Genomic DNA, 72089 nt, shown 5'->3' on the forward strand with positions numbered 1-72089 from the left:
TTAGAAACCAAGTCAAAATCAGCAAACTTTTAGTTTATTTATTTAAATTACACCCCTCCTTGTGATTTATTTGCAAAATAAATCCAAAACTTAAACTTAGAATTTAAATAAATCATTTTAGTCCCTTATTTGAAAAGTGTCGACTCACATTTGATTTATTTAAATTAGTAAATGAACCCTATGCTTTGGTTAAGTTACCAAACAACCTTCCACATATTAATTTATGTTAATATTTCCTAGGCAAATAATTTAATCTCAAAGATTCGTGTTCACGGCAATACGTTTCGGTTTCTCGCTTCAATTCTCAAAACCAATCAACAACGCTTCAAGGGTGAGTGCTTACGGCCCCATTTCAATATTATTTCGGGGGGGAATACATGTGCCTATATATTTTGTTTATACAAATATATTACCTTTTTATGCGAAAAACCTAGTTTATAAAAATATTATTATTTAACAATTTACTATATTGTTACGAATAAACTAGTATAAATTTTCGTATACGTATTATGGTTATTTTATTGTGAAATAACCATTTCACACAACAAATACTACATGATACAAAGTTTTATGATTTTTTATATTATAACAAGTACGTTATGAAATTGTGTAGCATTTCAATGGTTGAAGACATTACTACACGTGTATATTTATATGTTTATATGCATAAAGTTTATACATGTACATATGTTCATTAATTCGAAACATTTATTTTTAGTCTTATATGATATGCATACTACCATTTTAAAGTATTTCAAAGTTTCAAGACTTCTATACATGAATACTTTTATGCATGGCTTTACATACATATACAAGTTCGTTATGTTGAAATACATATCTCTATAAAAGCGAGTAATTTATACTTTTATAAATACGTCAACCATACTCGGCTTTTACAAAAGCTATACTTCGAAATTCATTATGTCCGGTACTTAACTATAATTAAGTTAAGTCTGAGAGTTATTCATAAACTTTTCGTTAATGTTTTTTGAGTGAGACGCTACTATTCATTAGCTGAGTTTAATTACTTAGCTTGCCCCACATTGCTATAATCGTTAATCTTCGGAGCGAGGTACATATATATAGATCTATATGGGGTCGACAACCCCACCTGCGGTTGGTAGCTACAACCATCGACTGATCAATCGAAGCATGTGATATGTGTCTATGATCGTTACTACGACGTCCAATGAAGCGTCGTAGGGAGGGGTACTTTTTGTCCATAGCTCGATTATAGAACTCACTAAAAACATTAACACGAATCTCTCTCACTTTTTCATTTCAACCATAGGTTTGGTTGCTGTTAGAACTATTTTTAAGTATAGTGGTTACTTATACAATGGATATATTTAAACTTTGATGAAGTTATTACAAACACAAATTTCTCTTTCTCTTACTACAACCATAGGCTTGGTTGCCTTCAAGTACATTTTTAAGTATGAAAATTACTTATACAGTGCATTCATTTTGAATTTTAATGAAGTCACTACAAATACATTTTAAGTAAGGAAATTACTTATACAAAACATTCATTTTGACTTTCAATAAGTCATTACAAGTACATTTTTAAGTATGTAAGTTACTTATACAAAACATTCCTTTTGACTTTCAAGGAGTTATTACAAGTAAATGTTAAAAACATGAATTTACTCATATCAAAATACATTCTTGGATTTTAAAGACTCTTTGCAAATACTGTTTTTAACTATTGTTATAGTTATACATACAAAGTTAGTACTTTTTAGACTTATTAAAAGTATTACTACATTAGCAGAAAACCTGTGACACTCACCAACCTTTGTGTTGACTTTTAAAACTACATGTATTCTTAGGAAAACACTAAACAGACATTCAAGACAGATTGTATTATAGGTGACCAAGTTTATTTGTTGTTGTATCATATGCCTACCTGTTAAGGCAATTAATGTATTATTATTATTATTATTATTATTATTATTATTATTATTATTATTATTATTTGTAAAAACATTGTATCAAGATGGAACATGAATGCTATTTTGTTATACTCTGACCCACGATGAGAACACTTAATAAAAATTCTAACATGCCTCCAACTAAAACTAACAACTCAATCCTTTAGGTCAAACGCCTCAATTAAGGTTAGTACCGTACATAAGTCATACCATAAATGAACCTGGAACGTACGCCTATGTTAATTATGGTCTGGCCGGTGAGCAACAAACCTTGAGCCAGGAGTTTGACAAACTACAATCGTTGAAAGTTTTAGAGATTAAAGGATGTTATCAAGATTCGCTGCAGGAATCTAGTACTTTAGAAACCTTATATCAACCCCAGAACAACCTATACATTTTAAAATACACTTAAAAATCTGGTATAACGTTTAGATCTTCCTAATCTGCCTAAACCCAAGGAAGAACCAAGAACCAATGGCTCTGCTACCGTCGAAGCAAAGAAACCCATAGTTCCTAATCGATCATTTAGTAGTCTCCAAATTTCAATTCTCTTCCCATCGTTTGAAATCGGTAGGTTTCAATTGTCTCTCTATAATTAGGAACCTTACCATAAAAAGATTGGATGTGACTGGTTGTACTTTCTGATTTAACGACCTCGTAAACCTTTACCCGGGAATGGTGAACCCATAATACAAAAATACCGAAAGGTACATCTGGGGTTTAACTCTACTAGTTCACGGTCTAGTTACTGCATCCAGACCCATTACCTTTGACAGTGCTAAGAAATTGACCTATCAATTAACTGAGTAGTGTATCTGTCAGGGTTCCATAACCCCACAAATTGAAAAGAACCATATTGGGAGTACAAAAAGGAAGCTCCATGGCAAGTCAAATGGGAACTTCAAGCACCACAAACCCAGTCCAGAACCTATAGTTGTGTACATCGCAATCACAAACACACCTACTCAATCAAAATCCTACTTTAGCACTTTACCCCACCATACCAAGTGCAATTTCCACCATGTCATAGATTGCATGGACTGCTACATCTGTAACTTGAGAGGTCACACCTCTAAGTTTTGCAGAAAGTCCCTGAATAACCATGCCTTTCACGTCAACCTAGTACCTATGACCATTGGAAGTTTAGATGTGATCATTGGAATGGATTGGTTATCGCTTCATCAAGCAGATATCTAATGTTACGAAAAATTCATTTGACTACCTTTACCAACAGCAAAGCCCTCATGATTTACAGAGGCAAATCAGGAAAGAATCTAAGAATCATCTCTTGCATGAAGGCAAGAAGGCATTCGCAGAAGAGATGCTTTGCTTTTCTTGGCCCACATGGTGGATATGCAAGACAAGGGTAAGGAGATCGTAGACATACCACTAGTGTGCGATTACCCGGGTATATTTCCAGAGGAGATACCTGGAGTACCCCCAGTCAGACATGTCAAATTCTGAATTAAACTAATCTCGGGCGCAACACTAGTGGCACGATCTCCTTATCGTCTGGCTCATCGGAAATGCAAGAACTATCTAGCCAACTCCAAAAACTTCTTAACAAAAGCTTTATCCGGTCAAGCTTCTCTCCATGAGGAGCTTCGGTATTGTTGTCAAATAGAAGGATGAATCGTTCAGGATATGCATCGACTATCGAGAGTCGAACAAACTCGCTATCAAGAACTGATATCCACTCCCGAAGATCGTTGACCTGTTCGACCAGCTACAAGGATCTCGTTACTACTCAAAGACCGATCTAAGATCTGGTTACCATCAGCTTAGAGTTCAAGAAGTAGACATTCCAAGGAAAATATTCAGGACTCAGTACAGTCACTACAAGTTTCTGGTCATGCCATCCGGACTGACTAACGACGCCAAATGAAGTACACCAATTCATAGGGCTTGCAGACTATTATAGGAGATTCATCGAGAATTTATTAAAAATAGCCAAGCCTCTCACTGCACAAAGCTACAAAGACAAGAAATTTGATTGGGGGACAGACAAGAGTCTGCCTTCTAGAAATTGAATCAATTATTGTGTAGTGCACCAATTGTGTCTCTTCCAGAGGGAACAAAAGACTGTGTAGTATTCCGCGATGCCTCTCACCAGGGGTTGGAATGCGTTCTGATACAGAAAGAATATAGTTATTGCATATGCATTCAGATAACTCAAGCCAAACAAGACCAACTACACACCCACGACTTAGAGTTAGGAGTTGTGGTGTCTGCCTTAAAGATTTGGAGACACTGCCTCTACAGAACAAAGTGTGTCATGCTCATCGACCATAAAACCCTTTAACACATCTTAGATTAGAAGGAGCTCAATATGAGATAATTAAAATATGTCAAGTTGCTAAAGGATTACGAATGTGAAGCTCGTATTCATCCTAGTAAGCAAATGTCGTGGCAGATGCATTAAGCAGGAAAAAGCAAGCAAAGCCTCTTCGTGTAAAGGCTCTAACCCTAACCACCCACTCCAATCTCACCACCCAAATTCTTGATGCTCAACTAAGAGCACTCAAACCCGAGAATATCGTGGAAGAAAAATCTTCGAGAAATGGACAAACAGTTCGACCTCAAAGAAGACAGAACACGATATTTCATGAATAAAATTTGGACCCTAGACCAAGATGGTAGATTCACTTCCATGTTTGGGCAATCACTGTAAAGGTTCCTAGGAACCAAACTCGACGTAAGTACAGCATATCATCCTTAAACGGACGGACAAAGTGAAAGAACGATATAAACTTAGAAGGACATGCTCCGCGCTTGTGGGATAAACTTCGATAATGCATAAGATACTCACTCACCACTATTTGATTTTTCATATAACAATAGTTAGCACACTAGCATAAAGGTCGTTCCATTCAAGGCCTTTTACGGACGTAGATGTCGTTCTCCGATATGTTGAGCAGAAGTTGGAGATACCGAACTAGCTATAAAGCATGTTGTAGATACTCTACTCATTAGCCTTGAGATTATTCATGAACCAACACAGGAGATTGTTCAGGTAATTGAACGATTAAAATATCGCACATAATCAATCAGAAAGGCTACGCCGACGCGAGACATAAACCCATAGAATTCGAAGTAAGAGATCGAGTCCTACTAAAGGTCGTGTTATGGAAAATGCCATTTGATTTGGAAAATGAGGTAAACTAAATCCCTGTCACATCGGACCTTTTGACATCCTAGCAAGGGTTGGTTCGGTGGCTTACAAACTCAAGTTACCTCAAGAAATTAACAAAGTTCACGACAGCTCCCACGCATGTAATTTCAAAGGTGTCGCTTTAATAATAACCTTGGATTTCCTCTCGATGATATCCAGGTCAACACTAAACTTCATTTCATGGAGGAACCTGTGGAGATTATGGATCGGGAGATCAAAAGACTCAAGCAAAATCGCATTCCTATAGTAAAAGTCTGATGGAACTCTCGTAGAGGGTCGAAGTTTACTTGGGAACGCGATGACCAAATGAAACAAAAGTATCCACACTTATTCAATGATGCCCCCTCCACTAGTGAAACAAATAACTATTAGTATACAGTAGCTAAGAATGTAATAATTTCGAGACGAAATTCCCTTAACGGGGAGGTAATGTGACATCCCGGAATTTAGGGCATAAATTTCAAACGACTAAATTACGGAAAATTTATTTGTATTTAACTCGGTCAATTTTAGTGCATCTAATGAAATATAAATGAGGTTAGTACATTTATTATATAATATCTAAGGATATTTTTATGTCAAAACGTGTAAATTGGTAACTTAATCAAAATGCTCAACTGCAGCATTGGGTAATGCGCCTGAAAAACTAAAATTTTACATTAATCAGTTTTGTGCAAAACAAAACATCATAATATGATATTACATGTTCCCCTGTTTTCGGAAATATAAAGAACGTCAAAAATAGATATCATATGCAAAAGATACGACTGTTTTAAGAAAACAGACAGTAAAACATTGTTTTTCTTTAATCGCGTAAAACCGAATCGAACCGTTCAGGCACTTACGTTTTGCCGACGGGATTTCCGAGAGCGTTTTTGGACTCAGGATATAGTATATCATTTAATTTCACACTCGAAATATTTTTTTTTTATATATTTACGAAAGTCGCGAAAACAAACACCGCGAGCCGTTAAGACACAAAACTTCAAACGCAATTTCCCGGAGATATGTAACTCCAAATATTATTCCATTTGGTGTTCTGGAATCCTTGAATTATACTCTATCTAAGGGTGCCTTCGAAAAAAAAATCTCGACGCACGGAACTCAATACACCTGGTCTTGTGTGTTTTGGACCCCAAGCTTGGGTTGCTAATTGATTTGGATCCTCAAAAGTTTCTCCACACTTCCTGGATCGACAAACAATCGAAAGAAGGAAGAAACGAAGACAGCAGCACCGAACTGCCACCTCCGTCAGCCTCACGTCGCAGCTCCCAGCCACCACCTACACTGTCGGCTTCTGCTGCTGCTTCGCCACTGTAAGTCTCCATTGTCACCACCGTTAGCTTTGTTGTTCCTCGCATTCTTTGTTTTCGTTCGTAAATTGACCAAACAATGATCCAGAATTTATTTTATGTATTTGTCTTCACTGCGTGAGAGAAGAACCAGGAAAAACACCATGGAATTCAAACTGAACTTAAAATTGTTTAAATTAAACCCTCCACTTTTGGACTTTTAAGACTTTAGCCATTCCCTTGATTTGAATTAATTATTTTAACCCTCATATGATAAATAATTACAAATCTGGTCCTAAGTCCTTAAACTATCAATTAAAATTTAAAAGTCCACAACTCACCCCTCACTCGAAAATACCTTATAAACCAAGTCAAAATCAGCAAACTTTTAGTTTATTTATTTAAATTACACCCCTCCTTGTGATTTATTTGCAAAATAAATCCAAAACTTAAACTTAGAATTTAAATAAATCATTTTAGTCCCTTATTTGAAAAGTGTCGACTCACATTTGATTTATTTAAATTAGTAAATGAACCCTATGCTTTGGTTAAGTTACCAAACAACCTTCCACATATTAATTTATGTTAATATTTCCTAGGCAAATAATTTAATCTCAAAGATTCGTGTTCACGGCAATACGTTTCGGTTTCTCGCTTCAATTCTCAAAACCAATCAACAACGCTTCAAGGGTGAGTGCTTACGGCCCCATTTCAATATTATTTCGGGGGGGAATACATGTGCCTATATATTTTGTTTATACAAATATATTACCTTTTTATGCGAAAAACCTAGTTTATAAAAATATTATTATTTAACAATTTACTATATTGTTACGAATAAACTAGTATAAATTTTCGTATACGTATTATGGTTATTTTATTGTGAAATAACCATTTCACACAACAAATACTACATGATACAAAGTTTTATGATTTTTTATATTATAACAAGTACGTTATGAAATTGTGTAGCATTTCAATGGTTGAAGACATTACTACACGTGTATATTTATATGTTTATATGCATAAAGTTTATACATGTACATATGTTCATTAATTCAAAACATTTATTTTTAGTCTTATATGATATGCATACTACCATTTTAAAGTATTTCAAAGTTTCAAGACTTCTATACATGAATACTTTTATGCATGGCTTTACATACATATACAAGTTCGTTATGTTGAAATACATATCTCTATAAAAGCGAGTAATTTATACTTTTATAAATACGTCAACCATACTCGGCTTTTACAAAAGCTATACTTCGAAATTCATTATGTCCGGTACTTAACTATAATTACGTTAAGGCTGAGAGTTATTCATAAACTTTTCGTTAATGTTTTTTGAGTAAGACGCTACTATTCATTAGCTGAGTTTAATTACTTAGCTTGCCCCACACTGCTATAATCGTTAATCTTCGGAGCGAGGTACATATATATAGATCTATATGGGGTCGACAACCCCACCTGCGGTTGGTAGCTACAACCATCGACTGATCAATCGAAGCATGTGATATGTGTCTATGATCGTTACTACGACGTCCAATGAAGCGTCGTAGGGAGGGGTACTTTTTGTCCATAGCTCGATTATAGAACTCACTAAAAACATTAACACGAATCTCTCTCACTTTTTCATTTCAACCATAGGTTTGGTTGCTATCAGAACTATTTTTAAGTATAGTGGTTACTTATACAATGGATATATTTAAACTTTGATGAAGTTATTACAAACACAAATTTCTCTTTCTCTTACTACAACCATAGGCTTGGTTGCCTTCAAGCATATTTTTAAGTATGAAAATTACTTATACAGTGCATTCATTTTGAATTTTAATGAAGTCACTACAAATACATTTTAAGTAAGGAAATTACTTATACAAAACATTCATTTTGACTTTCAATAAGTCATTACATGTACATTTTTAAGTATGTAAGTTACTTATACAAAACATTCATTTTGACTTTCAAGGAGTTATTACAAGTAAATGTTAAAAACATGAATTTACTCATATCAAAATACATTCTTGGATTTTAAAGACTCTTTGCAAATACTGTTTTTAACTATTGTTATAGTTATACATACAAAGTTAGTACTTTTTAAACTTATTAAAAGTATTACTGCATTAGCAGAAAACCTGTGACACTCACCAACCTTTGTGTTGACTTTTAAAACTACATGTATTCTTAGGAAAACACTAAACAGACATTCAAGACAGATTGGATTATAGGTGACCAAGTTTATTTGTTGTTGTATCATATGCCTACCTGTTAAGGCAATTAATGTATTATTATTATTATTATTATTATTATTATTATTATTATTATTATTATTATTATTATTATTATTATTATTATTATTATTTGTAAAAACATTGTATCAAGATGGAACATGAATGCTATTTTGTTTATTGTTGTACTTGTGCTATATATTCAATTTGTCTGTGATACATGAACTTAGTCATACAGCCCGGCGTGTTCCGCCGCCTCGACCGGGGTGTGACACTAGTGAATGCTACATGCCATCGCATAGTCTTACAACACTCCTAATTTTCCATGGTCACCGCCCATGGTCTTACCGCTCATCTATCAATCCATCCAAACATGTCTAGAGTTGAACACACACCCAACCAAGCGCCCAAGCTGGGCTTGAGTCATGCCTGGAACTCCAACCTGGGTCCACCGACAACCTGCTATCCATCACCAAAAAGGCATCAACCAACTGTTGGGAAGTTTCATGAACTCCCAACTCACACAATCCTCAATCCAGACGGCCACCTGGGCCATCTTCCTACCCAACGGGGATGTGAAACTCGTCCTAGTTTCACGCCTGATTCCGCTCCTGGAAATCTGAACGGTTCTCCCCCACCTTGATTCGACGAAGCTCTCCAGTACACAAGGTTTGAAGCATTCTGTCACGCCCCAAAACCGAGAACGGCGGAAATGTTCTGGGGCAGAGGACATCATGTAATGTATCACAACAATGTAAAGTAGTAAAAAAGCAACAACATCATCCATTGCATTAATCTTATAATTTTAATTACAAGTGTGTTCTTTCATAAAATACAATAATAAAATGAATAATCAGAATAAGACGAGTTTGGACTGCTTCGTCTTCACAAACCTGGTCGTCGTACCTGTCTATTTGTGACCTGAGAATACAAGTTATTTTGAAAGCGAGTATCAGCGAAAAAGCTGGTGAATTCATAAGTATTATTGTGTCTTTGATGTGTAAAACTTGTAATGAAAGTCTTGACATTGTTTTGAAAGAAAGCTCGTATAAGTATGTAAATAGTTGTAAGTAATGGAAAGCATTTGAATGACCCTAGAAATCCCTATGATCCCTATAAAAGAAGTATTCTACCAAGACCCTACTGTTTTCAAAGTAGTCTTCTACCAAGACCCTACTGTTTTGAAAGCAGTCTTCTACCAAGACCCTACTGTTTTGAAAGCAGTCTTCTACCAAGACACTACTGTTTTGAAAGCAATTACCTCTGTAAATGTGAGGGTTTTTCCCTGTTTAACTATTAGTATAAAACTATAGTACACCTCATCGTTTATGTGTATGAGTCACAATATAAAGGTAATAAGGAAAATAGTTATCTATATCAAATAAATCCTACCTCTTCGTTCATGTGAATGTGTCACAAAGTAAAGGAAGAAAATAACATAATAACTTAAGTATTATCCTTATGTACTAGGATAACTAACAATGTTAACTTAAGACATCCGTAGATGTACATTTACCTCTGTTGCTAATAGCTGGGTGTAGGAATAGTTAGTCCCTTAAAGTATACCTGTAATGGTATCAAACTAAGACATCCGTAGATGAGCATTTACCTATGTAGCTAACAACGGTGATAGGAATGGTTAGTCCCACAAAGTATCATCTGGTACTAGGATATAAAGTCCAATCTATCTCGTCGATTATGTGATTGCATCACAAAATAAAGATAAGAAGGAGAAGTATATAACAAAATCTATTCATATAATATGTCATAGTAACTTGTCATATATTATCTATGTAAAAGTATCCGTGTAAAAGTATTCATGTAAACGTATCTAAGTAAACGCACTCAAGTAAACGCATCTATGTAAACGTACTCATGTATGCGTATTTATGTAAACGTACTCATGTAAGCGTATCTATGTAAACGCACTCATGTAAGCGTATCTATGTCAACGTACTCATGTAAGCGTATCTATTTAAACGTACTCATGTAAGTGTATCTATGTAAACGTACTCATGTATCATGTAATGTACTAGTAATAGACTCATGAATGAACTGACTCTGTGTGATTCCTTGTATTTGGAATGGTAAGTGGTATCTCCTAACTATACCTATAATATTTACTAACCATGTACGTGTATAACCTGAAGTAATGCCTTTCCTACCCATAGGTACTGAACTGACTGAGGAAAACTTCTATGTCTCTATATGTATACACGATATATAATTGATAGTTAAACGACCTTCGGACGGATACCCGATACCCTACCAGACCACATCCCAACGGGGAAAAGGAAATAAAGCGGGCTAGCCTTCCTAAGTCCTTTAAACATTATTTATATAACTATATGTTGGGTTGAAGATTTGTTCAAGGGTTGCGTCTTTGGGCTCGGCTATTTGTTTATCTATTTTGTATTCCGGTTTGGGCCTGTCCAACCGAGAGCCCATTATGTTTATTATATAAGTATATGCTTGCATGCATATTAGGTTAAGGATTGATCTAGAGCATAACGATAGTATTTTACAGATTTCTTTGATCGTTCTTGTAAACCTACCAATCCTCTATAGTTGATGTTCTTAATCGAGCTCTTGTGAGGATTTTGTTTTAATCATTCGACACGTTTGATTCACTCTTGCCTTGTTCTTATTTTCGTGTTCTTGCTGTTTTATATTTACTTACCTGTTTAAGATCTAATCGATCTTCAAAGATTAAAGTTTTAATCTCATCAATTGGTATCAGAGCAGGAGACTGTGTAATCGATACACATCTTTTCTGTGAAAAGGTTTCAATTAGGGTTTTTCCGCAACTACCGATATTTATTGAGCCGTCATCTCATTATTGACGTATCTTGATATTTATTGTTTTGCCCTAATCTGCTTTATTACAGGTCTGATCTTTGAACAGGTTTTTCGATCATAATGGACGAGTCGCAATCAAATCCTATCAATATTTCCAACAGCATCGGTTCAACCACGAAGATTCCAATCCTATATACCCATGACTATGAAGTCTGGGCGCATCACTTCGAAGACTACGTGATAGGATCTGAGGATAATAGATATCTCATATGGGAAGCTATCATTAATGGACCTTTCTCTCATTCTGCAACGTCCAGGATTATTAAGACTCAAAAGGAGTACAATGATCTGCTGAAGGATGTTAAAGATATTGCACAAGATGAAAAGGACTCCAGTGCAATATCAAGGCGTTAAGGTTGATCAGATTCGCCCTTCAGTCCGACACCTTCAGGTTGGTCAGCTCATGCACGACGGCAAAGGAAGTTTGGGATAGACTTCGCGAACTGTACTCTACAGACGAGGATCTTGAACATTCTATCCAAACCTTGCTCTTATCTGAGTTTGGAGAATTCAGGCAAGGAGCCGAAGAAACAGTGACCCAGACGTTCGATCGCTTCAATCATCTTCTCAGCAGGATGATCAAACATGACATCGAAAGGAAGCTTATCGAGCAGAAGGTTACGTTCTTAAATGGTCTGAGGTCTGAATGGAGAGCAGTGGTGTCTATAGTCAAAGCCCTTATGGATCAGGAGGTAGCCACTGTCTTCAAGAAGAAACCAAAGATAGCTCCTGTGGGACCGGCCAGTGATCTCAATCAGATGAAAATGGGCAAGATCGACCCGAGACACAATTCGGTTATGTTCACTAGAGCAGAAGGACAGAAATGTCTCTTTGCTTTAGCTAACAAACATCTTTACACCACCACTTGTCTAGAGCACGTGCTGTCAATCATTCGAAGGTGTAAAGAGAATGCAGCGGATGATGTTATGTATTTCAATGACATGATCCAGTGGTACATCAGGTTTAGGTAGACGATTCTGGCTCTTATCTCTCGTCTGTTTAACATCGTGAAGAAGAAGGTACCTGCCTCCGCTGCTGGCCCAAGTAACAAGTGAAGATCTCGCTCCAATTGACGCAAAGGAGGAGATTGTTGGCTTGAAGATTTGTTCAAGGGTTGCGTCTTTGGGCTCGGCTATTTGTTTATCTATTTTGTATTCCGGTTTGGGCCTGTCCAACCGAGAGCCCATTATGTTTATTATATAAGTATATGCTTGCATGCATATTAGGTTAAGGATTGATCTAGAGCATAACGATAGTATTTTACAGATTTCTTTGATCGTTCTTGTAAACCTACCAATCCTCTACAATTGATGTTCTTAATCGAGCTCTTCTGAGGATTTTGTTTTAATCATTCGACACGTTTGATTCACTCTTGCCTTGTTCTTATTTTCGTGTTCTTGCTGTTTTATATTTACTTACCTGTTTAAGATCTAATCGATCTTCAAAGATTAAAGTTTTAATCTCATCAATTGGTATCAAAGCCCATGAGTAGTTTAAATCATACTCTTTGGTGAAACTGGTGGGTATTCTCAAGTCCCAGGAGAAGATTGTGCTGTAGGAGAAGAACGTTGTTTCAAGCCTTGGTTCACTGGCCCTCCTATCAACTGGCCCTCCTATCAAAAAGTAAAGCTGTGATGGAGGATGAAGACCTCAACTTGGAGGAGTATGACCTCACGTCTGAGGATTATGCTATGATGGTGTCTAACCCCAAGAGGTTCATAAAGAAGAGATTCCCCAGCAATAAAAACCGAAACTGGCAGGGGAGTTATAGTTCAGAAAAAGTTAATAATGAACCGAAGGTTGAAGAGCCCAAGAAGGAACCGAAGGTGGATGGTGATTCTGGAGTAAGCTGTTACTACTGTGGTGGGAAAAACCACTATGCTAAAGATTGTGTCCTTAAAAAGATGGCTGAAAAGGATGAGGAAGCTGTGCTGCAGAAAAGGCTCGATGAGATGAGAAAGAAGAAGTCTACCGCTAACCCTTCCATGAATGCTCTTATTGTGCAAGGTTCGGTTGCTGATGACGAGTTCGGTAGTGTGGAAGTTTGGTCTACCGACTCAGAAGACGATGAAGTGAGGAAGCCTACTCATGGAAAGGCTTATGTGGCAAAGGAGGAGAGCAGTGGAGGAAGATGCTTCATGGTGTCTGATGTATCTCAGATGAGGGGATACAACACTGATGGTGGAAGCGATGAACCGAAGGGGCAGGAGGACATGTGCTTTACGGCCAAACCACTCAGCCAGCAGTTCAATGAGCTTGATGAACTAATAAAGAAGGTACAATCGGTTTTCATTTCATTTAAAGTACCTCAATCATCATATGAGAAAGAACTAAAAAATGTTAATACAAGAATTTCTCATCTAGATAGTAGCTTAACTCAAACTCGAGTCACCAATTCTAACCTAACTGATCAATTAAGCAGGGTGTCTTCGAAGAGTGAGGAGCGGCGCATGTGGATCGAGTTGAAGGAGTCTGAATTAGTTAAAATTAAAGACGAAAACATTTATTTACAAAGAGACAATTTAAAGTTGTTAAAACAGCTGAATGTTTTTTGTTTAATTGCAAAACGTCTTTATTCCAATATTACTCAGCTTCACTTGGACTGTGAAATAGGCCAAAAGATCCATCGCATGATTTTGCCCTTCCTTGAGTTTAAGGAGGATGAAATTGATGCCGAAGCTTATAACTGTGAGAGTGTGATATCATCTGATGATGTCAATCCGATCTACATGTATGGACTAGACAAAATTGAGTCCTTCATTAAATCCAAGGACCACAAGGACATGCTTAAAAACCTTTTGGATGAAAATGATAGACTTAAACTGAGAACCGAAACCATACAAAAATTTGACTCTTTAAACACCAACGTAAGCTCAGAAAACAAAATTGATGTTGAAAATGCATCTGAGCTTAACGAGGACGACAACATGAGTGAAATTTCTGTAGAGGACACGGTTGACTGCTCAGAATTTGTAAAAAGCGAACCTGAAAACCACAAGAATCTAATTTCTGAAAATTCAGTGGAGTTCGCTCGATTGTCCCAACAAAAGTCCCCGATCTTAGCAGAGAAAGCAGTTGTGTATCAAAAGGTCAGGACCACTCCAAATCAAGTATACAAGGTCACTGGAGTTACCGAACATCAGACGGCTGAACTCACAGCTATTGTAAACGAAGACAATGCTGATGGCTGTGATGAGTACTTCTGGTCAGCTCTAATAGATAATGCAAACGAAACGGTAGGCTTATCCGAAAGAACCTCTTGGATGAGTAAAGGTAGATACATACCTGAACCCTTGAACAAGCCAGATAATTTCGATGAGCCAAGCACCAGTGGTACGAAAGACATTCCTCAGGAGAATGAAAGTTCGGCAAAAGAAGACGTTCCCTCTACTTCCTCAGTTCAAAGTGAAACTCCTATAGTTCAAAATGAACCAGCCAAGGAGAAACCGAAAATGAAGGCTAATATTCATCATCAATCGAAGCATATGAGGAATAAGAAACGTGAAAGGAACCAAAGATACAGGAAGAATCTCTCTGAAAGGAGGCAATTCTGGCAATCCCAGAATGCATACTTCTTACATCAAGACAAGAATCTGAAGTATGAAAATAATCCTGTCGGAAAGCTTGAGAGCCACAACAACCGAAAGCCAAGGTTCGGTTCACAAGAGAATACCAACCGAAAGCAAAGGTTCGGTTCTGAGAACGACTTCAACCGAAAGCAAAGGTTCGGTTCTGAAGTCAAAAGAGATCAAAACTCTAAGGTCAGTCCCTCCAATGATCAAAAGCAAAAGGGTCACCTAGAGTCTCCAGCCAAGAAGTCCTCTCAATCTAAACCCACTCCTTCTAGGTCATCTAATTCTTCTACTTCTACCAACTCATCTCCATCTTGCTCTAAAGCTCATTCTGTTCATTCTCAAAAATCTCATTCATCGGCTGAACAAAAAGGCAAACAGAAGTTTTCTACATCCACACCAGAGTCTAAACCGACCACACCCAATCCTAATAAAATAAAAGTTTTTACCATTAAAAAGAAAGATGAAACAACACTTATAAAACGAACATATCTTGTTGACATCTCTCTTACTGGTCCTGTTCCCATGAAAAGCTCACGTGGACCCAAGAAACTTTGGGTTCCTAAATCTGCTTAATTTTTGCAGGTTATAAGTGACGAGCAATTCGATGAAGAATGGTACATCGATAGTGGCTGCTCACGTCACATGACAGGGAGGAAAGAGGAGCTCAGGGAATATAGATCTCTTACAAATGGTGGCAATGTCAAGTTTGGAAACAATTCTTTCGGCACCATAAAGGGATACGGAATGATAACTAATGGTGATTTCACTATAAGGAAGGTGGCTTATGTGGAAGGACTCCAACACAACCTCATCAGTGTATCTCAGCTTGTTGGAGGTACAGGTCTCAAAGTCTCATTCGATGATGAAGGTTCTGAAATTATTGAGAAAAAGACAAAGAAAGTAATTCTCAAGTCGGAGCGAAAGGGTGAAATGTTTCCTCTAAACCTTAAACCCATCAAAGGAAACCCAGCTATATGCTTGTTATCAAAAGCTCAATCTGACGAAAGCTGGTTGTGGCACCGAAGACTCTCTCATCTCAACTTTAAAGATATCAACCGACTTGTCACTGGAGGTCATGTTAGGGGCCTTCCATTGCTCAAGTTCGACAGAGATCATTTGTGTGCTGCATGCGAAATGGGGAAGCAGAGTCGTCAAAGTCATCCATCTGTAATTAACACAAAAGTTGTTGAACCACTCGAATTACTTCATATTGATTTGTGTGGTCCTTCATCTATCGAAAGCATCGGTGGTAGCAAGTGTATTCTTGTTATTGTTGATGACTTTTCACGATTTACATGGGTGTTCTTTCTAAAGCTCAAATCTGAAGCGACTCATAAGCTGAAAGTGTTCATCAAGCAGATTGAAGTACAGCTCAAGAAGGTCGTTCGCAACATCAGGAGCGAAAATGGTCTGGAATTCAAGAACAGGGAATTTGAAGAATTTCTAGCAGAAAAGGGAATAAGTCACAACTTCTCAGCTCCTTACACACCTCAACAGAACAGAATAGTCGAAAGACGAAACCGATCTTTATGTGAAGCTGCCCGAACTATGCTAAGTTTCGCTTCCTTACCTCTTTATTTTTGGGCTGATGCTTTTCTGTTGCTTGTTTTACACAGAACAGGTCCTATCTCAACAAGCGATTCACGCTCACACCTTATGAGATACTAAACAACAGAAAGCCCAATGTGAAATTTTTCCATGTGTTCGGCTCACGGTGTTTCATCTTTAACTCTAAAGAACACCGCAACAAGTTTGATGTCAAAGTCGACGAGGGAATCTTTCTGGGCTACTCTCTCACATCCAAAGCATACAGGGTCCTAAACAAGCGTTCGAGAAAAATTGAAGAGACATATTACGTGACCTTTGACGATAGCTATGTCAAAAAGCTGCAAGCCAAAGAAGACACCGCTGGGGAAATCTTTCCTCAAACTAACCAAGTCACAGTCTCGATTGCTAATCTATACGAGAAATTTCTGGAGCTCTTTGACGAACCAGAGAAAGCTTCTCTCTCAGAAGCAGGTGCAGCAGACAACAAGGTAGACCACATGAAGCAAATTGTCGAAGAAGCTGGCAGGAGAATGAATGAAGGAGGATCGACTTCTGATGAACCTCCATCCAACGATGCTTCTGTCGAGGGGGAGCCAAGCTCACAAGTCAAGGGGGAGCCAAGCTCACATGTCGAGGGGGAGCCAAACTCTACAACTGCAACCGAAAGTGCTTCTCCAACCGAAAGTGCTTCTCCAACCGAAGGTGCATCAACGCCTGCAAGTCCAGCACCACAAGAAACCTCTAAACCTCAAGTTGCTCAAAGCTCATCAATCGAGGGGGAGCATGATGATATGACGCTCGACTACGATAGCCAGTCCGAGCCAGAAGAAATGATCAATGCTGAACTAGACCCAACCTTTGATCCAAATTATCCTCCTCTTACCAAATGGACCAGAGATCATCCTATCTCTCAAGTGGTTGGTGATGTCTCTGAAAAGGTTCTGACCCGATCACAACTGAAGGCAAAACAGACATCCTTATTTTCAAAGGTTGAGTTTTGTATGTTTAACTCATTCGTATCAAAAGTTGAACCGAAGACAGTTAACACTGCCCTTGATCACTCTGACTGGGTTCAAGCAATGCAAGACGAATTGAACGAATTTGAAAGGAACAAAGTCTGGCGCCTCATTTCAACTCCTCCATATGCTTCGGTTGTTGGTCTCAAATGGGTCTTTAGGAACAAAATGGACAAGGAAGGGAATGTAATAAGGAACAAAGCTCGCCTGGTAGTAAAGGGATATTGTCAGGAGGAAGGGATTGATTATGAAGAAACTTTCGCTCCTGTAGCTAGGCTGGAATCTCTAAGAATATTTCTTGCTTATGCTGCCCACAAAAACTTTGAAGTTTTCCAAATGGACGTCAAGTGTGCATTTCTTAATGGAGAACTCGAAGAAACCGTGTATGTGGAGCAACCTCCTGGGTTCGTGAACGAAAAGTATCCAAACCATTGCTATATTCTGGATAAAGCTGTGTATGGCCTTAAACAAGCTCCGAGAGCCTGGTATGAAACGCTAACCAAATTCTTAAAGATGTCTAAATTCAAACAAGGTTCGGTTGACCCAACCTTCTTTCGCAAAAAGGAAGGTAACCACCTTATGATAGTTCAAATTTATGTCGATGACATTATCTTTGGCTCTACGAATCCCAGCTTAACAGCTGAATTCAGAAAGTTGATGGAGACTAAATTTGAAATGAGCTCAATGGGTCCTATGGTTTAAATATTAGACAGGGACCCGAAGGCATATTTATCAATCAGGAAGCTTACACGAAGACTCTCCTAGCAAAGTTTGGTATGATGGGAGACTCCAAAGTCAAAGTCCCAATGGCATTCGGCACCAAGCTAACTCCATCCCTAGACAAACCGGCTGTCGATATCACGCTCTATCGTCAAATGATAGGCTCACTAATGTATCTTACTGCTAGCAGGCCTGACATCATGTTTTCTGTGTGTTACTGTGCTCGATTTCAGGCAAACCCACGCGAACCTCACATGCTTGTAGTGAAGAACATTTTACGCTATCTCAAGCGAACCACCTCCTTAGGTCTATGGTATCCATCCAACTCACGCTTCTTCGTTCAAGCCTATTCTGATGCTGACCTTGGAGGATGTGGACTCGACAGAAAAAGCACTACTGGTGGTTGTCAATTCCTTGACGGGAAGTTGGTCAGCTGGCAATCCAAGAAACAAACGTGTGTGTCATTGTCTACTGCCGAAGCGGAATACATAGCTGCTGCTTCTTGCACCTCACAAGTGATTTGGATCTAGAGTCAACTTCGAGACTATGGACTCAATATGAAGAAGATCCCACTATATTGTGACTATGAAAGTGCAATTAGGATCTGTCATAACCCAGTGCAACACTCTAAAACCAAACACATAGCACTGAGGTATCACTTCATCAAAGATCACGTGGAAGATGGGAACGTCGAAGTTCACTTCGTAAGAACCACTGATCAACTGGCTGACGTCTTTACCAAAGCTCTTCCTGAAGCATCATTCAACAGAATATTGCAAGGGCTAGGTATGATGGAATCAGAGTCAGTACCTCACACTACCTCTCAACCTCAAACGTAAGAAGCGAAACCAACCGAACGTTCGGGTTCGGTTAAACCATCTGACTCGCTCATCACTTCAAAGGTAGTTTTTCTTGGTTGTATATTTCTTGTACAAAATTGTTTTTCTTAGTGTTGAAAATATTTTACAATTGCATGTCTAAAATCTTTGGTTTCTTAAAATTTTCCAAAACCGAAACCTACCGAAGGTTCGGGTTCGGTTTCTCAAAATTTTCCAAAACCGAAACCTACCGAAGGTTCGGGTTCGGTTTTTCAAAATTTTGTTGAACCGAAACCAACCGAACGCTCGGGTTCGGTTTTTCAAAATTTTCTGTAACCGAAACCAACCGAACGCTCGGGTTCGGTTTTTCAAAATTTTCTGGAACCGAAACCAACCGAACGCTCGGGTTCGGTTTTTCAAAATTTTCTGGAACCGAAACCAACCGAACGCTCGGGTTCAGTTTTTCAAAATTTTTCCCAACCGAAACAAACCGAACGTTCGGGTTCGGTTTTTCAAATTTTTTCCAAAGTTTTTTTTCTAAGTCTTATTTTTTTTTTCTTTTACTTATTTTTTAATTTTCTTTTTTTTCTCTTTTATTTTTTATTATTTCTTTAAATTATCTCAAAAACTCGAAATTTTTTTTTTTCGTGTGTTCGTTCATTTATGGGGGTATAAATGTTGGATTACTTAAGTGTCCCTAGAAGCATGCTGCTGTATGTGTCCCAAGCCTCATAAGATTTTGAATAATAGCCTTCATGACCTGGTATAAACAAACCTTGTCTTCCCAATAAGGCTACCACATTTATTCTAATCGTGAGCTACCTCACTCTCTTCTCCCATGAGTCAAGAGTTTTCTGCTTGGTCCTTCTTTTCGCAGCAGAGGTACTATCATTTCTTACACCATCTCCATTACATTTCTCCATCACATTCGTTTCATCAACGTAACCCTTGAGACTCTCAGAAATTACCACTGAGGTTTATGGTTACACAACATCTGTGTTTATGATCTTAGTTTCGTGTCACTACGAGCTGAGTGAAACCCAACATTCAACACCAAATCTGAATTGACGGTGATCAATTAATTTGCTCAAGTTTTCACCAAAGAATTGACGGATGTACTCTCATGAAATCTCAAATTTTATTTTGTGTGATTCCTATGAAATTGTTAAACACCATAACATTTCTTCCCTTGGGATCCAGTTTTTAATTTTAAAATTTTTTATTGAGATCTTATATTTTTCAAGCCAATTTAATATTAATTCCCTCCTACTTGTTCAACAGACTACACCGGTCTCACAAGTACCTTGATCACTTTCTTTCTTATTTCAAGATTAGAATTGATGCATCAAAGCGAAAGCCACCCTAAAGTAGCCAAATTAAAAGAAGCCTTTCAACATTTCTTAAAAAGTGTTTGATCGTAATTCAACGGGAATCCACATTAACACTTTGAGGTCTCTCTTGATCTTGAAGGAAGAGATTCGTGCCCGGGATCATCAGTTTCGTGTCAATATTGACATCACAGTAAATCCTAAAAAGAGTTGCTTTATTTCTTTTCTTTTTACACTCTTTGCACGAAAATCTTTGATTTTCCAAAATTCCTTTACTAATTAATTTCAGGCTGATTTATTGCATTGGTGGTTAATAATTAAGACGTGGTCAACAATCCTCCACGTGGGCAGTTTATTCAAAAGATGCGATTCAAAAAGATAAGACGAAGGGTTGCTGACTCAGGCGGGAAATAAAAGGATTGAATTTCAACCGGTAGTAAAAAAAAGGGGCACGTGTGAATTTGAAACGTCCACTCTTTTACTGACAAAGTGGACGCGTGTGCGAAATCCAAGCGTCATCCCTCTGGCACTTAATGACGCGTGAGGATTTGAAACGGTTTTCTTCTGAAACGACGCTTGTTGGGCGGCGTGATCCTAGGAATCTGACACTCTCTCTCCTACGTGATCATCGCACGCCTCAACTGTCGCATATCTACCATTCAGGAAACCTTTTCGTATTTCCATAGAAGATTTTAGACGATTTTTCTCTCTCCTTTCACCCACTATAAAAGGCAGTCTTCACCACCATTTACCTCTTTACTGCCTCCGAAATTTCAAGAGAACAAATACTCCCAAAAAGCACTCCTGTTCATCATCTTCTTCAATCTTCAACAATGGCAGAATCATCTTCCGTCCATGCTACCTCACAAATCCTTCCCATTCGTCCACAACAATGCCTGGTGATCGACCTAAACCCTCTGGCGTACGACTCTTACATGTCGCCGATCATCGAGTGCCTGAAGTACTCCCAAATAGCTCCAGCTCTCTCCAGGATTGAGTCTGTGCCAATGGTGGTTCTCTCACCGGTGTATGCAACTGCCTATTATGACAAAGCCGTTGAGCGGGTGTTATTCGAGGTTGCTGATCACAAAACCTCAATTTCTCGACAGCGTTTTGGTACTTTGATTGGTTTGGCTGCTGACCCATCGAGAATTAATCCGGAGACAATTCCGATTGGGCATCTTTACAACATGTTCTATAACATGGGGTACACGGAGGCGCTTGTCTCCGTCGCAAAGTTCAAGAAGTCCTGCTTGCCGCCGCAGTGGAACGGCATGTTCACAGTCCTCTTCAAGGGCTTGTCTGAACGGAGCTCAGGATCTGACGGTGCTAGTCGACTGTTCTTGTCGATTATGTACGCAGTTTACAACGGCGTCAACCTCGACTTTGGGTTGGTCCTCTGGCAACAGCTCATCCAGAGCCTTTCTTCTTCATCACGACATTCCGAGGTGTCGTTTGCCCAGTTTTGGATTCTAATCACCAAATGGGCGATGGATAAGCTGGATATCCCTACTGCTGCTGGTGCAGTGATGTCTTCGGTCGGTACTTTTCATACCACCAAGATAATCGTTTCTGATGCATCCAGGTTCTCTTTTATTGGCTCCATTCCGGAGACCATGTATGGCGACGTCCCATCCGACAGCAGGATCATCCGGACGATCAAAGAGTTCAAGGCATCTGGTCCTAGGGAACTAACACCGGAAATGCTAAAGTCCATCCATGATGCTGACAAACCGGTGCCCAGGGGCAAAAAGGCGGACAAAGGGAAGCAAGCGACCAAAGCTCCAAAGGGTCCTTCTCCCAAGAAGAGGAAACAGTCAAAAGCTGCACAGTCCCCACAGCCGAAGAGGAGGAAGACTCAACCGAAGCGCAAGCTTGTTATTCCCTCTTCTTCGAGTGACTCTGAAGGCGAGAGTTCGGACTCGGACGGCTCTCAAAGAGGCGAAACCCCTCCAAGAGGCAACACCCCACCCCGATCTCCTACCCCAGATATGGAAATCCACAACTCACCCATTCCTTCACCTACTCAAACAATTCCTACTTCCATTCCCACCATAAACCCCACTACCACTATTCCTCCAACCTCTTTCCCTATACCACCACCCATTTTCACAACTGCAACAGAAACCCCACCCGTAACCGAACCACCTCAAACCGAAACCCAGCATACAACCGAAACTACACCACCCCACACTCAACCTGAATCCACAAAACCCACAACACCCCCAGCTTCACCACCCCCACCATCTCCAGATCATGCCTCTGATGGAGATAACCCGTTCCTAGGCGGTGATCACATGACCTTCGATTCGGTCTATTTTAGTCCGTTTCAGGTTCAGAGTGATGAAGAGGATGATGCTCCAGTGACAAAGAAGCATCTTAAGGAGCTCAACGAGAAGGTTGACTTACTTCTCGCCTCATCTTCCAACCAACAGTCCTCTCTATCTGAAGCTGCACTTCAGAAGATTGTTGATGCCTTCTCAAAGGCTCAGCATGATTCGGTAGCCTCAGCCACTGCCGCCATAGACGCCTCTACCAAAGCCTGTGAGGCTGCGACCGCAAAAGTCGATAAACTATTCTCAGATGCCTCTTCTCTGTTGAAGTCATTACAGGAGAGTGCGGATTCTACCAAGACAACTTTGGAACCGATTGTTCAGCAATTGACAAAGTTCGTCTCAACGGAGTTGACCTCGTTCGCAAACCTTCGCCAATCAATAAGCGACGACAACTCGACCCTTCGTGCCTCCATTGATGAGTGCCTCGCTAAGCTTCAGGAGGATCTCGCAGCTGAGAACTCATTAATGGACGTTCTGGCAAGCAAAACCACCGCCCTAAAGGTCAAGAGCACTCAACTATCAAACTCTCAACAACAGCTTGAAGCTCTTCGATCCGAACGGGAGGTCATCAAGACATGTGTTTCGGATGTACACGCTGCCTTATCAAACATCCTAGAAGCACACGATCCAATTCTAAACCATTCGGTGAGGCGAACACTTGCTGAAAAGCTTTCTCCTGCCATGGACCTTCTCAGCAAAATCGAAGGCCTACCTAGTTTCGTGTCCAATCCGAAACAAGGGGGAGAAGAGCAGAAGACCGGATCGAAACCACCTCCTTCCTCCAAAGCTACTCACACAACCGAACCACCTCCGACTGGTCAAGCTTCAAGTTCGGGTGTGAAGGACAAAGGGAAAAACATAGCTGAGGAAGAAGATGAAGATGAAGACAAGGAAACCATTGCGGACATGTTGAAACGAAAGAACAGTCGCAATGTTGATGAAGATGTAAATCGTGTGGCGCGAGAGGCTGAAGAAGCCGAACGCAAGCAGAAGGAAGCCAACGATCTCCTTGAGAGCAGGAAGACTCTCTTCCCTGCCTGGACTCGGGAGCGAATGATCAAAGAGGCCATAGACACTCCCAGCATATTATGGCTCGAGCCGGTGATTTCGTTCGACTGCAATAATTCTGTCGATTCGCAGTTCGACATGTCGTTGACTCGAAAGGCGTTTATCTTCCACGCCTTCTCAAATATTTATGAAGTCCCTCATCCGAACTCTGAGGTTGATAGGGAGCTCATCGACTTCTATCTGAAGGTTGCTCGTCCTCAATATCTAACTTGGAGCACCCAGAAGATAGTGAACGTCCGGGTACTGAAGCCTTACATCGAAGGTAGATTCATTAATGTTCGGTTCAAGGTGATTCGAGGATCTGCAAGAACTGCACATCATATCTCGCTAACAGATCTACCGAACTTAAATCCTCATGATTGGATTGTTTTACATAACATCCTCTTGATGAATGAAGCTGAATATGGTCCAATCATAAACCATCTCAAGAGGATGATTGTCTGTTATATCATGGAGGTAGCCCTTATGGATCAGGAGGTAGCCACTATCTTCAAGAAGAAACCGAAGATAGCTCCTGTGGGATCGGCCAGTGATCTCAATCAGATGAAAATGGGCAAGATCGACCCGAGACGCAATTCGGTTATGTTCACTAGAGCAGAAGGACAGAACTGTCTCTTTGCTTTAGCTGACAAACATCTTTACACCACCACTTGTCTAGAGCACGTGCTGTCAATCATTCGAAGGTGTAAAGAGAATGCAGCGGATGATGTTAAGTATTTCAATGACATGATCCAGTGGTACATCAAGTTTAGGGAGACGATTCTGGCTCTTATCTCTCGTCTGTTTAACACCGTGAAGAAGAAGGTACCTGCCTCCGCTGCTGGCCCAAGTAACAAGTGAAGATCTCGCTCCAATTGACGCAAAGGGGGAGATTGTTGGGTTGAAGATTTGTTCAAGGGTTGCGTCTTTGGGCTCGGCTATTTGTTTATCTATTTTGTATTCCGGTTTGGGCCTGTCCAACCGAGAGCCCATTATGTTTATTATATAAGTATATGCTTGCATGCATATTAGGTTAAGGATTGATCTAGAGCATAACGATAGTATTTGACAGATTTCTTTGATCGTTCTTGTAAACCTACCAATCCTCTACAGTTGATGTTCTTAATCGAGCTCTTCTGAGGATTTTGTTTTAATCATTCGACGCGTTTGATTCACTCTTGCCTTGTTCTTATTTTCTTGTTCTTGCTGTTTTATATTTACTTACCTGTTTAAGATCTAATCGATCTTCAAAGATTAAAGTTTTAATCTCATCACTATACATATGCAGGCATGCAACTGACAATATAAAAGCATATAAGGAGTTTTGTAAAACCTTTGAAAACGATTAATACCTAAGAAAAGATCGACTTGATGTCAGTTTATAAAACGGTTTGAAAGTATTTGTTTGATAAAAACAATTTAAGTATAAAGGAATCTTTGTTTGAACCACAAATATAACATGATTTGAATTGAAACATACAGTGTTTAATAAACAGTTTAATAAAGTGTTTAAAACACTTAAAAATGTTTAAGATAAACATTTGAAGAAAACTAATTGGTAAAACAGTTAACGTAAAGTAAAACCATTTGGATGTTAGCTATTAATCACATGTGATTGATATAACAACTAAACATGATTCAACTTGTATTCCCCCCCCCCCCATAAATCATTTATAAACATTTGAAAACATTTAAAAGGTTAATTCAAAGGGTATGAACTCACCTGCAGTGAGCGGATCGGAAGGAAGTGTTAGACAAGTGCTTGGTGTCAAGTGAAGACTTAGACACACAAAATGATCCTAATTACATATGAAGACATATGTATACAAACAATTAGTGTTTTTAACACTAATTAAACATGTATAAAGATCCTATTGCGAGGAAAACACTTTGGTCAAGTGCTAGGAGGCTATCGGGTTGCAACAAAGGAGTGCAAAGCCTCATACGGGAGTTTATGGTCCAATGACCATCTTTATTGGAGTTTACTCCTGGCCGTAAACTCTCCATTAGTCAACAAAATGACCTTGTTTGATGTTCACGGCTCTGGAACCACTCCCCCATGAGTTTACGGCTATAAACTCATGGTAAGGAGTACGATTTCGTGAATTGGGGTGCTTAGGTCAATGGGGTAAGGTTCTAGGTCACTAACCAAAGATTGCTAAGGTGTTAGGGTGTCATTTGCACCCTAAAAAGGGGTTTACGACCCAAGAACATGTCTTGGCAATAAACTCCTTGAATCTCATGATTTCTTTTGTTTTCTAAGCTCTAAATATGATAAACATGGTGTACAATGAGTTGGATCAAGAGTACTTACAATCTACGAGCTCAAATGGTCGATAATGGCCAAGAACACGAGTGTGTGTTCTTGGTGTTCTTGGTGGATCTTGAAAATCTACAAAATGGAATGATTTAACGGATGAAATCATGTAAGATTACTAGATCATCTAAGATATCAACTAGTTAGGGCAAGAAACTTACGAGTTTTGAAGATCGGGAAAGATGATCGGGATGGTACTTGAGAGGATTTGGGCCAAGGAAATGAAAGAAATGAACAACTGACCTTCATCTTCACCTTATAAGGTGAATTTACGGCCCACATGGAGTTTACGGCCGTAAAGTCCCATGTGGTGGCCGTGAACTCATGGTTAATGTGATTAAGGCTCGGCCTTTGTGTTATAAATTCAGCAGATAAACCCTAACACTTCTTCCTTAAGTGTTCAAGGATCAAAACTCTCAAATGGACTCTAAATTGTGCTGAATGATAGCAGGAATGAGTTTGAATTTCTATTGACTTGGTATGTTGTACAGAATGGAAATTTCGGATTGTCACATCATCCCCCTGTTAAAGGGAATTTCGTCCCGAAATTAGAATTTAGGTAAAGGGGTAGGCAAGAATAATCGAGCAAGGAGGTGGGAAAACTTCCTAATCGATTTGTTCTCGTGCTCATAAGTGAGACCGGGTCCTCGGTTGGTATTCCAACGAACCTTCACTAATGGGCAACGACGTTTGCTTCGTCCGCTTGACCACTTCGGTTGAGGGTCACTACGGTTCTTTCCACGAAGGCGAGGATCTCATTGATCTCAATCTCGTCGAGTGGGCTTACGAGATTCCTGACAAAAAGGTACGTTTTCAAGTACAAGACGTGAAGGGTAAAATGTACGTTACTGAGTTCATGGTGTAGGTTGGGTTTGTGAGTTACAGGACCGATTATGGCAAGAATCTCGGAGGTCCTAACTATTCTGGATTTGGCTTACCACGCTCTCCAAAGTGTATCAAGCCTTCACAGAGTGAGATTTCCAAAAGGATTTAGCCTCTTACTTGAAATTCCAAGGTTTTCTTCCTCTTACTTGTCTTCCTAGTCAAGGGCCACCCTCTTCTGAGTCAATGTTATAAGAGGTTTCGTAATCCGCGAGGAGTTCTGAATGAACTCTCGACAGTAGGTCGGCAAGACCTAGAATTTGGCGAATTCCTGTCGGCATCCTCGGTGTTGACAAATTCTCAGCGGTTTTGATTTTTTTGGCAGGCCCTCAAGAATTCCAACATTACTGGTAATGTGTCTTAGGAATTAGACTCTTCAAATCTAAAAACTCGCATTTTATAGAACTTCGCGTAAAGCCTCCCTGATCGTAATGTTTCCAGGGTTTGTTGTAGATATTCTTTATGATTTCCTTCTTACTACGAGAGTACATAAGTAAGTCATTTAAAAAGACAATGACGAACTGATCCAAGTAAGGATGACGTACCCTATTCATTAAGTTGCTGAATACTACGGGTGTATTGGTCCTATCCGAGGGGTATCACTACAGACTCGCAATGTTCGTGTTGAGTTTGGAAGATTCTCCTTGGGACATCCTTCACCAACACTCGCACTGGTGATATTCGGATCTTAGGTCCATTTCTGAAAGGTACATCGTTCCTTGCGGTTGGTCAACTGATTCATTTATGCGAGGCATAGGGTAATGATTTCTAATGGAAGTCCTGTTGAGGTTTCTGAAGGTGAGGTACTTCTGGCTTGAGTACTTCGGAGCTCTGAAATAATGGCTTCCCTTGAAAGACGATTTCGGAGAAAAAAATGTACACATGAAACTGGTATTGTGTGGATCCATTTGACTCAATATGTATGATAATGTCGGACTTACTTAGAAGTAAAAGACATTAGATTTGAACATAAAATCGTTACAGATAAAACACAACGGTGCAACTTTTAACAGGGTTACAATACTTTAGAGTACCATAGGAATACTGCTGCGAACAAAGTATACTACAAAAGACAAGTATACGCATTACGAGGGTCCCTTAACCAACGGGATCTCGCAAAAGATAAGACTCGAGTTGCACTAGTTTTAAACATGTTTTAAAAGCATACAAAATACTGACGATTGGAAGGGAACCTATACTATAGTAAGGTCCTTCGTCGCCTCTTTCCATTCTGAGGTCAAACTCCTCCTGTCCCATCGTCGTTCTGCTTTGATGGGCAGTCTCCCATGAAGTGTCCCATTATGCCACATAGATGGCATATCCGAGAGGTTTCGACATTGGTGGTTGAAGTAATGTGTTGGCTCCGAATCCTGCGGCAGCAGGTAGTATGCATGTCTTTGTTGCAGTTAAAGCAGTGCGGTATACGACATCCTCCTAGATGATGGGAGTTGCACTTATTGCACTTCGGTAAGTTTCCAGCATATTGTATGGCTGGGTTAGGGACAATTGGGATACCCGGAAGGATGGTAGTAGGAGGTACAGATGTCGTGGCTATGAAGGTTGTTACCGGTGGTTGTTTCCTGTTCTCCCCTCGAAGCGATTTGTCCTTAGATTTAGCCCAAAACTTTCGTTTGTTACTCTTGGTCTTGGAACTCGGGGTGTCGTGGTAGTTTGTTGCTCGTTGAGGTACTTGATTGTTACCTGGATTGGAATTGTTGTTAACAATCCCGCTAACATCCGCGTTGTTGGTGTTAAGGTGGGTCAGAATAGCTGACACGGCAGCCGAGACTGCAGCTTGAAAGGTAGCTGCATCAATCTGAAGAGTTGGTGTTTGGTTGATGGGTTGATCGTTTTTCTTTGGCAACGTGATTCTGTTTCACGGAAATAAAATGAATTTGTGAGCGAGTATGGTTGAACCTAGACGTAGTTTGATCGCTCATGTAAAGAATAAAAGTATGTTCTCGTGGGTTCGACCTACATCCCTATGATGCAGTCCTAGCAAAGAGTGGAAGTAAGTTCGTACAATGATCTCAATACGTTTTTCGTTCAAGCCGAGGCATCGTTGGTTGGTGAATAACATGATCCAACCACTAAAAGAGACTTGGAACTGTCTCCGGAGTTAAATTACTATAGTCCAAATGACTTGACTAAAGCATGTTTCAGATAGACTCCAATTAAGGAATGATGAGAGTATTTGAACAAAAGTGTGACACGGAAGTTAGCCGACTGTCAATATCATCGATGTTTAAGATGAAATAAGTTCAGGAAAAATTTGACCTTGAAGAAGGTCTTACATCATATTCGGAGTAGCAAAAGTTTTGGCCGCATAAAGGCCTAACTAAAAGTACCTACAGTACAAGGCAGTTTCATAGAAAATGCCACATAGGACATAGATAGGAACACGGTTCCTTAAAACAAGAAAGAAAGTAAAGTATCTCCTACTGGTGACGATCATCCTTCTGGTGAACTCTTAGCTCAGCCAGTTGGTGTTCCATATCAAGCAGGTGTCTTTCGTACACCCTCTGGTGTACTCGGAGTTCTATGACTTCGGCTCGTGATTCAGCCAGTGCTTGAAGCAGGGTTTCATGGTCTCTTTCAGATCTCTCACAAGCATCTTCCAGACGAATGGTGCGAAGGGTATGCATTCTCGCATTGGCGACAACTTCTGTGATTTGATGTAGGGCGGTCCTGCCTTGAATCTCATTTCGGGCCATTCTGTGGACCAGGATTGGCAAGATTCTGTCTGCTGAGCCCCCATTGTTCAGGTCATAAAAGCTTCGGTCTCCATTAAATGGCATGGGCTGATTCTGTCCTTGGCTCCATGTTTCCAAGCATTCTACCCAAGGAGGCGTCGGGCCATGAAAAGTCGGACGAGGGTTAGGATTTGGAAAGGGAGCTTCCTGGGGTAGGTTCTCAACTTCGGGTTCGGAGTTATCATCATCTGCGAGGTCTTCAGCGTGGTGATTATTCAAAGGAATCAGATGATCATTCTATAGTTCTTCTCCAAACCATCCAGCAATGACTTCGTTCGGAAGGTCCAGGTTGCCGTGGGGATGGAGCCCAGCCATGTTGTCTACGCGAGAATTGGGGTAAGGAAATAATTATTAGATAGACTATCTAGATAATTATTAGAAAATCTTCATTAGTTACATCGCTATTTGTAAAGTGCATACCAGTTATATGTAATCAACATAGGATAGGCCTTCGAATAAGTGACCTTAACTCAAAATTCACAAGGAATAAGGGTAAAGCAAAAATTTCACCGATTCTAAGTCTATAACATCCTAGTTACATATAGCCTTAGTGTATCCACTTAGCAACTATCAACTTAGTAATGAAGATCCTTTTTAGTTCTCAAGTAAGTAATTATGGTAACACAAAACACCCCTATGGTATTTTAGACTTAGCTTCTGTTATAATGTTCTCATTGTGGTAATGTTGGTAAGTTTTTAGACTTGTTGCTATATCACAACCATTCTTGGGCATATGCTAATCACTCCTTGGACCAGCATAGTTGATCAGGCTATGCTACTCCCAAGACTGACCATACATCCCCAGGCTTACTTGTGATATTCAACAATCGTAATACTTTTGTTCTTGTCGTTGTGACACGAATTTTAGTATGAATGTAGGCACTTATACTTTGTTAAATATTTTATTATTTAAAAGTATAAACTCTTAGACAAAGTGTTTTAATCCCAATGTATTTATAGTTAGTATATGTTTTATGGGTTGATATACTATATTCACTATAAACAATGCTCTGATACCAATCTGTCAGACCCCAAAACCGACAACGGCGGAAACGTTCTGGGGCTGAGGACGTCATGTAATGTATCACAACAATGTAAAGTAGTAAACAAGCAACAACATCATCGATTGAATTAATCTTATAATTTTAATTACAAGTGTGTTCTTTCATAAAATACAATAATAAAATGAATAATCAGAATAAGACGAGTCTGGACTGCTCCATCTTCACAAACCTGGTCGTCGTACCTGTCACACCCCGAAAACCGAAGGCGGAAACATTTTCGGGGCGGACTCCAAGTTGTGTATCATAACCAATGTACATAGTAAGCGAAGTAAACACAAAACATTACATTACATAGATTTCATTACATTTGTTTAAAAGTAAAGTGATACAAGTTTCAGAGATACATAAGTTTTAACAAAAGAAAGACGTGACTTCATACGCTCCGTCTTCTGCAAAAAACGCGAGATACCTGTCTAATGAGAACCTGAGAATACAAGCAGTTTAAAAATCAGCATAAAGCTGGTGAGTTCATAAGCGGTTTGTTTTATGAAAACGTACAAGGTTCCTTTAGTTTTCTGAAAAAGTGGTTATCCAAGAAAATCCCATATTTTCTTAAAAGTTGGTTATCTGATCCAAAATGTAATGTAAAAGATGTACACTGAAAACATGTTTGCCCTTGTGAAATGTAAAGTTTAGTTATCTGAATTGTTACTCATTTCTGGTTATGTACTGATGTTATCCCAGGAAAATCCTATATTTTCCTAAAAATTTGGTTACCATTCCGAAATGTAATGTAAACGATGTATACTGAAAACCTGGTTATCCTTGTTAAGTGTAGGTTAGTTTTAACACATATATAAAACTATCAACATAGTAAACTAATTTCAAAGATTATTAATTTGCTATATTCATTATTACTAACAAGTAAATTTCTGTTATCCAAATTGCGAGTTCGATAACCATGCGATAGACTAGATATGGCAATAAGAAGTCCAAATCATTTTATGACTTTCGTCACCCTTGAACCTTTTGGTTCGGCTGTAGCTAGCAGCCAGGTGCGGGGTAGTCAGCCCCATATAGATCTATACACTCAAGTCAAGCTCCCTATCTAAGAGATTCTGGTTACAGAGGCGGTCCTCCACTCGCATATCTCTGTGGAGTGTTCTCCGAGGACGTGTCTCCAATTTATAGGAATAACTAATCTACAAGTAATAATGCGAAAATCCTGTTCTAAGTTCTACTTATAAAGACGACCCTCTACTCACGTATCTCTGTGGAGTGTTACCGAGGACAAAACAAATGTACTAATCTAAAGCTTTTAACCATAATGATATGGAACAAATCAATTGTGAAATATATAATATAACATTATATAACAAGTTATGAAGTTGGTTTGTAACTGATTCTGCAAGTCAAACAGTTGGTTAATACGGGTTTAATTGTTAAAATCAAGTGAAATATGAAACATTTCTAATGAAATAATAATGTTTAAGCACAATTTATTCTTGTACTTTTGCTTGTATTCCCCCCCTGAAAACATTGAAAACCCATTGAAAAAGGGTAGGGGTATGAACTCACCGGACGCAGAATGTGTCGACTATGATGCTAAACGTCGAATCGAGGCTTGAATAATAGCGAGGTTCCTATGTAATATTAAATAATACACAAATATATCTAATTAGATTTTAATTCACTAATTAGATACGATTATATACTCCAAGACGCGAAAACACTTCAAATCAAGTGTTTGGAGTGACCCGGGTGACATCTAATGAAGTATAATGCATGGATATGGAGTTTACTCTTCAAGAGTAAAATCCCAAAGGAGTTCACGGCCCTATTATTCCTCATGAGTTTACGGTTGTAAAACTCATGGTGGGGGTGTTCTAATTTGCTAAATGACCTTGTAACATTTTAGGGGTGATGCTAGAATTGGTTTCAAGACATTGGAATGTGACATAAACATTTTAGGGACTAAATGAGGTGTTTACGGCAGTAAACTAAGTGTTTACGGCCGTAAACTCCCTTACACATATTTATTTGATGTTTTGGTGGCCTAAAATCAATCACATGTGATTCTAATTAATTTTACAAGCCAAGGAGTGAATTTTGGGTATCATTTGATCCATGTTTAGGAGTTTACGGCCCTGGAACCTATTCTCGGGGGGTTATGGCCGTAAACTCTCAAATGAAGGGTTTTTATCATGTTTAAGGTCTCCAAATCAATTGTGGTTGGTTCTAGGATTTATCCCAAGGCTTATGGTTTGTTTAAGTGGCATCTTAACACATAAAAATGAGTTTACTCCCCATGCATATGATTTTACGGCCCAAGCATGTTCTTGGGCAGTAAACTCATGTTTACTCCTCAAAAATGATGCTCAAGGTGTTCTAAGGTCGATTTGGTAATTCCCTAAGTCATATCTAAGCTCCAAATGAGGTTTGGAAGGGTTTTATGGCTCAAAAACCCCTTTTATATGAGTTCACGGCCCAGGATTGTTCTAGGGCCGTAAAATCTTGATAATGGTCCTAATCCATGATTTAAACTCGAATTTGAAGGCTAAATGAGTTATATTAGAAGCTAGGTAGTTACCTTGGTGTTTTGAAGCTTGAAATGAATGATTTTGGATCAACAAGTTTGAGTTGAGGAGAAAGGTTAGAGAGAGAGAGAGAGAAAAGGATTCAAATGAGGCTTAAACAACTTTAAATATGGTTTGTAAATGAGACACGGTGGAATTCTACCCGATACCGACGTTAACCGAGGCTTTGGGTCGCACCCGATTAAGTTGTCGTATCTCGATATGGTCAAAACTAAATTTTTTCTAATTATTAGTTTGAGGTGTTTACTTGAGTTTCTAATGTGTTTGGGAACTTACGAAGTCAAAATAAAAGCCTTAAATTAATTGACCTAATCCAAAAATGAACTTGGACAATTTGCTATCGGTGAATTTTATTGACGAAACGGTTACGGCGAGGGGAACAATTTCGGGTTGTTACAGTACCTGTCTATTTGTGACCTGAGAATACAAGTTATTTTGAAAGCGAGTATCAGCCAAAAAGCTGGTGAATTCTTAAGTATTATTGTGTCTTTGATGTGTAAAACTTGTAATGAAAGTCTTGACATTGTTTTGAAAGAAAGCTCGTATAAGTAGGTAAATATTTGTAAGTAATGGAAAGCATTTGAATGACCCTAGAAATCCCTATGATCCCTATAAAAGAAGTCTTCTACCAAGACCCTACTATTTTGAAAGCAGTCTTCTATCAAGACCCTACTGTTTTGAAAGTAGTCTTCTACCAAGACCCTACTATTTTGAAAGCAAGTACCTCTGTCAATGTGAGGGTTTTTCCCTGTTTAACTATTAGTATAAAACTATAGTACACCTCATCGTTTATGTGTATGAGTCACAATATAAAGGTAATAAGGAAAATAGTTATCTATATCAAATATATCCTACCTCGTCGTTCATGTGAATGTGTCACAAAGTAAAGGAAGAAAATAACATAATAACTTAAGTATTATCCTTATGTACTAGGATAACTAACAGTGTTAACTTAAGACATCCGTAGATGTACATTTACCTCTGTTGCTAACAACTGGGTGTAGGAATAGTTAGTCCCTTAAAGTATACCTGTAATGGTATCAACCTAAGACATCCGTAGATGAGCATTTACCTCTGTAGCTAACAGCGGTGATAGGAATGGTTAGTCCCACAAAGTAACCTCTGGTACTAGGATATAAAGTCCAATCTATCTCGTCGATTATGTGATTGCATCACAAAATAAAGATAAGAAGGAGAAGTATATAATAGAAGCTATTCATATAATATGTAATAGTAACTTTTCATATATTATCTATGTAAAAGTATCCGTGTAAAAGTACTCATGTAAACGTATTCATGTAAACGTATCTATGTAAACACACTCAAGTAAACGCATCTATGTAAACGTACTCATGTATGCGTATCTATGTAAACGTACTCATGTAAGTGTATCTATGTAAACGTACTCATTTAAGCGTATCTATGTAAATGCACTCATGTAAGCGTATCTATGTAAACGTACTCATGTAAGTGTATCTATGTAAACGTACTCATGTATCATGTAATGTACTAGTAATAGACTCATGAATGAACTGACTCTGTGTGATTCCTTGTATTTGGAATGGTAAGTGGTATCTCCTAATTATACCTATAATAGTTACTAACCATGTACGTCTATAACCTGAAGTAATGCCTTTGCTACCCATAGGTACTGAACTGACTGAGGAAAACTTCTATGTCTCTATATGTATACATGATATATAATTGATAGTTAAACGACCTTCGGACGGATACCCGATACCCTACCAGACCACATCCCAACGGGGAAAAGGAAATAAAGCGGGCTAGCCTTCCTAAGTCCTTTAAACATTATTTATATAACTATACATATGCAGGCATGCAACTGACAATATAAAAGCATATAAGGAGTTTTGTAAAACCTTTGAAAACGATTAATACCTAAGAAAAGATCGACTTGATGTCAGTTTATAAAACGGTTTGAAAGTATTTGTTTGATAAAAACAATTTAAGTATAAAGGAACCTTTGTTTGAACCACAAATATAACATGATTTGAAATGAAAAATACAGTGTTTAATAAACAGTTTAATAAAGTGTTTAAAACACTTAAAAATGTTTAAGATAAGCATTTGAAGAAAACTAATTGGTAAAACAATTAACGTAAAGTAAAACCATTTGGATGTTAGCTATTAATCACATGTGATTGATATAACAACTAAACATGATTCAACTTGTATTCCCCCCCCCCCCCATAAATCATTTATAAACATTTGAAAACATTTAAAAGGTTAATTCAAAGGGTATGAACTCACCTGCAGTGAGCGGATCGGAAGGATGTGTTAGACAAGTGCTTGGTGTCAAGTGAAGACTTAGACACACAAAATGATCCTAATTACATATGAAGACATATGTACATAAAAAATTAGTGATTTTAACACTAATTAAGCATGTATAAACATCCTATTGCGAGGAAAACACTTTGGTCAAGTGCTAGGAGGCTATCGAGTTGCAACAAAGGAGTGCAAAGCCTCATATGGGAGTTTATGGTCCAATGACCATCTTTATTGGAGTTTACGGCCAAGGGGAGTTTACTCCTGGCCGTAAACTCTCCATTAGTCAACAAAATGGTCTTAAAACTCTAAGGGTTTAATTGGTTAAGTGCTCCAAAGCTTTAAACAAGTGTTTGGGTGGGTTTAAGGTCCCAAAATGACCTTGTTTGATGTTCACGGCCCTGGAACCACTCCCCCATGACTTTATGGCCGTAAACTCATAGTAAGGAGTAGCATTTCCTGAATTGGGGTCCTTTGGTCAGTGGGATAAGGTTCTATGTCAATAACCAAAGATTGCTAAGGTGTTAGGGTGTCATTTGCACCCTAAAAAAGGGTTTACGACCCAAGAACATGTCTTGGCTATAAAATCCTTGAATCTCATAATTTCTTATGTTTTTTAAGCTCTAAATATGATAAACATGGTGTACAATGAGTTGGATCAAGAGTACGTACAATCTACGAGCTCAAATGGTCGATAATGGCCAAGAACACGAGTGTGTGTTCTTGGGGTTCTTGGTGGATCTTGAAAATCTACAAAATGGAATGATTTCACGGATGAAATCATGTAAGATTACTAGATCATCTAAGATATCAACTAGTTAGGGCAAGAAAATTACAAGTTTCGAAGATCAGGAACGAAGATCGAGATGGTACTTGAGAGGATTTGGACCAAGGAAATGAAAGAAATGAACAAATGACCTTCATCTTGATCATATAAGGTGAGTTTACGGCCCACATGGAGTTTACGGCCGTAAACTCCCATGTGGTGGCCGTGAACTCATGGTTAATGTGATTAAGGCTCGGTCTTTGTGCTATAAATTCAGCAGATAAACCCCGACACTTATTCCTTAAGTGTTCAAGGCTCAGAACTCTCAAATGGACTCTAAATTGTGCTAAATGATAGCAGGAATGAGTTTCTATTGACTTGGTATGTTGTACAAAATGGAAATTTTGGGTTGTCATAGATTCCCAATCCATCTTACCCTTTATGATTATACCGTTGACATCCTGTGCTTACCAATGCTAGTGTTCCATTTCTAGCCAAACCCAAAGACCGCACAACCCTTGCATACCATATGAACTGTCACACCCCAAAACCGGAACGACCCCAAAACCGGAATGGTGGAAACGTTCTGGGGTGGATGACGTCATTTCAAGTATCACAACACATGCATATAGTAATCAAAGTACAGCAAAACATTGCATTAATAGTAAAAATTTTACATGATTTACATTACAATGTATCAAAGTATACAAACAAATATAGTAAGTACAACCGGGTACTAAGCCATCTTCATCAACAACTCCGGGGGTGTACCTGTATAATGCTAACCTGAGAATACAAGTTATTTGAAAAGCGAGTATCAACATTTTTACAAAATCTGGTGAGTTCATAAGTATTTAGTGTCATTTAGTTAAATAACGTTATGAAGTAATAGTTTAAGAGTTTACTGTGCATTAGAGTTCTTTCCAGAAAATCCTATATTTTCTTTAATAAAAGCAGCCTTCTACCAAGACTGGTCAGTGTTATGTGGTAAAAAGTAGTTTTCCCTAAATTGCTATCATTATCAAAATACTGAATTTGATTATTGAGGAAAGCAAACGACATCAGGGAATAGCATATGCCTCAGCAGTGAGGACTGCTGACTAAGGCGAGGATTCATAGACTCCAGGAAAGTACTGAACGAACGGCACGCCTGGTTCAGTCTAACAAATGGAGGCACAGACCCCAGAAGGTACTAAATGAAAGGTACAACTGGTAAGGTCTCAAACAGTGAATACAGACCCTAGACAGTATCAAATGAAAGATACGTCTTGTAAGGTCAAAACACTGAATACAGTGAAGACAGTGAATACAGTGGATACAGACCGCAGACAGCATCAAATGAATGATACGTCTAGTAAGGTCTAAAACAGAGAAAACAGACCCCAGATAATATCAAATGAAAGATGTGTCTTGTAAGGACAAAACAGTGTGACTCTGAAAATGAATTACCAGCATACAGTGTAAATTGCCGGTGAAATACCGTTACCTTAAGGCCAAAGAATTATAAGGTAACCCGGGATACTCGTAACCATACTGACTAGAGTACCAAACGCCCTACAAGCGTCTATAAGATGTGACATTTTTCTCCCGTTGGCTTGGTAGGCTGGGACTGTAGCTAGCAGTCTGGGTGCGGGGTTGTCAATCCCGTATAGATCTATACACACAATGTCCGCTCTCCCTACAGAAGACTCTGGTTACCAACTAGACGACGGAGAAGGCCGTGTCCTGAAGATGCATCCCAAATAGTGGGTAGAGACTTCCAAATAGTGGGTAGTGTGTTTCTAATGTAAGTGTAGACTAGAGGTAGAGACTTTTAACTGACTCGACTAGAGCATTCCTGTACGCCCATACTCATATACATGGTATATAACTAATGAACCAAACGACCTTCGGACGGCCTTCCGATCCCACCAGACCACATCTCAACGAAGAAAAGGAAATAGGGCGGACAAACCTTCCTAAGTCTTTCAGTCATTACTTATATGTATCTATATAAGCACAGACATACATCTAACTACGACTGAGTGTGTATCAAGTAACAGTGATTCTTGTGAAGTAGGAGTGTCTAACAAGTGAAGTAGGAGCGGTTGCAAGTGAAGTAGGAGTGTCGAACAAGTGAAGTAGGAGCGGTCGTAAGTGAAGTAGGAGTGTCGAACAAGTATAAGCGTATCACGAAGTAGAGACGACAATAAGTGAAGTAAGAGCGTCTATCAGGTATAAGCGACTACAAGTATAAGTGAAATAGAGACGATAACAAGTATAAGTGATATAGCAACAATAACCGGTATAAGTGTATCACGATGTGAAAGCGTTGTCGAGTAGGAGTTTAAAATAAATGAAAACAAAGTGGCAGTAATTAACAAGTGAAAGTATACATGAAAACCTTAGAAAACCTTTATACTTAGGAAAATCGCATTTTGTATTCTTTGATAAAAATAAGTGTGAAAACCTTTAGAACTCTTTGGAATCTTTATAAACCAGTTTGAAATGATTTTAGATAAAACAGTATAATTATGAGTTTTGAAACAATAGAGAACCCTTTTGAAAACCATTATAGTGTCCTACTCGGTTAAACAGTGTATAGTGTGGTAAAATCTTGTACATGCGGGTTATCAATCACATGTGATTGATGTGATAACTGGCATGTTTAACTTGTATTCCCCCCTATAAAACATGTAAAAACATTAAAAGGTTCATTCAGGGGTATGAACTCACCTGGTGTAAGTAGGTTCGACGAGGGTGCCGGTTGGGCGTTCGGTGTCACGCAAGGACTCAAACACACTCAATGACCTATTTAACATATGATAACATATGTTCACATACAATTAGTATATTTAATACTAATTAAACAAGTATATGCACTCAAAGGAGCGGAAAACACTTTAGTTAAGTGTTTGGGTGTCTCGGGTAGCGTCTAAAGGTGTGTATTGCTTAGGAATGGAGTTTACTCTCCAAGAGTAACTTCTTACTACCTAGTTTACGTCCCAGGGACTACTCACCATGAGTTTACGGCCGTAAACTCATGGTGAAGGGTTCTAGTGTGTTTAAGGCTTCTAGCTTGTTCATGGAATTATTCTAAGTCCAAATCCAAAAGGCATGAGTGAGTTTACGGTCTTTAAGGGCTTCATTAGGGAGTTTATGGCCCAGGGACAACTCCTAAGGGAGTTTACGTAAATTCCTATACCATGATTTTAATGAAGTTTCAAGCCCCTAATACCCTCTTAGCATTTTATAGAAATAGTCTAAGGCCATTTGGGGAATAAAAACTATCTTTTGGGCATGTTTATGGGTGTTTACGGCCTTGGTACATACCTTGGCCGTAAACTCCTTTTTCCCCTTCATTTTGATGTGTTTAAATGGTTTAAACCCAAAATACCAAGTCACTAAATTATGTATGAAGCCTAAGGGTGGTTTGGGAGTGTTTTGGAGGCATTTTGACATAGTTTAGAGGTGTTTACGGCCTTGGCATATACCTGGGCCGTAAACTCTCTTTTAATCCTCAAAATGATTGTTTTAAATGTGCAAACACTCCTAGGCTAATTCCTCTATTTATTTCAAAGCCATTAGGGACAAGTTTGGGTCATTTTGGCCTTGTTTAAGGAGTTTACGGCCTAAGGAGGAGCTTAGGCCGTAAACTCCTCTTTCACAGCTTCTATGTCCGATTTCTAAGCTATAAACATGAATCAATATGTTTAGAACAAGCTAGGATAAGCGGACTTACGATTTGGAAGCGTTTGGTTGAAGATTTGGGGTGAAAACGGGTCTAGAGAGAGAGTATAGAGAGAGATTGTAAAGAGAGAGAGTGTAAAAAGGGTTGAAATGGGGTTTACTCCCCTTTATATATGGGTGGGAGTTGGAGCTCAGTGGAATTCTACCCAATACTGTCGTTAAACGGGGCTTTTGGTCGCACCCGATTTAGTGGTCGTAATAATAAAACTTAACATTTTCCAAATAAATGGAAATGTGTGTTATGTGTTTTTATTTCCTTTTATCACGACTTAACGGCATATTATATGTATACAAATGGAATGTTCATTTAATTGACGACCTCTAATTAACAGAATTTTTATAAACTGGAATATTCCGTTAACGGTAACGTGGAAACGTAACGGGACAACTTGGGTTGTCACATGAACACTACCGAAATCCCAAAAAATATGATAACCCTAAACGCTTTTAATAATACAACACCCAAATCTTGAAGTCCTTTATGTTGGTGACAAGACCAAAACCTTAGCAATAGACCACTTCCCTCGGCACTCCCAGTTGCCAACCAAGCTCGAATGCTAAAACCACTAAACCCCGATGACACTCGAGAACTAACTCGCTGAATCGACCATCGAACTTCCATACTATACCCCTGAATGGATCCCGACCAAGAACCATAAAAACAACTGAACACACTGAAACCCGCTCTACAAGATGCAAGCCCTTTCTGGCCCACTAATGATTCATGGCATGCAAATGGCATATAAGAATTCTTGATGCTACAATTTCAACAATAACAGAGAATTAAACCAAAGATAAAGCTTATGCAAACCGATACAAAATTCCAAGAAATATAAATATTAATAACAACCAAAGAGAAAACAAAAGATATATACCCGCAATATCACCTGCTGGAGTCCTGGCCTCCCCTGTCTGACACTACATTGCCCGACTCCTCGCTGCTGGGGCTCCTGCCCTACCCTCACGACCATCAGTGATCCTCAAGGTAGCCGAAGAGTGTGCACTCACTGCTCCTCCCCTCAACCTCAGATAGTTGACCTTTTTATCACCCACTTGGTTGCATTGAAAACATAACAGGCTTGCTCCCTGAGGATAATCCCTGCTGACATGACCAACCCTACCACACTTGTAGCAACCCAAACCCTGAGACGACAAAGCCCATCATGCAGTTTCTGTCACATGATGCACTGACCCCGACCCTGCTGGCCCCTCAATCGCTGATATGAGGTCTTGGGTCTCTTACCAGGACCCTCCAGTACCAGCACCTGATCTAGCCCTTTCTTCCCTAGGTGCTCCAAATCGATCTCCTACTCTCGGGGTCCAGAAATAATATCATTTCGGGTCTTTAATCCCAATATACTCACAAACTCCCTGATGTCATCCCTCAGCATATCAAGATACTTTACTTTTTTCATTTCCTCATCTGTTGCGTACTTCGGAATCAATAAAGCCCTCTCCCGGAACTTGGCAATGATCTCTGCCACAATCTCAATAGTCTGGCAAAGATCCTGAAACACTCGCGCCAACTGCTGCACCTCAATCACCGGTGCAAACCCAGCTCAGAACCTGGTCGAAAACTCGTCCCACAACATCGCATCAAAAACATCATCACCCACCTTATGTCCTACCTCCTCCCACCCATCTCGTTCCCTGTCCTTCAAAAGGCATGAAGCAAATTTAACCTTCGACTCCTCAGGACAGAAACACGTCTTGAACACGTTAGCCATATTTGCTAACCATCTCCTACTGGCAATGTGGTCCTTTTCCCCAAAGAACGTGGGAGCTCCAATAGCACGAAACTCTCAGAAAGAAAGAGTGCGAGCTCCAAAGATAACCATAACCTCAGCACGGAATGTGCCCAAGATCTCATCCAAGATCTCCAGAATCCCCTCCTTGACCGTACCAAAGATCAAAGGAGTCTGCTCCAAAATACCGCAGGTAATCTCCGACGAGATGAACTCCTGCATCTGCTCGCTAATCGGATCGGTAACTACACCTGAGCCGAAACCAGAACCTGAACCTCCTCCTTGAGTGCTCATCATCAAATTGAAATACAACATGAAAAAGATTAGAACACACCTGAGAATACTCCTCCCACAAGCTTCCTATATTCTCAAAGATTCTCCCCGATTCGAGTATGGATCCTGTGTTTTCAGTAGTACGGGCCCAAAACTACCTTCCACACCTATCCATACTTTCCTCAAGAATCATCCCAAATCCTCTAAGTCACCTTCTCAAACTGATGCATCAAAAACTCACTAAACAGCGCAACTAAACCCACTAAAGCATATCCTAGGCTCTCCTAGGTTCCCGACCTCACGCTGCCCTCAACTGTTGAAAGGCTCTCACCAATGTCAACTAACTACCTCATGAATATAGTCGCATGCAACAGAGATCAGATAATCCTTCGAGTAAAAGACTCAACCCTAGAATGGTTGGACTTGGACAATAGCTATGCAATAGGGTCGGATCCATCACTCTGAGATTATTGAACATGTGCCACATGTGACTTAGCTTATTCACTTAGTAGTTGATCCAGATCGCTAAGATTCCCATAAAGCATAAAGCAAGCAACATTCAGGCAATGGAAAATTTAACCAACATACACTAATCAAGCCACTCTATCCACTTATCTAAAGACCATACTATCATGCAAACCTAATAGCTCATACAATCAGGCATATAAAGGCATCTCTCCTATTAATAAGGTTTTGAGCGGATCCTTAGCCCTAATCTAGCATGCAATTCTCATAATCATATCATACATCGTAATAAACATGTATTGGTATTTTGGGAACGACTTACTTGAGCTCGGCTGATTGCACGCATCACACCCCTTTCTTTGATACAAAGAATACCAGTGGTGTGTGACTATCCGGAGGTCTTTGCCGAAGATCTTCCTGGATTACCGCCTGATAGACAAGTAGAGTTTTGGATAGACTTATTACCAGGAACGACACCAACAGCGAAGGCAACATATCAATTAGCACCGATGGAGATGAAAGAGCTTATGACGCAACTTCAGGAGTTGTTGGACAACGATTTCATTAGACCTAGTTCATTACCCTAGGGAGCTCTGATGTTATTCGTAAAGAAGAAGGATGGAAGCATGAGGATGTGCATAGACTACAGAGAGTTGAACACGACAACGATAAAGAACAAGTACCCATTGCCAAGGATTGATGACATGTTCGATCAGCTACAAGGTTCGAGCTATTTCTCAAAGATCGATCTTAGGTCAGGATATCATCAGATGAAGGTGAGAGAGCAGGATATTGAGAAAATTACGTTCAAAAAAAGATACATAAACTATGAGTTCTTGGTTATGTCGTTTGGACTAACCAATGCTCCCGCAACATTCATGGATTTGATGAATAGAGTCTGTAAACCATTCCTTAATAAATCCATGATAGTGTTCATAGATGAGACCCTAATATACTCAAAGAGCCAGGAGGAGCATGGAAAGCATCTACGAGAAGTATTAGAAGTCTTGAAGAAGAAGAAGCCGTATGCAAAGTTCTCCAAATGTGATTTATGGATTCGAGAAGTCCAATTCTTGGGTCATGTGGTTAACCAGGATGGAATAATGGTTGACCCAACAAAGATCGAAGCTGTGATGAAGTGGGAACGATCGAAAAGTCTCACGGAGATTCGAAGCTTTCTGGGATTAACTAGATATTATCAAAGGTTTATCCAAGACTCTTCTTCGATAGCTGCTTCATTGGCAGCTTTGACCCATAAAGGATCTACTTATACTTGGAGTGAGAAGCACGAAGAAGCATTCGAGAAGCTAAAGAAAAAGTTGTGTGAAGCACCAATTCTTTCCTTAATCGATGGAGTTGAAGACTTCGAAGTTTATAGTGATGCATCTAAAGTTGGGTTAGGTTGTGTTCTGACCCAAAAGGAAAAGGGGATAACATATGCATCTTGACAATTGAAAGAGCATGAAAAAAACTACCCCACTCATGATTTGGAGTTGTCAGCGATAATATTCGCCCTAAAGATATGAAGGCATTATCTCTATGGCACGAAGTGCAAACTTTTCACTAATCATAAGAGTCTCTAGTAGATCTTAATCATAAGGAATTAAACATGAGGCAACGACACTAGCTAGATTTACTCAAGGAATACGACTATGAGATACTTTACCACCCTGGTAAAGCAAATGTTTTCGCTGATGCTCTAAGTCAAAAAGTAAACCTTGAAAAGAAAAGGCCAAGAGCGTTAAGAATTGAAGTTTTATCGACGATTGTGTAAAGTATTAAGAAAGATCAGGAAGAAGCTTCAGAGAAAAATGACCGAAAGGAAGAACGTTTCGGCAAAACATTAGTGTTCCGTACAAACAATCAAGGACTGAAGGTATTCCAAGATAGGATTTGGGTACCTAAGATGGGAGGAGTAAGAGATCTTCTGATGGAAGAAGCTCACAAGACCATGTAATCGATTCATCCCGGCAACACTAAAATGTATAGGGATCTAAAACCCTGCTATTGGTGGCCGACGATGAAGCTTGATGTTGCAAAGTATGTGGCCGAGTGTGTAACATGTGCAAGAGTTAAGGCACAACATCAGAAACCGTATGGGAGTTTAGAACCTTTACCTATACCCATGGGTAAATGGGAAGACATCACCATGTATTTTGTGACTAAACTGCCCAAAACAAAGAACGGTCACGACATGATTTGGGTAGTCGTGGATCGGTTCACTAAGAGTGCACACTTCATAGCAGCCAATGAGAGATGGTCTATGGATAAGCTTGCAAATGGTTACGTGAAGGAAGTAGTAAGACTTCACAACGTTCCTTTTCCGCTTGTCAAACAACTCTAATACACAACCCCGATGAACCCTAGATACTTGTACAAAACAATCTTCAACAATCTCAACCTCTAATGGGTAATCCAGATTCCCTAGAGCATCGACAAACCTGTAGCTGAGCGCAAGATATATAGAATATCGGGTAGCCAACGAATAAAACAATAGCAAGGAAGAGATATCACTCACAAGGAATGGTCCTAAAAACAAAACACATAAATATAAGTAGAGAAATCAACATAAATAAAGAGATAAGAAGAAGAGACATACCCCTCACCACATCTGGTGTTGCACGAGCCTCCTCAACTATCAGTTGAAAAGCATTGCTCCTTAGAATAGGTGCACCCGCCTTGCCCTAGTGGCCATTAGTAATCCGTAAATTCGTTGGGGAGATTGCAACCACTGGTCCTGCTGTTGCGAAACTTGGGTAATTGGCCTGCTTATGGCCCTTCTGATTGCAATGAAATAAAATCATATAAGATACATGGGTGGTGGTGGTAGCAGTGCAATCCCTGCTGATATGACATGTGCTGTCGCAATTGATATAGTCAGAACCACCCACCGTGCACACCCCTCGTGCGCCTTGCCGCACTTGCCATAACGGCCCCGACCATACTGGCCTCTCGATATCGAGTCAAAAATATTGGGCCTCTTGCCCGAACCCTCTGAACCTTGAACCTAATCTGGTTTCCTCTTCCTCTCCATCTCCAAGTCAATCTCTCTCTCTCTCTCTCTAGCCCTCACTTTCATATCATCTTGTGTCCTACAACTGGATCGGCTCACAAAATGCCTGATATCGCTCCTCAGCATCTCATGGTACCTAGTCTTGTTCATCTCCTCGTCTTGCACATATTGCAAAACCAATAACACCCTCTCATGAAACATAACAGTGATCTCCGCTACCGTCTCAGTAGTCTGGCGAAGATCCTGGAACTCCCTCGCCAACTGTTGGACCTCAATCACAGGTGCGAACTCTGTTAGGACCTATTTTAATTGTTTGTTCTAGGCATATATGTTTTATAGGCTTTGTTATTGTTTGTTAGGGATTCATTTGGTTCTCGGTTGGTTGGAACGAAATCAGCCTTGATTTCGGTCCCTTGGTGATTTCGGTTTTGGGTTGGTTTGTTCATTAATGTTCCCTATATATAGGAGTCTTAAATGACCGGTTTTGGGTTAGCAATTTTTGGTCAGAGCATTGTAATTCCATTGTACCAGACAATTTTGTGAAATACAATCATGTGCATTTGGATTGATCTCGTTTCTTCTTCTTCTTGATTTATCATTTGCTGTTTGATTTCGTTTGATCACTAGTTGGCTCATTGTTTGGGACTTACAATTGGTATCAGAGCCAATCTAGTGTCAATCGTGATCTAGCTCAAGTTTTGTCTGTTTTATTTGATTTAATCTTTGATCAAAAAACATATTTGAATTTATTGTTACAAATTAGTTGTTGTTGCTGCTTTGTTCTTAGTGTTCATCGAAAATTCAAAGCAAAAGGATCAAAAATCTGTTTGAAATCGTTATTTTCAGCAAATCTGGGCGTTTTTGGTTGCCGGTTTTGGTAGAAGATTTCGGTGGAGCGTATCTCATTTTCGGCAGAAATCACGTTTTCGGCCGAAATCATCGGTTTTGGCAGAAATCCATGTTTTCAGCCGATATCATCGTTTTTGGCAGAAATCCACGTTTTCGGCAGAAATCACGTTTTCGGTAAACCGAAGTCTATTGACTTTCTGAGTTTTCGGTGTGACATTCCGTGATTATTGGACAAGTTTTTACATTTAATCAATTAAAAAATTTTAAAAAGACAAATTAAAAAAATGGAACCTCAACACAGTGCATTGCATCAAGAACTGGATTCAATCATGGGAACCACTACAAGAATTCCACGTCTGTTATCATTTGATGGATTTCTAGAATAGAAGTACAGGATTGAAAAGTACAATAAGATGAAAGACATTAAGATATGGAGAAGCATTCTTAGAGGTCCGGTTAGAATTACCACAACACTGGAAAATGGTATTGTAGTTGACAGAGAAGTGGAGAACTACACTGATGAGGACTTTGAGAAGACTGAGGAACAGGAAAAGGCGCTTGCAACTTTGACCATGGCATTTTCTTGACATCGCTCAAGGATTTAGCGAATATGATTTTGAAAAGGCTCTTTGGGAAGCCTTAATAGAAGTGTATGAGGGAAACGATGATATGAAACAGAGCAGGTAGGCTATGCTCCATCAGAAGTTCAATATGTTCAATCATGTTCTTGGAGAGACTCTTGAAGCCCAACTTCAACGATTCATCACACTCACTACTGAAATGATCACTGTAGGAACCTCAATACCCCGTTCTGAGATAAATAAGAAGCTGTTAAACTCTCTTCCAAAATCATGGGACATGAATGTTTCTATCATTAAGAAAACCAAGGATCTTAAAAGGCTAAATCTTGCTAAGACTATGGCTATGATCAAGGCTTGTGATTTGGTTGATAAGTAGCATGAGATAAATCACATAAATTCCTACTCCACAACAAATTTGGGAATCTCTTCAAACAATGTTTTTTCATCATTCACTGCTCCACAAACTCAAACTCATTTTATTCCTCCTTCTATGCCTTATCAACATCCATCCTACTAAAAAGCTCATGCGACAATCTCAACTCCTAAGGAAGCTGAAGAAAACATGGCTCTAGCCTCTGGTCTTGTGAACTATTATAATGTTTTCTTGGCTGAAGATTTGCCTCCTCAAATCTCATTCGCAAATCTTGATCAAATTCATCCAGAAGACGTGGAAGAAATGGATATCACCTGGAAAATTGCAATGGATGTGTTTCGGTCTAAGCAGTTTGCTAAGAAGACTGGGAAGAACAACTGGGGTATGAATGAGGACAAGAAGGTAGGGTTCACCAGAGGCAAGCTTAGGTGTTTTAATTGTCACGATCCGGTTCAATTTGCTCGTGATTGCCAAAGTCAGACGGAAGAGAGAATCATGATAGGATGATGGTGCCAGTAGTGAACAATAGAGGCGCTGCCACCAACAATGAAACTGCAAACCTGGTAGTGGTGGCTTAGAATTTTGATTGGGAGGACTAGATTCAGGCATTGAACATCACAGGGCCCAAGACTGCAAATCTCGCGCAGATAAGTGAGCTCCCATATAAAGATGCTGAAAAGGAGATGATGCAGCTGCAGTTTGCTTTTATGGTCTCCACCACTCCTGAAACAAAAGAGGTCAGTGAAGTTTCTTGTTCTCAAAAGTGCATTGATACTGTTAAATTTCTACGTGATCAAATTGATATATTATGTAGAGACAATAAGGACCTTAGGTATGAAGCATATAACCTTAGGAAGAGCTAAAAACCACTGAAAGAACAAATAGAGGCCAAGACAAAAGACTTTAAAAAGCTTCAGGAAGACTATAGTAATAAATGTGAGAACTATAACTATGTTAAGAGACAGCTCTCCAGCTTGACTGACGAGCTTGACACATTGAAGATTAAGTTTGAAAATGCAGACTTTAATTTTAAAAAGTTTGATGTTTCAAGCAACACAGTTGAGTCCATGATTGAAAGTCAATTAAAATTTAAAGATAATCAGAAAAGGGTCTAGGGTATGACAATGTTCCTCCTCCTTTCAATTATAATTACACCTCCATCCCTATGACTAAAGAAGAAATAGACAAAGAAGCACATATTGAGTATGGCAAACCTATTTTGGTTGTGCCAAAAAGTAGTTCTAGGGTGAACGATATTAATGTCTCTACTTCATATGCAGATTCAACCTTAGTTCAAGAAAGGTAGGAAGCTGGAGAGAGTGTTTTTGATAATTATTTTTCTTTGCAAACTTATTCTGTAAAAGATGTTTCTGATTCAAACACTATTGTTTTTGTTTCTGCTTCTACTGATTTGATAAATGATGCTTTAGTTTTTGATAATTCTGTTTTGAAAACTGATAATTCTGTTGTTTCTGATAAATGTGTTGATGTGCTTGATAAATCTAATTCTCATGAACCTGTCACTAGCACATACATGCCACCTAAGCCAGCCAAACGGATTGAACAATGCAAGTATACTTGTGGAAACAATAAAGGACTCAATAAGGATACTAAACCAGGAACGAGCGGTACCAGCTTCTATATGAAGAAACATACATGTTTCCATTGTAGAACTCGTGGACATATCGCAAGAAATTGTCTAAACCGTGCATATGTTCCATACTATGCACAAGGTAGGCAGAATGAATCACGAGGAAGATCTCTTAAGAGAAAGTCCTCGAGATCTCGTTCAATTGATGGTGATTGGAACGTTATTAAAGACATAAATTGGGCTACTAAACTTAAAAAGGACAAACAGGTTTTGAACAAAAATTTAAAAGATACTTTAACGAAACCAAAATTGGTCAAGCAAAGATCGGTATTGCCAAAGTCATCGTCTGGATCTTCATCTAGTCATAGACGGATACCCAAAAAATAAAAAACAAAGAAAAATATTTCAAAATCATATGTTAATGTTTCTAAACCTAATTACAAATGGGTGCCCAAAAACTCATCTGTCCAATCACCTTAGAGTCCATTAAATGCATCCTGTAATCTATCTGACATGAAATGTGAAAAGGTTAATTTTGTTGATAGAAAAGGTAAACCCAGTGTTTCCATGGTCTAGGTTCCAAAATCTAATTAATCCCACACATCGTGCGGGAGGAGAAGGTGGAAAGATCACAAAAGGGTACTGTAACAAATGGCGTGCTCAGCTTTGAGATTGTCAACTATGCTCCTGAGTTGAAACACAGTCTCCTGAGTGTTTCTCAGATTTGTGATAAAGCATACTCAACTCATTTTACGAACAAGGAATGTCTCATCCTCAAGCCCGAAATCATCATTCCGGAAGATTGGATTTTAGTAAGGTCAAAGAGGGAAGGGAATGCCTACATCATTGATATGAACCACACCATTCTCGAGCAAGTTACATGTCTTTTCTCCAAGGTTTCTGAACACAATGTTATGCTTTGGCATCGTCAACAAGGCCACACAAATGCCAAGAACCTCAACCGTCTTGCGAAGAATGAAATTGTGTGTGGTCTTACAATCAAGGACTTCATTACTTTCGAGACATGTGTGACGTGTGCTCAAGGAAAGCATCATCTCAAGCCACATAAGCCAAAAATTGTCAACTCATTCAGCAAGGTTCTTCAGTTATTGCATTTGGATTTTTTCGGTCCGGTCAATGTTCTCAGCATCAATAAGAATTCTTACTGCTTGGTTGTCATTGATGATTACTCACGGGTTACATGGGTTTTCTTCTTATCCAACAAGAGTGCGACTGCTGAACTGATTAAGAAATTCATTGACGATTGAGAATCAGACCAACGAAAACGTGCCATTGTCACTTCGAATCGTTTACATTCTTGAACTCCGTGCCTTCACGTTTTCGTGCCATTGTCACTTTCAATCATAATTACAATTGTACTTTTACATTCAATACATTGATCCATAATATTACATGCCCAAAAGTAAATTGTTCGATACTAATTTAAAACAACAGCAAGACGTTACTGAGTGCATTTTTCCTTTTTCGATTTACCTGTTACCTGAGAATACAAGTATTTTGAAAAAACGTCAACATATGAAATGTTGGTGAGTTCATAAGTAATGTTTGAAATATAGTGGTTTGTATTGTTTTGAAAATCACCAGAAAATCCGATATTTTCTGAAAAGAGCATAGTATAAAAAGGGTGAAGATCCGTAAGTATGCTTGTTTGTTTCTATAGATGTAAACGTACAATTTGTAAAACTCGGTATGTAACTCGTAGGTGTATTAATTGAAAACCCTAGGGAAAACCCGATGTTTTCCTAATACTTTGCATCAAATGATTTATATTTTGCTATTTCGTTGCGACGGGTGTTTTCGTTGAGTCCCGGTGACGTTGGATTAATTATGGATTGTGAATTGTTATAAACACACATTAATGAAAATGACTAGTTTACAACTATACAAACGATCCCTTAGGCGTCGCTCGCACTATTCACTTAATCCAATCACTCGGACTTCTCATAGCCCCACAACCGAGGAGGAAAAGAGGGTGCGAAGCCCCCGATATTTTCCATAAGTCGTTCAAGGCTATCGTGAATGCGAAGGGCCCTTAGCCCGACTCGCATTTGGTGAATTCTCGACTTTACTAGCAGCACCAGAGGACCCTTGGAGTCCAACAGCACAAAGCCTGTAAAAGTCCTTTTACACGGAATTAGGTCATATAAGACCCAACTACATGTAAGCGAGTTTCCTTCGGGCCTAAAGATCATGTCATTGGGCTAGCTAGGCCCAACAAGCACGATTTGAAACTTTCGGGCCCAAAGACGGTGTATCGACATATGGTGTATTCCCACATGTGTATTGACTTCCCGAAATTTCCGCGTGTGTATTGAAGTATCGTCGTGTTAGTAATTTTGGATTCATTATTGATTCGAGACCGAATCAATTCGTTTGATAACGATTTTTGGTGTTGACGGTGTATTATATTTCGCCGATAGTCGAGGTACTAGTATTTCATCATGTCAAATTTATTGTTTAAAACATTAGAATTTTACATTTTTCAGCCCCTTTCTTTTGGATAACTTTACACTTTTGACCCTTTGTATAAAAGAATTTCTATTTTAGTCCTTAAACTATTTTTCTTGACACTTTAGTATCAAAACTTGTAGAAAAGGTATTTTTCAGCTCAAAGTTATTTGAAAAACAGTTTTAGTCCCTCAAATGAAATTTTTCTCGGCTGAAACCCTCATTTTCGAAATTTTTACACTTTTGGCCCAAAATAGAAAATTTTTGCATCTTTGGTCCCTTTTAAATATGAAAAGCATTTTTAACCCTTGAAATGGACTTGGAGCACTAGTAGTCCCCTATTTTACAGAAAAATACAGTTTCAGCCCCTCAAATTTGAAAATCTAGCAAATTGGGCTTTATTGGGCCGAAAAGTTCATTTTTGGCCCATTATACTTAAAAATTTCACATTTAATCCTTCAAAGAGAATATTTCCAGAAAAATTCATTGTTGAAACTGTTTTGACTCATTTCATCCATCAGAATTTGTATTTTGTCATTTTGAGCCCTTTAACCTCATATTTTTAACATTTTGAGTCCAAAAATGGGATTTTTTAGCCCAAGGAGTTCATATTAACCAACTTGGTTATTTTTCTAGAAATGATTTGTGTGTAATGTTTTATACTTGTTTCATACATCCTAATGCAAATCTCGGTTTTAAGGGATTTTTTACTAGTTTCAACACCATAATCACTTAAGAACATGTAAATAAACATAGAAATCATACAAAGCATACATATACTCATAGATCTACACATTTGCTTGTATTCCCCCCCCCCCACAAAACTTATAAAAACCGAAAAATAGGGGTATGAAGCTCACCTTTGGGTGTGGTTTCGGTTTTGGAGAAGAGATAGATAGAAATGGGGTGATTTTCGGCCTTAGCAACCTTTCCTTGGAAGATCTCGAGTTTAGGAGCTTCTAAGGTGCAAGATTATAATTTCTTATAAGTTAAGAAGAGATGTTTGATAAATCAAGGAACCTAGATCATAGATTTAAGTATAAACTTACCTTAGATGATGATTCTTGTGGAAAATCTCTTTGAAATGCCCTTAAGTCTCGAAAATTTGGTGAAGAGGGGTAAGCGTGTTCCTTGAGAGTGTTTGATACACAAAAAGTGGGTGAAGTTTGTGTGTGTGGGAGCTCTCGGCCAAGAACCAAGAATAAGAAGAGAGAGAGAGTTGAGATGACAATCCTAGATGTATGTTGGTCCATGCATGGAGGCATGTGATGTATAAGTGAGGTGGCAAGGCCTAAGTCATCTCTTCACTTCCTTGGGTTTGGGCTTGGGCCAAGATTTGGAAAGGAAGAAGAGATTTTTGGGCTTTATTGCCCCTAAGCCCATATAAGAGTTAGGTTGAATGATAGTTGGTCCTATAAAATATAAGTGTGATTTTTATGCTTTATTAGGCTAGATTAGGTTAATTATGGTCCATAATAGTTCATATAATTGGTTTATTTCATTCTAGGCCCAATATGGCCCAAAAGGTTGAAATAAATGAAAGTGGGTTCAATTAGAGCCTATTTAAAGGTTCTAAGCCAAAGATAGTCAAATTGGAAGCTTATTGGCCCATTGGGCCCAATAAGGAAGTCCTAGTCCAAAGTGGACCTACACAAGAACTTCTAGGGTTTCCAATTACTTGTTGACTATTTGAAGTGCTTGTATGGTGTATTGGATTGAAATTTTGTTGTCATAGAGTAAGCATCATACATGCTCTTAAGTTTTTGATTCTACATTTTACTTGGGTGTAATGATTAGAAGACACAAAATTTCAAGTTGCAACACATGGGATATGTTGCACACACTACTTATCGAGTGTAAAACAAAACCACTAAGAAGATTATGGAGTCATTCGACGTGTGCTGCTGGAAGAGAACAAGACGGATGCTCGACTCAGACCTGATTGGTTGTTTGATTATGCATCCTTGTTTAAATCTTTTAATGAGTTTTCTGATACCATTTCAGGTTCCAGCTCAAGTACAAGTGTTGTTGTTGAATATGAAGAGGAAGAAGTTGTATACAGACCACCCTTGGTGACTCTTGTGTCTCCTCAAGTGGATGAAGTTGTTCCAAGTACTTCCCCTTCTTCACCAAATCAAAGGACTAGTTCTGACGCTGAAGCCACTCCCTTTCCCTTGAAGAAAGTGAAATCATGTCAAGGGATAATTCTGCTGCTACTCAATCGTTCATGGAGCTTCTCTTTCCCGAGCCTATTTCAAATGAATATATGTCAAGTACCTCTCACGGTCTTAGATCATCTGAGGAAAGTGATTCGGCAGAAGACAAATTCATCAACATCCACAACCTTCCTGTCTCAATCCATGACAGCAGCCATGCCCCGACTTTGCTTTCTTGTCCAGAATAGAACCATCATGAGTTCCGAGGACAGAAGCCTATTTTTATGGTTGGCTAGTTGGTTTTCGTCTGCCGAAAGAAGACCAAAGAAGTGTCTTCGCAGAGCCTCCTAGTCAAGATCCCCACCAGAATTCAACGTGTTCATCCGATTAAGAATGTCATCGGTCCACTAGGAGAAGGAGTTAAAACAAGAAGTCAGAGTGGACATGTTAACTCATGTCTCTACTCTTGCTTCATATCTCATATTGAGCCCAAGAATGTGGACATGGCCCTTAATGAACCAAGTTGGATGGAAGCCATGCATGAAGAATTGAACCAATTTGAAAAATTGAAAGTGTGGAAGCTGGTTGAATTACCAAAGGGAAAGAAGTCGTTGGATACACGCTGGGTTTTTAGGAACAAGCAAGATGATAAGGGGTGATCGTGCCAAACAAGGCGCATCTGGTTATTCATGGCTTCCGACAGATTGAAGGTCTTGACTACACTGAGGTGTATGATCATGTGGCTCGCTTAGAAGCTATTCATACCTTCTTGGCATATGCTTCCTACATGGGGTTTACTGTTTATCAAATGGACATCAAAACCGCCTTTTTATATGGAGTCGTGAAGGAGGAGATTTATGTTGATCAACCCCCAGGGTTTGTTAAAGGTACAAAGTGTAATTTCATGGGTTAGCACCAAATTCACATATTCCTAAAGTAACTAAGATTGAGAATTTATAAAACATGTAGTTACTTTATAATCATTATACTTTTAATGAGAATTAAAGTCATTGTCCTACCTGTTCAGCTAACGACCCTCCACCAGTCAAGGAAGCGGTGGGTGAGAGTGGACACCCATTAAGCTGCCATTTTATAGGCAACAACCTTATACCCCCCCTTATAGACCGCCTTCGTGAATGAGGCCTACTAACGGTAAAACGATTTGATCTTATATATATATATATATATATATATATATATATATATATATATATATAATTAACTTATAATACTGTAAAGTATAAGGGTTGAATTTTAACTTTTAAAATTCTAGGAGTTGGAACTAAAGTTTTCTAAAGTGACTTTACATGTTCCAAAACCTAAGGGCAAGTTTTGTAATTATTCAAAACTTTTCAACTTCATAACTTATGAGTTAATGGTTTATTAAAATGAAGACTCTTCATTTTATGTAACTTATGTGTTCATTAATGGACTTTAAAAGAAAAGACTTTTGGTAATCCATAACTTGAGGACAAATTGTGGACTCCGTTAAAAAACATTTAGATCAAGAATTAAACTAACAAACAATTTGAAAATAATTCCTATGATCTACCAAACTCATAAGTGTATGCACATTCATATCAACAATTTCAAGAATCATATAAACACATATAAAACTTGAAATTTTGATAATAACCAATGTAAATGGATTAGCATAATCATTACCACATCAAAAACAAGTTTTATAACTCTAAAAAAGTTTAGGGTAATGATTCTAGTCCATTTCTAGCAGCAAAACTCGAAAAACTGCACTCTGGGCCTCTTACTCGTCGAGTGTACGAACCTACTCGACAAGTAGGATGAATATATGCATGGACTCGGCGAGTTCACTTAGCAGAATGCAAAATTTTGATTTTCTTCAACAATTTGCATCAAGTATCAATAAAACAAACCTAGGCTCTGATACCACTGAAGGGTTTTGAGCATTCTAACACTCCTATGGTATGCATGCAACCCTAGAAACCTTGGATCTATGTTTTACTAAGATACATCCAAATTTGATTTTTCCAAGGTTCTTATCCTAACTAGCATGGCATGGGGAACTTGAAACATAAAAGCTAGTAGAAGAGCATACCTTTCTTGTTGCTTGGATTCCTTAAGAACTTTGTGAACCTAGCACCCCAAATGTGATGCCTCAAATGCTTCACACAACACCACAACTCTTGGAATAACTTTGTTGTCACACCCCAAAACCAAGAACGGCAGAAACGTTCTGGGGCGGAGGACGTCATGTATAATATCAACAACAATGTAAAAGTAGTAAACAAGCAACAACATCATCCATTGCATTAATAATATAATTATTATACAAATGTGTTCTGTCAAATTTTGATAAACACTAAAGCATAAATCAAAATGAAAGATAAGTCTTGAACAAGCTCCATCTTCCTTTCTCCTTGCATCGGTACCTGTCTATGATGACCTGAGGATACAAATAATTTTGAACGCGAGTATCAGCTTTGAAGCTGGTGAGATCATAAGTATTTAGTGTCTTAATTTGTAAGTAAGTATTTGTATGTAAGGATTTGTAAGTATATGTATTGTAAGAATTTGTAAGTATATGAATTGTAAGAATTTGTAAGTGTATATGAACTGTAAGTGTTTGAAAAACCCTAGAAATCCCTATGATTCCTACTAGTATTTGAAGGTGTCTCCTACCGAGACCTAACTGTTCTGAATGTAGTCTTCTACCAAGACCAAATTGTTCTCAATGTTCGTTTCTTGTAAGAGTGTGTAATTTTCCCAAGTGTAACTATTATTAACAAAATATAGTTTTTACATTTATAGTTTAAGTGAAAAGATCACTAAATATATGTACAGGGAAAAATTAATGTAGTACTAAAACGTAGCGCTATAAGAACTACTGTTGTACTAATTACCTTAAACCGGATTTATATTAAGGCATTATGTGATAAATTGCACCATACTATCGATGGATAACAACGACATACGAATGGTTGTAATAACGGAATGACGTTTGGCACCCGCAGACCTGCAGGTCCGGCTGTAGCTAGCAGTAAGTAGTAGGATTGTCAATCCAATATAGATCTATACGCAAACTCACGCTCTCCCTACAAGAGACTCTGGCTATAACTCGAGTCATGACATTTAAGTCATGCTCCGATTTAAATCACAATAATTATTGTATTCTCGTATATGTACTGTAATGAACTGTTCTAACTGTAATGTACGTGCTCTCTATGTAACGCCCGTAGATCAGGGCTAGTCAATTTAGAGACAATAAGCGTCAAAAATGACTTTTTGATAGAAGATTATTTAGGATGAATAATCCTAACTAATTTGTAGGATATGTTACAAGGTTTCCGTGCATATAAAGAACGCCAAAATCCGAGTTATAACGAAGAAGTTATGACTTGTTGAAGTTTCGCGACAGAACAGGCACAACGCTGAATGACGTAAAAAGTGAATTCACGTTAGAGTGATATTTAGCCTTAGCGATCTAAACGAGAATCGAAGATCTCGTTGTTAGTAGCGAAACAACGAAAAGTTAGGCAAGAACGGACGTCGGACGAAGAAGTTATGAATTTATAACGAAATTTTCTGTCCCGACCTATCAAAAATAAATAATAAAAATAAAAGTCAAAATTATCCGACGGAGTCTAAAAAAAAGTCGTAGAGCGTAGTCTCACCTACGCGTGGATATAAAGAACGTCGAAAACGGAGTTCGTATGAAGAAGATATGAATTTTCGAAGTTTATTAATGAATTAATAATTAAATTTAATTATTAAATCCCGGCCTTATCCGAAGACGAGTCATCGGACTCATCCGAAGTACGCCCCGCGTACAGCGAAGCATGACGACCTTCGCAAAACAAAAATCTGTGTAAGATTAGGAAACTTAATGCAAGAAGGATGTTTCCAAGGAGTTGATCTCCTTTGGAATTTGGAATGCTCTGTAATGTTTGTTTTCAAGTCTCTGTGACTTTGTGCATAATCATTACAACAGAATCATTGCATATAAGTTTAGAATCTAAAAGATTTCGGTAAAATGGCATGAATTTGGAATTCCTGCATTTGCCATAAGAATTCGGGAGTGTGAAATTAGAATCATTGAAAGTTTGGTCAATTGGTTTATTTCACAAAGTAAGGATCATAGACAAACATAGAGTGCATACTTGGTGGCAAATCTATTGTTTAGAAAACCATAGTGTACATGCTCGGAGCATGGGACAACTATTGTTTTAATTCAAGAATCAAGTTGATAGCTGAAACAGTATGCAATGAATAATGTGTAATCATATGGTGATAAATAAAAGGTGTTTTATTTATGTTCATAGGTTTTAATACCATAATAGATTCAATTATTCTTGTGTTTCATTTTGCATGTTTTGACTTCCAGAATAAACTACGTTATTCTTCTGGAATTACTAAGTTATTCAAACCATCCACAGTCGGTCATATGTTGGAAGTAGATATGAATCAAGACTATCATGGGTTGGCTTGTAGAGGTCCAAGTTGGTGGACAAAGTTGTGCTACAACACTCATGAGTGCTCATAAGTTCTGAGTATTGGATTCAACCTGCACTCATTGGAATCACTTCATGGATTTTATCACGAGTGATAATGACACGATAATATCTTATATTCTTAAAACCTTGAGATATGAGTTGTTACTATGAGTTGGTTGTACATTGATTGCACGAAAACGCATTCGATAACTCGATGTTATAAAACGTGCCTTTGTGTATGATTCAAAAAGTAGTAGAACAAGCCATATGAGTCGAAGTTTATCCATTCCTTTTACCTTCGGGATAAAAGCGATATATGTGGGCCCCTCGATGATTTAATGATGATACATGTGAGTGCTTGGCCAAGCCATGACCGATTTGATCTGTTCAATCAGTTAGTCATCATGAATTGGAAATTGGGAAACAACAAATGGACAGGGAGAATGATTTTAATCCATGTCTCAGTCCATATGATATCTAGAATGGAGGAATATATGATCCCTTATCTAATGGACAAGTCATTGACAAAGGTCAGAGATCATCAGCAAGGTCAGAGTTCGACAGAAGCTTTTGAGAGCTACGATTGCCAGTTGGTTCTTGAAGTCATAAGCAATAATAGTTTTAGACTTATCCAAGTGGGAGACTGTTGGATTAATGTCTAAGTCCATAACTATAATTGGTAAGACTTGACCCGACCCGGCATGGTCCATTTGGGTTGCATGGCATCATGCATTTGGATAGACTATAATGAGAGAAATAACACTTAAGGTTTATTAATATATTATAGGTTCTAATATATTAATAAGGTTATTTAATTAGTATTGATCAAGAATTAATTTGGAATTAATTAAGTGATCAAAAGGAGACTAATTAAATATATGGGTTGATTGTGTAAATCATTCATTCTTATATATGTGGGATTGTGATCCAAGATTCCTTATGTTGGACTAAGTCCATGGGGTGACCCATGGATACTCCATGAAGGTTAAAATCCATGGAGCATAAGGAATGGGTAAAGTTATGAGTTACATGGTGTAACCCTAATAGCCACCATATAAAAGAATCCCATGGCTCAAGAAATCGTGCACTAGTGTGTGTGTGTGTGTGTATGAGGGCTAGACGATTTCAAGGAGTGTTCCATTTCTCTCAAGTCATTCCATGTGCATTTGGTGTTGTGTGAACCATTTGAGGTGTCATACTTGGGGCACTAGGCACTCAAGCTTCATGAAGACAAGCTACATCAAACAAAGTTATGTATTCGATCCATTTGATTACCCAAGTATCAAGTATTGTATGCTAGATAGGGTAATACCTTGGAAAGTTCATATTTGCATGTATAATAGAGAAAACATAGATCCAAGGTATTTAGGGTTGCATGTACACTTAGGAGTGCTAGAATGCTCAAAACCCAACAGAGGCTAGACCCGACTTTATAGAGTTCGAGACTTACCGAGTTACCCGAGGTGAGTCTTCTCACTATACTTTACCTAGAGTGCTAATTAGAGTTATGTGACAGAGTATTTTGTATGTTTTTGAATGATGTGATTTATGCTATGTACGTTACAGAGTTAGGACCAGAAGGTCCACAGAGTTAGGGCTAGAGGGCCCATAGAGTTATTGGACTGGAGGGTCCCACCGAGACACATTGACCAGAGGGCCAAACAGAGTTATAGCCTCGAGTGGCTAATGTGTGTACTGTGTGGTATTTTGGGGGAACTCACTAAGCATTTATGCTTACAGTGTTGTGTTATGTGTTTCAGGTACCAGTGAGGATCGCAGGAAGGCACCAGCTTGATCAGTACACACATGGGGAGCTTTTACATTTTATGATCTTGGGATGTGATGTTATGAACTGATTATGTTATACAATGATATTTTTATAATAATTATGAATGAAAGTGTGTTTTCAAAATGTGAAAAATTATTTGAAAATTTGGGTTTTACACCAACACGACAATGCCAAAAGCATGCTTTGTCTACACCATTAGACGATTCCATTTGAAAAACACTATTTCCTAAATTGTCTACAATCATCACATTTTCATACACACCATTACAAGGTAAAGCTTAAAAAAAACACCATTTTTATAAGAAGAAATCGAACCATTCTCATCATTAAAAGAATATCTCAAACCTTGTTTAAATAAAGCATGAATTGAAATGATGTTTTGTGTAATCTCTGAAGAGTAGTGACAATTTATTAAATCTAACACTAACCCACTACTAAGCACTAAGCTATAAACTCCAATCTTGGTGACAGGTGAAGATCGCCTATACCCCATTACCAAGTTCCCCCTTCCATGCTCCACATCCTCACTTCTTTTTAGCCACTGCAAATCAGAATAAATGTGAAACCCACATATTGTATCAAGGACCCCAAGAACGAGAATATGATGAGTTATTAGATAAGATAGTGTAAATACATGCTAATGTTGGCTTCACCTTGCCATCCTTAATATCCTGCAAGTATTTTGGGCAACTTCATTTCTAATGCCCCATGTCATTGCAATAGAAGCAAGTGGCCTCCTTGGGATCAGAAATAAGGGGAGCATCAGAATTCGATTTTCCTTTGATTCTTGTACTTGACGACCCATCTTGGGACTTTCCCTTCTAATTTTGCTTTGGCAGACCTTTCCTCTTCTTCCCTTTTCCTTGACTTATGGTCACTACTAGGAGTGGACGCAATACCCTTTCCCTTCATTCCTGCTTCAGCTGTTTGTAGGAGGTTGTGCAATTGTGACAAAGTAGTTTCATTTTTGTTCAAAGGATAGGTCACTATGAAGTTATCATAACAACATGGCAGAGAGTTCAACACTATGTCGATTGGAAACTCTTCATCAAAATTCATGTTGAGTTTGATTAACATGTCCATGTATCGTTGCATTCTCTTAACGTGGCTACTACCAGACTCACCCTTCTTCGTCTTGCTAGAAATGAGGGACTTTACCACATCGTACTTTTCTTGACGAGCTCGCTTATGGTATTTCCCATAAGGTCCTTCTTCATCTCGTACGACCAGTAACCTCATCGTGCCTTTTCAATTCTAGAGTCATTGTGGCCACCATGATGCACACAACTTTTGTGGCATCATTATAGTGTTTCTTGTAGGTGACCATTTCTTCAAGAGTGGCCTTTTCTTCGTTGATCTCATCCAATGGTCTCTCGAGGACATATTCAGTTGCACCTTCAAAATGACAAGCCATCTTGATGTTGCGCAACCAATCATTGTAGCTTGTGCCATCCAGTTGCACCTTCAAGCAGATGTTTAACAGGGAGAAGTTGTTGTTGTTGTTGTTGGAGGAGGAGGAGGAACCAGAAGAATCAGTTGGAGTAGAGATTTTAAGGAGAATAAAGATAGTTTTAGTTAGATATGAATAATCCTCAATATACCACCCAAAATGAAATATCAAGGCTAGGATCCAACTAAATAATTTACAACTTAGAAAAGGGATGTTGTAATCTAATTGTAAATTATATAAATGTAGGTAAATGACGATTTACCAATTTCGCCATAGAAAAACGAAATTTTTAATGAATTTAGTTTTAAATGAAACTCCTAGATCATTTGAGAATCATTGAACTTTTCAATGGCATGTTTAATCTCGATTAAGCTTTTCAATTTGTGACTGGGATACTGAGGATCACAAACAAGATGTTAATAATCATGCAAATTAACTTGGTACTCTCTATGTCATTTATCATCTCATTTTAATGTGCTGGTTGGCCACATGCGCTCCATTAATCAATGATAATTTTTCAGACATCCATTGCAACTCTTTATTCGTCCCTATTAGTGTGTCGGTTAACCACGTACGCTCCACTAACGACTCATAAAGTGCAATGTGTAATTTCATGGGTTAGCATACAAGTTCACATTTTCCTAAAGTAACTAAGATTGGGAATTTTATAAAAAAAAACATGTTTAATTGATTTATAATTCATTATACTTATTAATGAGGATTAGGTTGTCCTATCAAACCCGTTTAGCTAATGACCCTCCACCATACAAGGGAGCGGTGGGTAAGAGTAAATACCCAATGACGGTCATATTATAGGCTGCTTCCTTAAACTCCCCTTATAGTACGACTTCGTGAATGAGGCGTACTAGCGGTTCAACTGACTCGTATTGTACATATAGTAATATTAGACTTTTAATGTTAGATATAGTATAATGGTGTATTTTAAAGTTTTCAAAAATACTAGGTTATATTTTTAAATTTCACAAAATTAATAAGTTAATTTAAATTTAAAAATAAACCAATCATGAATTCAAGATAAGGATATCAAATTACTTGGAAAAATATTCTGTTTTATACAATTAAAACATTATTAAAGGTAATTATCCTAATCAATTCACTAGATAATAATAAAACCAAATTTTGTGGATCTGACGCCCACCACATCGTAGTAAGCCATTACCATGTTGTGGTCAAACGAAATTCGCAAGTCACCACGCCGTGGTGGAAGCCACCATGTTGTGTTGGCGGAACATAAAGACGATTATGCTTTGCATCTCCTTCTTCAAGTTCAACGATTATATCAATTCAATAGAAAACTAAACATACCACTGATGGGTATTATGCAAAACATATAAATCCTATGTGTTCATGCAACCCTAATGCTTGTTGTATGTTTTCTCTACTTGAACATAAAACTTTGAACAACAACATAGAAACCCTAGGACACTAGAATTTTTCGAAAATATAAATAGGGTTAGGAGAGAAACATACCTTGATTGCTATTTAGTAATAACAATAAAAACCCCTTGTATTGTTGAAGCCTTGAGAGCAAGCATCACAAATGTCATGTCTCTAGTGGTTCACACCCAAAAATAGCAAAGGAAGTTGATTGAAAGAGAGGATGGAGGTGATGGGTTTTGAGCATTCTAACACTTCCTAAGTGTACAGGCAACCCTAATAACCTTGGATCTATGTTTGTCTAATAATCATGCAAAGTTGTTTTCCAAGGTTATGAACCTATCTAGCATACATGGGGTACAATTTTCTTTATATAAAAGATAGAACTACATACCTTGTTGTTGAAAGTGTTCCTTGAAACCTTGTGAGCCTAGCACCTCAAGTGTGATGCCTCAAATGCTTCACACAACACCAAATGCAAAGAATAAACTTGAGAGAATACTCTAACACATGTAAAATCGGCCAATCCCTCTTGTTTCTTAGTGTAGCCGATTTTGGGGAGAGTTACATTGCTTATATAGTGTGTTGCATTAGGTAAACCCTAATGTTCCATGACTCTTCATTTCTTGATCCATGGGTTAACTCCATGGAGCATCTTATGGGTGGAACCCAACTTGATAATCCATGTAGCCTCTTAGCCCACTATATAAGATATGGAAGATTTACATAATCTACCCATATATTTAATTAGTTATCTTTTCATTACTTAATTAATTCCAAGTTAATTCTTGATCAAAACTAATTAAATAATATTATTAATATATTAGAACTTATAATATATTAATAAGCCATATGTGTTATTTCTCTCATTTAGTTTATCCAATTGCATGGTGCCATGCAACCCAAATGGACCATGCTAGGTCGGGTCAAGTACTTACCAGAAATAGTTATGGACTTAGACACCTTATTGTTGGATTAATGTCTAAGTCCATAACTATAATTGGTAAGACTTGACCCGACCCGGCATGGTCCATTTGGGTTGCATACCATCATGCACTTGGATAGACTATAATGAGAGAAATAAGACACTTATGGTTATTAATATATTATAAGTTCTAGTATATTAATAATAAGAATAATAAGATTATTTAATTAGTATTGATCAAGAATTAATCTAGGATTAATTAAGTGATCAAAAGAAGACTAATTAAATATATGGGTTGATTGTGTAAATCATCCATACTTGTATAGTGGGCTAATGCTCCATGGATAATCAAGTTGGGCTAAAACCCATAGGATGGTCCATGGATGCTCCATGGTGTATTTGTACCCATGGATCATGGAAATGAAAGGCCATGTCAATTAGGGTTTACATGGTGTAACCCTAACTATATAAGCTTATTATTCTTGACCAAAATCGGCCACTAGAGTGTGAAGTGAAAGGGCTAGCCGATTTCATGAGTTGTATAATTCTCTCAAGTTAATCCATGTGTTTTGGTGATTGTGATTCCATTTGAGGTGTCACACTTGGGGCACTAGACACTCAAGCTTCATGAAGACTTTCTACATCAAAGAGGTATGTATTCTATCTTGTTACATTCATTGTTTTGTATGCTAGATTAGGATAATACCTTGGAAGTTCTTATTTGCATGTATAATAGAGAAACATAGATCCAAGGTATTTAGGGTTGCATGTACACTTAGGAGTGTTAGAATGCTCATAACCCAATAGTGGTATCAGAGCCTAGGCTTGCTTTCTCTTATACTTGATGCAAATTGCTGAAAAATGCTGAAAAACTCGATTTTCTGGCTTTCTGGGCACTGTACTCGGCGAGTCCACTGATGAACTCGCCGAGTACATGAGTAAAATCATCCTACTCACCGAGTAGGTTGATGCCACTCGCCGAGTAGGAGCCCCAGACAGCATATATTCGAGGTTTTTGGCTGGAAATGGACTAGGAACATTACCCTAAGTTGTTTTTGAACTTATAAACTTATTTTTGATGTGGTAATGTTCATGCTAATCCATTTTCAAAGATAATTGTCAATAGATTCATGTTTTGTATTAGTTTAAGGTTTAGACTAATTACATGAAAAAGTTTGATGTGAATTATCTTGTTCTTATGAGTTGCTTAGATTAATAGAAATGTTGAGTGAAATAGTTGTTTTCAATCCATTTTAATCTAAGAGTTGAGTATAAAATGTGTTTGTGTAACTTGTCCTCAAGTTACATGAAGAGTCACATTAAAGACTCATAAAATTCATAAAAGTTGGCAATGGTTACAAAATGAAGAGTCTTGTGTCATTGAATAATTTTTTATGACTCCATAACTTGTCCTCAAGTTATGGAAGTTCAAGAGTCACTTCATTAAAGAAAAATATGTAACCATAATTAAATCCATAAGTTATAAAATAAAGAAAAGTTACTTCTTTTATTAGTTTAAAGTCTTCCATAACTTGTCCTCAAGTTATGGAACTTGAAGAGTTTTTGGATTAAAACTACTTTAAACACATAAGTTATGGAATTAATTAGTTTTGAATAGTTTCAAAACCTGCCCTCAAGTTTTGGAATTTGAAAAGTTTTCACTTATGAATACTTTAATTCCAAGTTAGCCCTTAGAATTTTAAAAGTTAAAATTCAACCCTTATACTTTATAATATTATAAGTTAATAATATATATATGTATAAGAGTAAAGTCAGTCTTACCGCTAGTACGCCTCATTCACGAAGCCGGTCTATAAGGTGGGTATAAGGTTGTTGCCTATAAAATGGCAACTTAATGGGTGTCCACTCTCACCCACCGCTTGCTTGACCGGTGGAGGGTCATTAGCCGAACGGGTTTGACAAGACTATAATTCTCCTTCATTAAAAGTATTAATGATAATACTAAGTAACTAAACTCTTAATAATACCCAATCTTAGTTACTTAGGAAAAATGTGAATAAGGTGCTAATCCATGAAATTACACTTTACACTTTGTCTAAGTTGTTAGTGGAGCGTGTATGGTTAACCGGCACACTAACTTGGACTTAACAAGGTAGGTAAAGGGTGACTTAATATTTATCATAGTATCGATGGAGCGTGTGTGGTTAACCGGCACATCGATTGAGGGGTAATTTATTAAGGGTACCAAGTGATTTGCATGGTTACTTCACACCTTGTTTTGTGATCCTCGGCATCCCAGTCACAAAACCTGAAGGGCACACTCGAGATTGAAACATGCCTTTGAAAAAGTTCAATGAATCTCAAAGATCTAGGAGTTTCAAAACCAATTAAAACCTAATAATACATTTCGTTTATCTTGGTGGAAATTGGTGAATCGTCATTCACCTACCTTCAAATATTTTATAGCTTGGATTACGGCATACCTCTTCTAAGTTATAAAATAGTTTGTTGGGTCCTAGCCTTAATATTTCATATTGGGTGTCATATTAAGGACTTTAAATCAACTATCTTGAATATCTCCCAAAAGATGTCTGTAATAGACACCTATGATCTTCCCAAATCTCTTGAAACAAGGTTTCCTAATGAAGATGATGTTCCATGGATATCATACTTCTTTCACCTCCTCCAATTATTCTCCCCAACCCACAAGTTCTTGAAAAGTTTAAGGTCACTCAAGCCCTATTGGCAAGGCAAGGTCTAGGTGTGAACACATCTTGGAGATGTAGTCACATATTGACAAGCCGGGAGAGTTGGGTGTCAAAGTCTTGAGAAAGTTGGTGGTTCAGTCACTTTCTAAGTCACATAGTGAGTTCCTTTGGGACACCTATGAAACAGACTATGACAGGACCCTTACTGATCTTATCTATTTGCTAAGATCAACTTCCTAAAACTTTATGGACATTGACAATGATGAAATTGGATATCTAGTAAAGCTCTCTCTTCCCAGTGGAAAGGGATCGGCCATAGTCAACTCGGTTGACCAAATGGTAAAGAGAAAAACTAATTTTGTGATAGTCCTGTGTATCTTTATCAAAGGGTCCATATGTTTATATTGCCAAAGGAAGGGGCATTGGTTGCGAAGCTGCCAAATTTACCTAAGGATGTTAAAGTCAATAAGTTTGACTCTACTTCAGGTAAAGTCCACTATCTAACTCTGTTAAGTCTCTATTCTGAGATTCTTGATACATGATGTGACTGGGTCACATGGTGATGTTTTAAGAATCAAAGAAAAGTGAAGAAACTTAAAGAAAGAATATGCTGAATCTGATCACGTAGATGGTTTTCTATCGCGTAGTTTGAAGATCGAATTCTTGAGCTACTTCTTAGAAGTTATGAGATATTGCTTAGGAATAGATAACAACAAGTTTTCATATGGATTGTAAGGATAAGTTTTTCTGCAAAGTTTTAAAATAAAAGAAAAATTTTTGATTTTATTTATTTTAAAATATCCTTACAATGGCATTTGAGGAAAAATTATTGCTTATGTGATTCCATTAAGAGCAAGAGTGGAAATATGAAATTGATTCTTTCATTTGTGGTAATGTCTAAATTTACCAAATAAGGAAAGATTCTCATCACCCAAGTTTCAATTGGACCGAAACTTGGAATCATGCAAGTTGTATAGCATGATGAATGAGAACTTTCAAGTTTTGGAAAATTAAGACTAATTACTTGTTCACATGGATGTGTGAGTCAAGTAATGGACTAAGGGAACGAGTACACATTCTTGTGCATTGATTAAGTCCACCACAAAAGATCGATAAGAGTATTCGTCATAGTTTACTAAAGCTCAGTAAATATGATTATACTTACAGCTTAAGTGTAACTCTTAGACATAGGAAAATGGTTCCAATGTATGGCAGAGCGAATAAGAAGAATCAAATAAGGCAGAAGGATAAAAGTGTCTCAAATCTGAAAAGATGGGAGAGTACTTTAGTATCATTTTTGTGATCATCTTAATGATTAAGAAACCATATCACAATTAGTTCTCTAAGGAAATCTTAGTGCATTCTTATGACTAAGAAGAGGGATCTTGAATTGTTGAGATGGTTAAATCAAGAAGATGAGTCATACTTCGTTCCAATACAAGTCTTAGAGTCATACTCCAAGATTGTAACTTGAGTGACATGTCTTAAAGAAGGTTTAAAACACTTGTCAAATGTAAGAGTAAAAGTTTTCTACTCTTGTACATTTGAAATTGGTAAGTTGTGATGTTTTGGATAAAACAAAGACCAACTTAGGCCAATTATGTGAAGTGTTTGTCTTGATTAGAATCTGCACTATCTCTTGGATGTTTGACAAGGAAGTCTTATATGTCAAGAGGACAGTGGGAGTCTTAAAGGTCTTGAAAGTCTCAAGAACTAATCAAGAATAAAACCTGAAGTTCTTCACTAGCACACGACTTGAGGTTCATAACCTATCGTGTTGACATATTCTGTGCCCATTCCAATTAAAGTTGGCTTTGCATATGAGTTCTTAGAGTTCTCAATGTGTTGCACAACAACTTGGAAGCAATGGCAGGCCCTTGAGGTGCCAGGTGGCAAGAAGTTAAGATTGAGTTCGGTCCATATGAGTTTGGATTTGTCATTATCTTTGTCTTATGATTTTGACAATTCACATGGATAAGAACAGATACAACATTAAATCTAAGTGTCATAAGGTTTCTCTCCAATTCATGAAAATGATGGTGAGGAAACACTTTCACTAAGTAGATTTTAGCTAGATAGCAATTGTGATATTTGCATTCTCAAAGTCGTTAGTGGAGCGTGTGTGGTTTACCGGCACACTAACCTGGACTTGTGAGAAGTGGCAAAAAGGTCTAACCATTATGATTACGGCATACCTCTTCATAATTGTTTAGACACACAAGTGTGCTATCTAAGGGAAGGTGTATGAGTTTGATAAAGTTTTATCAAAACAATCTAGTATCAGAAATCTGAACTTTGGAAGAAAGTCAGCTGATTTCTGAGTACATGTCAAAGCTAGTGGGAGCATAAGTGTTATGCTAATAATCATCATGTTAGTGGGAGCATGATAATTATGATAAGTATTGCAAGTTAGCAAAGTTAATTATAGAAAACAAAAGGTTTCAATTGGGAAAAAGTTGTTTTACTATAATTAAGGGAGAGGAAATTATACTTCATCTCAAATCTATAAGCTTAGATCGTGAGGTTTTAATCATTTAGTCAAGGATATATATATATGAATTTCATGTTGGAATGGCTCAACATAAGGAAATTCTGTATATGGGTCTATTATTTGCGTTCTAAAATTCGATTATGATTACGGCATCCCTTTTCATAATCTGAATTATGAGAACTTGGCAAATTGAAATGGACATATTATAGCAAAAGACTGGTTTAGTCTTTATGTGAGACATCATGAATCGTGTCCCATATGCTTTGGATATAGGATCGATTACATGTGCTATAATCATCCGTTCTAAAATTTTCCAAATGCCTGGGGCATTAAGAAGGGAAAAGGTTTAGAACTGGATATGACTAAAAGGATTAAACAATTGTCGAGGACAATCTAAGGTTTACCAAAGATTGGTTGCTCAAGGACAGTTGGAAGTATAGTGATAATTCTGGAAGGACCATATTGACATAATCTGGAAGGAGGCAACTCTTGTTCAGAAGTGGTAGTCAAAATGGATTCTGGAAATGTTTCAAAGTTAGAATTTTCAATCTGTGTAAGATTAAGGAAACTTAATGCAAGAAGGATGTTTCCAAGGAGCTGATCTCCTTTGGAATACTCTGTAATGTTTGTTGTCAAGTCTTTATGACTTTGTGCATAATCATTACAGGAGGATCAATGCATATAAGTTTAGAATCTAACAGATTTCAGTAAATGGCATGAATTTGGAATTCTTGCATTTGCAGTAAGGATTTGGGAGTGTGAAAAGAGAATCATTGAAGTTATGTTCAATGGATCTAGTTCACAAAGTAAAGGTCATAGACAAACATAGTATGCATACTTGGTGTTTGGCATGACTAGTGTTTAGAAAACTTAGTGTACATGCTTGGAGCATGGGACAACTATTGTTTTAAATTCAAGAATAAAGTTGATAGCTGAAACAGTATACAATGAATAATGTGTAATCATATGGTGATAAATAAAAGGTGTTTTATTTATGTTCAAAGGGTTGATACCATATTGGATTCAATTATTATTGTGTTTCATTTTGCATGTTTTGACTTCCCGAATAAACTGGGTTATTCTTCCGGAATGACTAAGTTATTCAAACCATCCACAGTCGGTCATATGTTGGAAGTAGATATGAATTAAGACTGTCATGGGTTGGCTTGTAGAGGTCTAAGGTGTTGGACAAGGCTACACCACTCATGAGTGCTCATAAGTTCTGAGTATTGGATTCAACCCGCGCTCATTGGAATCACTTCATGGATTTTATCACGAGTGATCATGAGACGATAATATCTTATATTCTTCAAACCTAGAGATATGAGTTGTTACTATGAGTTGATAGTACATTGATTGCACGAAACCGCATTTGGTAACTCGGTGCTATAAAACGTGCCTTTGTGTATGATTCAACAAGTAGTAGAACAAGCCATATGAGTCGAAGTTTATCCGTTCCTTTTACCTTCGGGATAAAAGTGATATCTGTGGGCCCCTCGATGATTTGATGATGACAAATGGAAGTGCTCGGCCGGGCCAGGACTGATTTGATTTGTTCAATTAGTCAGTCGTCATAAATCAGAAATCGAGAAACAACAAATGGACAGAGAGAATGATTATAATCCATGTATCAGTCCATATGATATCTAGAATGGAGGAATATATGATCCCTTATCTAATGGACAAGTCATTGACAAAGGTCAGAGTTCATCTACAAGGTCAGAGTTCGACAGAAGCTTTTGAGAGCTACGATTTCCAGTTGGTTCCTGAAGTCATACGCAATAATAGTTTTAGACTTATCCAAGTGGGAGACTGTTGGATTAATGTCTAAGTCCATAACTATAATTGGTAAGACTTGACCCGACCCGGCATGGTCCATTTGGGTTGCATACCATCATGCACTTGGATAGACTATAATGAGAGAAATAAGACACTTATGGTTATTAATATATTATAAGTTCTAGTATATTAATAATAAGAATAATAAGATTATTTAATTAGTATTGATCAAGAATTAATCTAGGATTAATTAAGTGATCAAAAGAAGACTAATTAAATATATGGGTTGATTGTGTAAATCATCCATACTTGTATAGTGGGCTAATGCTCCATGGATAATCAAGTTGGGCTAAAACCCATAGGATGGTCCATGGATGCTCCATGGTGTATTTGTACCCATGGATCATGGAAATGAAAGGCCATGTCAATTAGGGTTTACATGGTGTAACCCTAACTATATAAGCTTATTATTCTTGACCAAAATCGGCCACTAGAGTGTGAAGTGAAAGGGCTAGCCGATTTCATGAGTTGTATAATTCTCTCAAGTTAATCCATGTGTTTTTGTGATTGTGATTCCATTTGAGGTGTCACACTTGGGGCACTAGACACTCAAGCTTCATGAAGACTTTCTACATCAAAGAGGTATGTATTCTATCTTGTTACATTCATTGTTTTGTATGCTAGATTAGGATAATACCTTGGAAGTTCTTATTTGCATGTATAATAGAGAAAACATTGATCCAAGGTATTTAGGGTTGCATGTACACTTAGGAGTGTTAGAATGCTCATAACCCAACACTTATCCAGCAGTCTCCCACTTGGATAAGTCTAATAACTATTACCGCAATACTTCAGGAACCGATTGACAATCGTAGCTCTTTCAAGGTCTCTCGGAACTGAGAAGATGTTGATACACCATTTAAGATAAGTGATCATATAATCCTCTGTTCTAGATATCAGCCGGACAATTAAATGGAACAATGTCTTACTTATTATCCAGCAGTTTGTTTCCTGATTTCCAATTTATTTGACAAAGAACTTAATTAAACACATTAACTTAGTTCTGACCGGGCCCGGTACATAGGTCAAAACAAAATCATCGAGGGGCCCAGATATCAGCTTCTAATCCAAGAAGGAACAAATAAACTTTGACTCATGTGTTTGTTCTACTACTAGTTGAATTATACACAAAAGCACGTTTTATAACATCAAGTTACCAATGCGTTTTCGTACAATCAATTCATAGGCAACAAATCATATCTCTAGGTTTGAAGACTTATATGATATTACCGTCTCACGATCACTCTAGATAAAATTCCATGAAGTGATTCCAGTGAGCGTGGGTTGAATCCAATACTCAGAACTTATGAGCACTCATGAAGTGTTTTCTT

The sequence above is a fragment of the Lactuca serriola genome, chromosome 9 (assembly GCF_051521515.1).
Source record: "Lactuca serriola cultivar US96UC23 chromosome 9, Lser_US96UC23_V15, whole genome shotgun sequence".
NCBI classification, from domain to species: Eukaryota; Viridiplantae; Streptophyta; class Magnoliopsida; order Asterales; family Asteraceae; genus Lactuca; species Lactuca serriola.